Below are 72,089 nucleotides of genomic sequence, written 5' to 3' on the forward strand. Positions count from 1 at the left end.
CCGGCCAGTTCTCGATCGCCAGTTTTTGGACGGAAAGAAAACGAATTTCGAGCCGCAAATTGTGTTCTGGGTAGTTGGGCTCTCATATGTGATGTACGAATAAAAACCTTGGTGAGCGTAAATAACCTCTCAGTGTCCCTTTAACATTCTCTTGATTGCTGACTGTTTTCTGTGTAGAATATACGTATCTATAGTCCGTTGCAACTCAAGAAGGTAGAGCGAGAGAAAGGAATGCCAGAGAGGAGGAAGCAGACAGAACACTGGAGAGGAGAAGGGAAACCTCCGTTCTCCAGCATTCCATCTGCTTCCTCCTCGCCGACCTTCCTTTCCCTCACCCTACCTTCTTGAGTTGCAACGGACTATAGTGTTTGTATAGGTATTTTTAACCTGAATCTCATCATTTCTTTGGATCTCGGTGCATTAGAACGCTCGAGCCTCCGACAAACCTTGTGTTTTTGTTGCTGGTGGTTCGATGGTGAATTACGTCTGTATATTTCCCATCTAATAAAAGGGTGGCTGTCGAAGTGCTAACGTTTAGTGACACGAGGATCGAGAACTTGTTTTCCCAGGTGTCTGACGTCCTGTCCAATTTGATGCTGTGATTTGCACGTTGTCACAAACAACACCAGTGTTAGTGCCAGCGTATACGGGGTGATTGAAATGCTGAGGCTCGACTAAAATGGGCCGTAAAAATTGGTACCTACATGTAACAATTTGAACTTTTCTTAAAGGCATATTTCACAGGTGGGCTCCATCTTGTAAAATTAGAAGGTGTAGCTTTTCTTTTCTGTAAAAAATATGACCAAAAAACTTGCCAGATTCAAAGGCAAACAGTGACGCAGGCGATAGAGTCTAGTGGCGGGACACGTTTGGCACACGTATTGATAAATGGCGTCGGGAGCAGCGCCGGAAGCAGCGTTGGGTGTAGCGGACCAGTGAAAGAAAGCACATGACACGCAGATGAGATCTGTCGGCAAGGATGCCACAGTTATGCAACCGCGTTTTTGTTACTTCAAGCTCCACATTTATCTTTAAACCAAAGGTACATTACAAAAAGATTATGTTCATTTCAATAAACCACGGTCGTTGTGGGCGATCTCAATATTTTTTAAAAGCAAGCTGGAACAAGACGGTAGCGCCATCTATCAATAAGTGCACCAAACACACCCCGCCACTCGACTCGGTCGTCTGCGTTGCCATTGACCCTGGCAAGTGTTTTGACCCTATTTTGTACAGAAAGAGAGTTGTGCTTAGTAATTTTACAAGGTAAAACCCACCTTTGAAATACACCTTTAACGAAAAGTTTTCATTGCTACGTGTAGGCGCCAGTTTTTATGGCCCATTTTAGATTGAGCCTCAGCATTTCAGACACCCTATAGTTTAATAAACAGCCGGATGGCCGCAATATCCTGGAATGCAGACCGATGATACGCTGTTGAAAATAAGCAAAGGTAAAATAAACTCCTTCCTCAATCTTCATTCGCTCAATTTCCTTGATCAAATTCCTGGTGCAAGTGAGTCACCATCAAATCACCGGCAACCAAAGCTCGAGGCACGTCCGATACGTCCACATATGCCCAAACTAATTCAACAGCTTGTCCAAACACTAGATATGTTTCTACTGCATTAATTTCAGAAAATAATGCAATTAATTCACAATCCACCATTTTAAAAATAACTGATACCACATGGCAAAACTGGGTTTGAGGATTGCCAGGATGAAACAATCTACATTTATTAGAAAGAAGGAAGAAGCTTTTTCAAAAGAGTGGACATGGGGGGAATAGGCACGAAAAGAACTTTAGAAGCTTAATCGGAGTCATTGCAGCTTGGTAAGAGTGCTCACGTTTGCTTGAGCACATAGTAGATATGCATTTTCAAACCAGAACCTGTTGATGCATTAGCATTCTTTCCCATTAAGTTCCAAGTACTCATTGACTCAACGTTCATACAGCCGAAAGTCCCAGGTAGCCAACGTGCAGAAGCTCGTACAACCAAGTAAAGTACCAAGACACTGTAGCCCTTGTGAAACGTCTCTACGCGACAAACACGGCGGCAATAGCGAAGGAACACTACACGACTCATTTTACTCCCAGGAGCCCCAGTGATCAAGTTCGTCAGTCTTGGAACATTATGAACAAAAGTGAGGGCTCACGGCGCACCCATTCAGACACATGTTCTACCTGAATCACCACAGCACTGCTTTCGCAGACAAGCTACTTCCGCCAAAAGAGGCAACCAGACGAAGATTGTGTTTAAACTCGTTTATTAAAGCTTAAAATCGAAAGAAGGATAAATACATTAGTCCTCGAGTGAGCCGCATTGTTGGAAGTGTCTCAGATGCCGGACACAAGGTCTGAGGAAGAATTGTCGCTGCTGTAGTAGTCCTGCTCCTCGTCAGACTGCAGCTGGCGGGTCTCCTTTTCTTCCTTCTTCTGCAGCTGACCTTCCAGCAATTGGAGCTCTTTCAGGAGCCTCTTCGCACCAACCGGTCCCCTCCTTGCCACTCCCTTCGGCGTGGCAGTAGAACAACAACTCTTCTTTCCGTCTGCCTTCATCGACTTCTTCAGACAGTGCAGGATTTTGTCTGATGTAGCCAAATCCGGGGACGATGGCATGCTGCTAACGCTTGAGCAGCCGCTGACCTGACCTTGACTGCTGTTGAGGGAGGAAGCCAGGTGTGGGGTGTCAGCGGCCGCCCACACCGCATCCTCCCATTCTTCAGCGCTGTTTTTAAGGAACAACAACGGCGGTATGGCCCCGCTCATTGTCAGAGCAGAGGACCCAAAGATGTCGTCCGAGGCAGCAGCGGTAACGGCGGCGGCGGCGATCGCCTCGTTTGCTTTCCGGACCTGGAGGCGTCGCTTCAAGGTTCCTTTTCTTGCAGTGATCGCGACAGTTGGTGTGGCGTTTTCCTTTTGCTGCGAGTCGGCATTTTTCCGTGGTCTCCTTCGTTTCCGCTTGTCTGCCTTGCTGTTTGTTGGACCTGAACAGGTTGCTCCCACCTCGTCTCCAGTGGTAGACACCTCGGTCCTGCTCCTGCCCTGTTTCTTGGGTCTGCCCCGTTTCTTGGGTTGGGCAGGATGGCCTTTTGTGCAGTCCGATTCCTTTCTGTGCCCTGCGTCAGAGGCCACGGATCTCCCTCTAGCAGTTCTCTCGCCTCGGCTCCCGGCATTCTTTGGAGTCCCCTTGGAGCTAGCCTTCTTCTCCACACCTGCGCTGTTGTCGCCATCCATACAAGGAGAAATCGAAGAAATGCCAACAGAAAACACCTTGTCTAAGGGCTTACAATACGCCTGCAAGCATGCAGGATCCAATCTTTTCAACACCACGACGGGAACCCGTAAGGGGTTCCACGGATTTACCGGGATTTCGCTATGGTGTGCCTTCACGCTGCCAACAGTCGGGTTGGTGCACTGGCCCTTGGAGACTTGCCTCTCATTTCCTTCTGCCAGATGTGCATGCATCAGCTCTTCATTTGGTTCTTGCTGAGGGAGTGGTACGCTCTCCACGGGCGGTCGTGCATTCCGTGGAGGGACACTCTTTTGAGATGAGGCCTCTTGTCCGCAGTCTTGCTCCTCTTGTTGAGGATGTCCACTTTTCCTAGACTCTGGATTCGGGTTATTTTTATCACCCTTCCGGGGACGCAAGCCCTCTCGACGCGGTGGGTGATTTTGCTTCTTTTGCTGGGCCCTCTTGGGTCTGGCATCCCGTCCAGACAAAGCTCCGACCTGGTTTGCTTGTGGTTCCGTGTTCTGAGGACGCATGTTTTCATGGCCCAGTGTTCTCTGTTCCTTGGCTTGTTTGGCATCCTCTGGACTGTGCAACGAAGGCCGAATGTTAGTGATCGGCAGGAGAATGGTTTGCTCTCGAAGATGAGATTGACTTTGGGCATCTCCTTCGGAAGTTCGGAGACATGCAGCTTGTAGAGGAGAGGTTTCTATGCTGTCTAGACTCATGGCTTTCTGAAGCGGTTCATTCTCCTTGGGATGTTGTGCATCCTGCTGAGGAATGTCCGTTTGAGACGAAACCCTTTGTCTTCCGTGTTGCTTCTCTTGCTTTGGATGCCCAGCTTCCGGAAAAATGTGAACCGGGTTCCATTTATCATGCTTCCGAGGACGCAAACCTTCTCGACGTGGCGGAGGATTTCTGTCACCTTTTTGAGCACTTGGAAGATTGCTGATCTGTCGAGATAGAGTTCTGATCTTGTCTGCTTGTCGGGTATTTAAAGGATGCGTCCTTCCTTCGCTCGGCACTTTGTATTCTTTAGCTTTCTCTGCGTCTCCTGGTCGTTGCAGCGAAGGCTGAACATCAGTGACTGGTGGAGCTTGTTGAGAATGGCCGTTCTTTTGAAAAGAGGACTGACTTCGATCATCATCTTGAAACGAGACATGTACTGCTTCTAGATGCAATGTTTTATTGCCTTGGTGTGGAATAGCTTTCTGCAGTTGCCTGCTCCTTTGAACCGGTGTATTAATTGATTGTTCTTGCCCTTCTACAGTCGCAGAGTCTGTTTCGAGCTTCCCTTTTAGCCATTTTTCGGCCCTGCCTGTGCTGGTTCGTGACTTGGGCGACTTGGCCCCGCTGTCACTGAGTGCGGGTTCTCCTTTGCCTTTCCCATGACCAGCCTCGATCAGCTTTATTGTCGAACTGTGAAGTTGTTCTACACCATTGCTGTCTGCACCAGCACACCAACTAGTCGTTGCGGAATGATGTAATGTTGTAGCTTCAGGTTCGTTGTTCTCTTCCGAGCCACTAGAGCATCTTTTGTCTTCGCAATACTCGTCCTCCGACCAACCCGTGATGACCCGTACCCATTCTCTGGGCACGCCGCACATGAACTGGTTGAGGATCCTGGTCGGAATGCCACCATCGTACCCCACCGAGTGGTCAAACTTTCCAACAAGCTCGTAAACGCGGCTGTCGACACATTGGACACGTGTGCTGCTGATTCGTAACTGTACATCAGAGGTTCGGAGAAAGTTACCTCTTGATGTCCCGTTCCAGTCGTAAGCTTCGATTTGCATGGTGGACACACCGGAGGGCTTGATGCCCCAATCAATCAACATACGGTCTGGCTTTGGCATGTCCATTTCCCTGGCTGCAGCACGCTTCGAGGTACTCGCCTGCTGCTCTGCCATGTGACAGCGCTTTTCGTTAGAGGAACGGACGTTGGTGTTGATTTTCTTGCTGGTGGCACAGAACACAGCTTCTGACCAACCCGGGATGACTTGAACCCATTCTTCGGGGATGCCTTCCGCGAAGCTGTCCAGAATCCTGGTCGGTAGCCCGTGCTTTGCGCCGCCGTCGTAGTCGAAGTCACCGACGAGCTCGTACGCCAAGCCGTCGACGCACTGTATGTGGGTGGCGTCGATGCGTCGCTTAACGTCCGCGGTCACGAAAAACTTGCCTCTGGTTGTGCCGTCCCAAGCGCGAGCTTCAATTTTCATGGTGGACACACCGGAGGGCTTGATGCCCCAGTCAATTAACATACGGTCCGGCTCTGGCATGTCGATTCCTTTGGCTGCAGCACGCTTAGAGGTACTCGCCTGCTGCTCTGCCATGTGAGAGCGATTTTCGTCCGAGGAACGGACGTTGGTGTTGATTTTCTTGCTGGTGGCGCAGAACAGAGCTTCTGACCAACCCGTGATCACTTGAACCCATTCTTCGGGGATGCCTTCCGCGAAGCTGTCCAGAATCCTGGTCGGTAGCCCGTGCTTTGCGCCGCCGTCGTAGTCGAAGTCCCCGACGAGCTCGTACGCCAAGCCGTCGACGCACTGTATGTGGGTGGCGTCGATGCGTCGCTTAACGTCCGCGGTCACGAAAAACTTGCCTCTGGTTGTGCCGTCCCAAGCGCGAGCTTCAATTTTCATGGTGGACACTCCGGAGGGCTTGATGCCCCAGTCAATTAACATAAGGTCCGGCTTTGGCATGTCGATTCCTTTGGCTGCAGCACGCTTAGAAGTACTCGCCTGCTGCTATCCCGTGTGAGCGCGTTTCTTCTCCAAGGAACGGATGTGGGTAACGCCTGTGTTCGTAAGAAAGTTTTAACCGCCACCCGCCACCGCCTGTTTTTCGAATGGACTGGATTGCTTTGGCCCCTTTAGGCTACCTCGAGTTTTCACTCAATGTCGTTGGATTTGTTTACGACTACACTGACACCAACCATAACAAACTTTGCTGCTCTTATCAGCTGCGCTGAATTATTCAGTCTTGGTCATGCATGCGTTTCACTGTAGACGTAAATATATATATTTCAGAAAATAAATGAAATTATCAAAAAGAATATACCACATTTTCAAGTTAGTCATACCGTGACCCAGACTCTTGTCGCCCTCGTGGCCTAACGGATAAGGCATCGGTCTCCTAAACCGGGGATTGCGGGTTCGAGTCCCGCCGAGGGTAGGCTTTTACTTTTTTTTTTTTTCTTTCTCTATAAGTTTGCTATCTGCTGTTACATATAATATTCAGCATCTTTCCAACGGGCTTTGCTAGAGAATTTTTGCTCTACGATAACGGTTTCCGGTAAGAAATCGACGCATTTGCAGAAGGCGCGGCCCAACCCGGCCCGGCAGAGGCCCGGTAAAGGCACAGCCCGAAAGAATATTTAATTTCTAGGTCCGGCCCGACCCGGCCCGACCCGGCCCGGCCTGGCCCGGCCCGGATGAGAAACTGCCCTGGTCCTACCCGGGCTCGGCAGAATTTTTGGACAGAAGCTTGAGCCCGACCCGAGCACAAGCCTGACAGATTATACACGCGAGCCCGAAAAAAGTTTGCAGGCTTTAACACGTTTCAAAAGCGAGCATATTTGATTTAAATTTCCTTTAAAGAGGTACTTCAAAGAAATTTGTGAAATATACCCGTCGTTTTCAAAAATGGGCTGAATATGATCTACAATATTCGCAAATGACAATCGGACGATTGTCATTTGAGCCTAATGGCTGTATTGGCCCACTCTGGCAAGCGCTGGAAGAACAGCCGGAACAGCCAGCGGAGACCGCGTGACATCCAACGCAATCGTGGCATAGTTCGTCTCGGGACGAGCAAAGCTATGACGAGGCTGTCGTCGAGAGGATGGCCTAGTCGTGCCAGCCACCGAAGCGGCTGCTTTTGTAAGAATTTTGAGTGACGGGTTAATCTTCTATAACCTTGCAGAGGGACAATAGCCACTTCTGGGTCACACAAAAGGGATTTTCAGGAAGAGTGGAGTTAATCCTTCCCCTCTTCTCTCGTTGTGGCCGGAGCCTGGAGGCGAGACAAGTGTCGTCATTATCTGCCAAGGTTCCTAGACGGGCATTACAAACGAGGCATTAGCGACACTGCCAGGTGCTCTTTGCTAATCGTTTAATTTGTTTTAAAATTCCTTTTCGTGTCTTTGTCAACGGGATATTGGTGTGTCTTATGTGATACTGCTCCTTTGAACACATATAGACCAAAAAATAAGTGCCGAAATTTCGTTGTAGTATCCCTTTAAACTTGGACAGAGCTTTCTTGATACGATAAATATCCCGAGTTAGACAATGTATTTTCAAGAATATGGCCAATATTTTATTCGTTTCACAGAGAACTTTTCTCTCTACATGTTTTTGTGAAGAAAATCATAATCACGATAGTACATCTTCAAAAGTCTGTATAAGCATAACATTATCTATAGTTAGTTTATCGTTGGTGGCATATAAAGGCTCCCTGAGAAAAGTACAAAGTCAAGCTCACATTTTTTTCTTTTTTGTTTTTTAGTTTGAAAAGCAGAGGAAAAAGACACTCATATGTACCCTCGTTTTCTTGACAGCACTTTTCCACTATGCTGGTAGAATCCGTGTTTCCTTTTATCCATGTAAAAACTTGCCAAATGCAAGACTTTTTATTTAACGGCATTGTAGTGATTTTGCATTTCGCTTGTTTGCTTCCTTGAACCTAGAAGATCAATGGGCATACTTTTTGTTATCAACAATTTAGAATTTGCGGCACACGACTGCCCAGCCATGGCCCGAGCCAACCCGGGCCAGCACAGCGTGAAAATTTTTTTGTTCAAGCCTGGCCTGGGCTTGAGAAAATGCGTGCTACCTGACCTGGGCCCGTGCAGTGCTCTACCCCAAGTTAGGCACGCAAGCCCCCCCCCCCCCCCCCCCCCCCCCCCCCCCCCCTTTTTGCAACCCTAACCCTCTCGGAATACGAATGAAGTATTATTATTATTATTACTATTATCTTATAGTGCTTCTCATAGTTAACTTGTGGTCACAGGTGGAAGGTTTTCAATTTCCCAAGGGAGCAAGAGCTCAATGGGCCCGTCTTAACCATCCCCACCCACCGTGGAGCCTACCTCGAGGTCCGCAAAGCGAAGGGACTTTTGTTGGACAGATAAGTGTATCATAACAACCTTTACAATAGCTGGAATACATAACAATAGATGACGAAGACCACAGATGTTTGGAATGCATGACGATAGGTCAGTGGCGTAGCCAGGGGGGGCTTCTGCAGCCAGCCACCCTCCCTTCCTTCCTCCCCCCCCCACGCCCCCAAAATAAAGCCGACCCTATAATATACTCATGCATTTTGACCCCCCCCCCCCCCCCCCTTCCTCCTCTTTGTGCCATAAGTCATGAACATCCCAGCCACCTCAGCCCCCCCCCCCCCCTTGTTGTTGGTGCATATGCCAGTGGTTAATGAACAATGGAGGCATGAGGTTTAGAAGCTTGTTTTAGTGAAGGCCATTTTACCGACCCCAGTTTATTGAATCCCTTTTAGCGAAGCCCAGTTTAGAAAAAATGGCAATAACCATCCTTTTAGCAAATTCGGCCGCCATAAAGCGGCGTGTACGGATGGTTCAGGTGGGTTAACATTTTTGTGATGAGCCGCTGCTAAGCGGCATAAACGCGGGGGGCGGGCGGGTTAACACGTGGCCCAGTGACTAAGTGCGAAGTATGGTAGCCTTTTTTTAAACTGCGTTCCTTTTCAATAAATGGCGTTTCTCTAATCCACCTTTTCTAAGCCAAGCTTCGATAAAAATGCCCATTTTCTAAAACATGTTTCAATGAAATGGCGTACGATCAACCGTAGTAAACCCAATAAACAAAGTTACCGAACCTTGTTAACATTTTTGTCACTTCTGGCTAAATGCTTACCTGGCCTGTCGGGATCAATCATACATTCTCTTCTGCTGGAAAAAACTATTGTTACTATTTTCTCACAAACAACTTTATTTATATACATAAATTTCTTATTTACAAAGAAATTGGTTTAGCCTGTGGTCACTACACATGCGCGGGAAACCATTCCTAGAAAATGAAGCATCCGTGCATGTCCTATTGCACTAACAGTGGCTTGGCATGATCTGAGAAACATGAGTCAGCGCATGGCATCCTACACATACACTTTCACCGACATTTCCTCAATTAAAGCTCCGATTTTGCCAAGTCTCATGAGACATTTATTATTGTACGTTGCTCCAAGTCGAAAACAGACCCTTGAGTAGACATGCAAAAAGGCTTGCGCAGTTATCAGTCGTAGCAGCTCAGTAAAAACAAGACAAGATGGACGCAGGTTATAGGGTTATAGAGGCACAGCACAGGATGTAAAGAACCATCCAGGTCTATTAAAGGGAAGACAAAATCAGTTTCAACTGCTCAGAATGAACTCCTGACAACCACAATATACGTTGTGTTCGTCCGTTTGAACGTTCGTCCAGAATGAACTCCTGACAACCACAACATACGTTGTGTTCATCTGTTTTTTTATCGTTCCCCTCTCAGGGTTTACAAAATGTTGATTAATTGCCAGCTCGCCTGTACGCTATCACTGCTTAGAAATGTGTATTAGTTTTGCTCTTTACGCACCAGCAGCTGGAAAACAAGAATGAGAGAAAAACGAGCGGCGTTCACAACAATTTGCAGCCAGAACAAGCAGCCTCATCATTTAATGCTGGCGAAGTTCATAACTGAACACTTATCAATGCACGGGGCACCATAGTGTGTTCCGGACCTCGCTATAGAGTTCCAATATTGTCGGCGGCGCGGATATTAGACACGAGTCAAAACCTGAATGTCTATTGAGGCATCGATTGTAAACAGTTTAGCAGTGCTCGTGTCCATTTCCTGGGCCACATTCGACTGTTGTCACCCTGGAGGTGACATCCGACCACATTAACATTGTAATCCCTCCTTCTAGGTCAGCATGCTTTGCAAAGAAGAGGCTAAAAGTAGTCCACATCTATCCTCAAGATTACACCTCAATAAAAAACAAAAAGACATCGACTCAGTGGCATGCTAGCATACTTAAATCAGCATGCTAAAGTCTGTAACATTCAAGCTCATTATTGTTCCATGGCCCCTTTAACTACATTTTGTTGTGACACAAGACCGCAATCGCCAAAGAGGGAAGACAACATGATGACATCACAGAGTGGCAGTCGATTTCTGCACAGCACAGGGGCGGATTTAAGGGGAGGGTGAGAGGCGACCCCTCCTCCCCCCAAGCCTCCCCAAGTGCGATTTTTCAATGAAAAATATTATATACACCAGCTTTTTTTTGGAAAGAAATGTATAGTCTTAATAAAATAGCAATTATTAGGTCAATAAAATATATGTGGGTTCCATCCTTGACGCTGCATCCCTCGGAGTCGTCAGATCTGTTTATACACTCTCCCTAGCCAAACCCCCCCCCCCCCCCCCCCCCCCGCTTCGTTCCCCAGCCTGACCTATAAATCCACCCCATGGCACAGCGTTCCTATGGTAGATGTCGGATGGTCAGTTTGCAGACTTCATTGCCAATACCGGGGTTTAAAGTTGGCGACATCGCCAAACAGCGCAATTGACCTGCGCCGCAGTGTGATTGGCCAGTGCCAAGGTCAAACGCGGCAGTCTGCGGTCTCGCCGTCTCCAACGCCGAGCGACCAACCTGGATCCCCTGGTATGTGTACCAATGAAATCGGACCCCTGGGTGAAGTGGTGCAGAAACAACACTGACACACTTTACGCTTTTACGCGCCCTTGAATGCTTGCTGTGCCGAAGAAACCTGTAAAAGTTACAAAATATGCTTCTCAGGATACCAACATTTTATTTGGAATCTATCATTTTCAGGCCCTATTACCGTAAAATACCGGGCAAGCGCGCACTCAAACTTTGGAGATAATCGCAAAGAAATGGGGTATGGGTGCTTGTTTGGTCGTCAATTCTAAATATAAATGTACTGTGCGTATTTTCTCAGATCCTATAAATTTGATAATGGGCGCTTAATGCAGAATGGGCGGATGCACGGTATTCTACGGTAGCACCATTTGATGACAACCTTGTTTTGGAGGCGTCACAACCAGCTGATTACAGCTTAATGGACCTTTTTCGAGTAACGAATGCCGTCTGGGGAGGCGATACAAACAAACGACAGGCAGCCTAACATATGCCTCTGTTCATCGGAACAGACTGGCCTTGTGCCGCGCTGTATCGACATTTATTGCCTTTTATGCACCATGCTACCAATGCCCCATAAAGAGCCAATACGCGGAAATATGTGTGCCAATTGCAACGTTGGCCATGCGGAAAGCGAGGCGTGGGGAGCGGATGTACGTATGTGCGGAGTATTACTGGAAAAAGGTTCATTGAGTTTCGTGAATATAATGCGGAAGAGAACACTGGGTAAAGAGACTGCCATGGCAGCTTAGCTCTTGTACTGCATTGCAGTCACAAAAACCTGTACTTCGCTTCACCTTACAACGGGCTGCGGTGGACACTACGAGCCGTTCCAGCCAGTTGCTGCGACCGCATCACGTGACTTCACACCCCGCACGTCGGTGTGCCCCTCCCGAGAGTCACGCGATACTTCCACAGCATATGATTGGCTTTGGTGGCTCGTAACATCCTCCGCGGTCTGTCGTAAGACGAGACGGAGTATAGTGGCAGGACACAGAACTCGGTTGATTACTTGACTTCCCGACTGGACTGTCGGCGGCACCTCCGATGTGCGCTACCTCCAACGACGTGGATTGCAGCAAAAGTAACGGGACCAGGGTGGCGAACACCGCGTTACATCGCACATTACACATTGCAGCGTGAAAAACTACATCAAAACACTTTTATTCAACAACGAGGAAACAAAACATTCATTCCGATCCGTCCTCGCCGTCGCCGCCAGGTTCGTTCTCTCGAACACCATCTCCGAAAATCCGTTCAATCTGTTTTGCAGTCCCGTATATCCTGGATGGGTAAATGTCGGACTCATAAGAGAGCATGCGTGCCTTCGTGTAGAACTGTAGCCAAATAAAAAAAATAAAAACAACTTTGTTCCTTACTTGTGATTGTCTTTAGACTGCTGGTACAGCCTCCAGTTTCTGCTACTTGCCTCCATCATTCTCTCTTTCATATCTTTAGAAGTGCCGTACCTACAAGACAAAGATGAAGGCACAGTTCACGCATTTGCATACGAATGCGACCGAGAGCGACCGCTTACGACAGGAGCATACATTACGTGCATGGTGCACGACGGTGTTGGTTGACATGCTTAGTCGCCAGCTTCTACCAAAACATGAAAAGTGCATAGCAAAGTACTGGGCAATCATGCTGCATGTGAAACATGTGGTGCCTACGCTCTCGGATCTCTTTGTCGGTTATTTTAGCGACTGGCTTAACGCGTGGTGTGTACACTCGATGGTAATTCCTAGAATGGAGATACTGGCACTAACCCGGGCTTTAGAAACGTGTGACAGGGTGTCGAGCTGCTATCTGCTGGACGCAGAGCGGATGCCCTACAGGGCTTTCCCGCCAAATGGCACCTCGGCTCAGTGGAAAGGCAGAAAGTTTTTTTTTTTGCTTTCTTTCATCCACTGATTAGCTGCCATCAAAACTACCATTTTCTTTCCATCCACTGATTAGCTGCCATCAAAACTATCAATGTGGTATGTGGCACCAAATTATCCAGGGTGTTATGTTTTGTTTTAGGCTTTACAGATTTGTTTAAAAAAAGTTGCGTAAAATACACCAATGCGGTCTGTTCAGGCAAGTTATACGGCCAAAGGGACATAATGTGGGGGACTATCGTCATATTAAGTCGGATAATTAACTAAATTTGTTCGTTAACTTATTAATTTGTGAAAATAAACATGTGGTTCCAATTAGAAACTTGACGAGCACCATCGAAAACCACTAAATCGGTAAATTCTAGAAATATTTGGAGCATGTGGGTAGTAGTGCTGTATAGTTAGCACTCGTGCAATGGGTGCAAAGCAGGCGGTCTGAAAATGCGGTTGATAAGAGACAGCAAAACCGCGTGAGCGTGTTTTCGCAGCCGCAGCCTTGTGCCTCTTGCAGGAGTGGTAACATCAGTGCACCACCATATTTCCCACACGCTCCAAGTCCTTCTAGAATTTACTGATTTAGAAATTTTCAATAATCAGCAAGTTCGTAATTGAAACCATATGTTAATCTCCACTAAATAAAAAGTTGGTTAACAAGTTTTAGTTACTTAAATTACTTATTATGACAATTAACACCCTATATTATGTACAGACTGCACTTGTATAGCTTTCATCGTTTTATTTAAAGATCAAAAGCAATCTGTAGAGCCTGAAAAAAAAAAAAGACACCCTGTATTCGCGACTCCAACTAACTATAGGTGGCGCCACTCATTTTCCAAAATGGCGATTATAGTGAGGGTCGGAGATGCGTGCCGCTGTTGAGCCTGTCTAGTGTGCTGGCTTCACTGAGCGACACAAATTATTTCTGGTAATACGAGGAAGCTAGGGTGCTAGGGTAATACGAGGAAGCTAGCGCAGGTCACCTCTTTACCCTAAAAACAAGAACAGTGCTTAGCGTAATATTTACGCAAGGATGCGTGTTTTAATTCTGGAGTGAAACCGAAACTGACCTCTATTTTGGAATTAATTTCTCAATATAGGTCTTAATTTCGGATTCTTTCATAACTCAAGATGTGTCTGACATTGTAATTAGTTAGTTTAAGAAGTTTTTCTCGGAAACTTTATTTTGTGACATATATGTTCGATCCAGGCTGATATTTGTAGCTGTTCAAAAAATCAGTGCTGATATCTTCGCGATCTCGCTACCTTTTCTTGCTCGCATAATTGTCATGGGAAATGATGAACAGCGAGCCTTTAATGGTTTTTTGTGTATTTGGATGATTAATTGGTGTAACATTATTCCCAGCACACGTATAAGAGAATAATTACAATTTTTACAATATGTCCACAAAACGTATAAATTAATAAACGCTGTTCTCACTCGGATTCCGTCTTTGGGTTGTTGCAACCCAAAGACGAAATCCGAGTCAGACAGCTGAAGTGTGTCTGTGTCTTTTTTATAGCAAAGTGTGACGCATAGGACTATGTTTGGCATCCAGTGTTTGACCCTTTGTCTATCATGATAACGACGTCAGAGTTTTTCATATGCTAAAAAGAAAACAAAATTATACCTTTTTGGAAAGACTATTATGGTTAATTAGCGTATTTTCGTGATCTTGGCGTTAATTGGTGGCATACATTGCCGCGAGTTGTATTAATAATAATAGTATAAAATTCAGATATTTTAATACATAATTTTTCAAGCTCTAATATAATTTGTTGCTCATGATCTGATTTCAAATGCGCAAACAAATATGACAATCAAAAGTGTGCTAATTATCATCACTGGTGCCAATTGCAGCATTTTTAATTACCTAGTAATAAAATAAAAAGTCTAAAATCAATAAAAACATTTTAGCTAATGTGAGAAATTTATGTAAAATTACATTGTGAAGTATATTTTGCTATCAAAGTCGCGACTTTTGACAAGCGGCAAAATGTCCAAAGTCGCCGCCAATATCATTCCAGACCAAATGCCCAAAAGCAAAAAAAGAAACATATATAATTTCTTTAATTATTGATCTTTTCATAACATTCATTTACTTTTGTATTTGCTCGCCGTCGTTTTGCCAATCTCAGCCTTTCCAGTTCGAAGGAACGTCAAGCTGCTTGCACGTCTGCTCACTACAGAACATTTCGTTTGCGTTGGAAGCCGGTGAAACAGTAGTGAGTTTTAGTATTGCGCATTCGAGCGAACGCAAGCACTGTGTGTTTGCGTTAGCTTTGCGTGTTCCACAGTGCGCGTGCGCAGAGCCCAGAATTGCGGTCTTGGATGGCGCATAGCGATGAGGCGCATGCACAACATGGGGCACGCAACTCTAATGCAAACGCACAGTGCTTTTGTTTGCTTCTATGCACAATACTAAAACTCTCCAGTAAGGTACAATCCCATACTGGCTGCAGCACTACGTTGGGACAGTGAAGAGTGTTGTTTGCATTCGGAAACAACATTTTGCGAGCCATGATCGCGAGCAGTTCTGCCGTGCCCGCTGAGCAGGAGAATCGAGGGACCCTCACTAGAGCGCTTCCTGTTTCCGCCGCTGGAGGGCGAGCGTCGAGCTGGAAACGTGAATAATACAGGTTGCCAAATGTACACAATTAAACTGCTATGAAGTGTCAATGCAACTTTATGGCAAACTATGCCAAGCTGTGTTAACGTTCATTCAAGGATGGTTTACTCGTGTACCCCTAGAAACAGGGAAGATTTGGATTCGAATGCGTTTGAGTGCAGAGTGGTGTCCTTGCGGCTGGTGACGATTGCTTGCGGTACGACGCGCACCGTCACGCAACACCTTGCAGCGCGCCGCAAGGGAGTAGAGACCGGCTCAACTGTGGAAGTGTCAGTGGCAGGAGCGTGTTGCGGTAGACCAATCAGAAGCCGAGAAAGGAAAGGAGGGTCACGTCTTCGAAAAACTTGCTCGCGCATTCCCCACCGCTTCCCAAAACGAAGCAGGTTTTGCGAACGGAGTACTGGATACGCATCGTCGAGTAGCGTGAGCAGGTTTTTTAAAGACTTCGATGGTTCAAGCCAGACAGAATGTGGGGGAGCCAGCAGGATTGTTCCAAGACCGACCACTTCGACACTGTCGTTGGGTCCAGCCATGTTGCTGTGAATATCGCTTGCCATTTGGTGAGCAGCTAGCGACGATAGCGCATTCTTATTGGCTCTTGACTGCACTTGACTGCGTGTCGACGTAACTGTGTGTACAAGCTTGGTGTAAGTGCTCTTCGCAACGCTTGCCTCCGCTTGCCGCTACGGAACGCACTGCGCTCAAATGCAGATGTGCCTATGGGCCTTTAGCGATGGCTAAATACTTGTTAGGCTGTTTTCTCCATCAAGCAATCATGTTTGATCTGGAAGTGCAGCTGCTGAAGGGGACACTGACAGGGTATTTATGCTTGCTGAGGATTTTAGTTGTACATGACATTTAAGAGCCCAACTACCCAGAACACAATTTGCGGCTCGAAATTCGGTTTCCTTCCGCTTGAAAACTGCCGATCGAGAACTGGCCGGTTTGAGTCGCACTCACTCTCTTTTCCATGGTCACGGGTTGTTTTCTAAGGTTTCGACGCGACCACCAAATTTAATCAAAGTCGTGGGTCATTGAAGGCGCACAGTCAATATTAAAATAGAAAAAAATATGAAACCCATTTTTTGTGGCTTTCAAAAAGCTGCAAATACGTTGATTGAAAAAAAATAAAAGGTAGCACAGACAACCGGAAGCATTCTGTGCGTTCACTGCATAATTCTCAACAAGCGTCGTTTCGCGTATCATGGGACTAGCGGATGGCAGTGGACGACGGGCGTTGGACCTCTACTTCAGAACTGTCATTCACGGTACCGGCGAATTCTGTCTTCCTTTGAAAGAGAAATTTTAGACCAATCAAAAGAACTGATATTCATCCCGCACGACACGCCGGACCAGCAAGCCGATTGCTCGAAGACGTCGCCGAGTCGTCGTCCCCTCCGTGGCTGAAGACATCGCTCGCTCAAACATCAAGCACGAAATGCATACTTTGAGTTAAATACGCACGTGTCCTGGTGCGAATGCGGCCTATGCGTGGTGCTGTTCGACTTCAAGCCGAGAGTGCATGTATTGAAGAAAAATTGGCAGCAAACTTCCGACATACAGTCGACCAGCTTCATTACTACGAATGAAAAAGTTCCTTCAGTAACTCAGTGGAAAGACGTCCGTTTTACACGCAGAGGGCACGGGTTCAATCCCCGCTGTGGATATACCTTTTTTTTTTTTTTTTGTCAAGCATTTTGCAATGTTTACATTTCTTTTTTTACAGTTATCATTGAAAAAAAAAACAAAAAACAATTGTTGTGGACGATACTTCGCTGAACTAAATGGTATGGGATTCCACTTTTGACACCTGCGACGTCAATGTAGTCACTTTCCACAAAATGCAAGGAGCATATGAATCGGGTAGCGTCCGCTTTCCGAGCATCGCGTAACTGTTCTACAGGAATTGCAGCCAGCCATTGATCCCGACCCGTTGATCTTTCAGAAACTTGTGCACTCTGCTGCACAATGCCACTTTCAGATGCAGGACATGTGAGGCAGCTCTTCACGCAACATCTTGGGAGTATTCTTTTCGGAGCCGATCACGGGAATTCCCCACGGGCACTCACTACTAATTGCCAACACTTAAATGTACAAAACAACTCATCTTGAAGTACAGAACAGCGAGCGGAACAAACATAACTGCAAAGGAATCACACAGCAAACGACCGCAATTTGTCTGCTACGTGCGGAGAGAAAAAAAAAAAGTTTTGCACGGTTGGGTGTAGCCACGTGACTTCCGCCACTCACTCTATCCTTTCCACTTCTCCGTGGGGTGCAGGAGTTTCGGTTTCGAGCAGTTGCGTTTTTTAGCTTTATTAAGAAAATATGTGACTCTGTGGCAAAATATTAATTGGGTAGTATTCCGACACCATAATAAATCGCGTGACAGAAAAGGAAAAAAAAACTTTTGGGGGTGTCAGTGTCCCTTTAACCTTTATCACCATTTCGTAAAATGTCGAAAAATCTGTACCTGCAAAGTACATGATTATTTCAATTACCAAATAATAAAATGTTCTGATGAAAAAACACTATCAATTCAGCCATAGCATTATGCACTGCACATTCTTGTGTATATTCCATTAGCTCAAAACGAAGAAGGCTTGCGAATCTAATTTTTTGTAAAACAGGTGGAAGCAAATCAAGAGATTTATAGAGGTAGATCAGTCAGTGAGGAGGCAAATGTAATAATGGATGTTTGGGAGAACAGAGAACCATGTTTTTTTTTTCACCGTAAAAATAAGCTAAGTGTGTGCCGAATGCTCAGTCTCTCCCCAAACGTAGCGTCAATGGTTGGGACCTTATGCAAATGTTACCAAACTTATCGTTATCTAAAATAAAAGTTGCAAGCGATTTTTGGAAATCTTCAATGAGAAAAAGAGGCTCATGTCCGGCAGGGATGCCATTTGTCTCCCTGAACTTGTGGGCTTCAGGGGCTGCCATTTGCTCACAGAAATGTTTAGAAAATTGCTTATAACTTTTTACCCAGAAGACAGTAAGTTCTAAAACTTTTGCATCTGGTCCCGAACGCTGGTGCTACATCTGAACAAAAACTGAGCGTTAGGAGACGCAGCTGTAAAAAAACCATGTGTCTCTTTTCTCACACACAGTATTTCAACTCAACACAGCAATCTGTACATGGTCACTGAGCATGACATTTACATGCTCTGAATCATGGCACATACCACATGCTATGTAGAAGAGCAGGAATGTGGGCCTCCTTCATAATGAGAGGGAAATGCAGTACCTGGGAGACACAAGGCAAAACTGGTCTAGAAGAGCGTTATATCTGAAGAGAACTACACGGTGTTCTTGAGCACTATTCAGCTGTTAAGGGATATCAATTGCCGAGTGGGCTAGCGCACACCAGCTCGGAGCATGTGGAGCGCAAGCGTGCGCTGCAGAACCCAGGGATTCTGGGTTCAATCCCCACCCCTGCCAGTTTCAACCCGGATGAGCATCATACCGGCGTGCGATCGTGTATCACTACTGCGTGATGCACTTTAAAAATTCCAGGCTAGTGATTGTATGGCACTGGCTAAATTTGTCATCTACAGCTGGGAGACAAGTCACCCGCTAAGGCAGAATAAGTTCTAGGCTACATAAAAATACATACACCCATATTTTTTCTTCAGCTGTTAAAAAAAATTCTTATGAATAAGCCAATGAACATAGTGCAATGAAACTTTTCATAAGTGGTGCATTCATACCTCATCTGATTCAATTTCAGTCAAATCCGATGTACCACAGGGCAGTGTACTGAGACACCTACTTTTTCTCATCTTCATCAATGACTTACCCAGGGGTGAACGCAGGAACTTTCAGGGGAAGGGGGGGGGGGGGGGGGGGCAGGCATATTATATGCTTGAGAAACCCCCCTCCTCCTCCTCCTCCCCCGTTTCCCGGCCGAACAGGACATCCAGATCCCCCTCTGAATTTGCTGCTGGATTTACCCCCTCTAATTTCGTCATCCTTTAGACCGTTTGCTGATGATTGCATTATACAGGGTGTTTCAGAGAACGCAGGCCAAATCGCTCCTGCGAAAACTACTCATCGCAACAAAAAAAGGCTTCTGGCGTTTTGGTCATGGGCCAAGGGCCCATTTAGGAAAATTATTAAAGTTTGGGATAATTAAGTTGTTAATTATTTTTGCGTAATTAACTTTTAGAGCGCAGCTCTTAGGCGCCCGTTTCCGGCTTAAGCGGCGTCGGCGTAGCCGTCGCCGTCGGCGTAATTGCGCGGTGCATTATGGGTAAATTTTCCCGAAGAAAAGGAACCCGAGGTCCTTCGGGAGGACCTCGGGTTCCTTCGGGAGGACCTCGGGTTCCTTCGGGAGGACCTCGGAAGGACCTCGGGTTCCTTCGGGAGGGCCTCGGGCTCCTTCGGGAGGACCTCGGGTTCCTTCGGGAGGACCTAGGAAGGGGTCACGTGACGATGACGTCATCAGTGATGATGACGATGCGGATGCTGATGACGTCATCAGTGACGTCACTGATGACGTCATCAGTGACGATGACGATGGCGATGCGGATGCCAATGACCTCATCGGCATCCGCATCGTCATCGTCATCAGTGATGATGACGATGACGATGCGGATGCTGATGACGTCATCAGTGACGTCGCTGGTGACATCATCAGTGACGATGACGATGGCGATGCGGATGCCAATGACTTCATCGGCATCCGCATCCGTCATCAGTGATGATGACGATGCGGATGCCGATGACGTCATCAGTGACGATGACGATGGCGATGCGGATGCCAATGACTTCATCGGCATCCGCATCATCACCGTCATCATCACTGATGACGTCATCGTCACGTGACCCCCCAGGACCTTGGGTTCCTTCGGGAGGACCTCGGAAGCACCTCGGGTTTCTTCGGAAGGACCTCGGAAGGACCTCGGGTTCCTTCAAGAGGACCTCGGAAGGACCTCGGAAGGACCTCGGGTTCCTTCGGGAGGACCTCGGGAGGACCTCGGGCTCCTTCGGGAGGACCTCGGGAGGACCTCGAATTCCTTCGGGAGGAAATAGGGGGGGGGGGGGGGGGTCACGTGACCCCTCCCTCCGAGGTCACGTGATCTCCGAGGTCACGTGACCCCCGAGGTCTCGTGACCCCCTCCCTTCCGAAGTCAACTGATCCCCCCAGTACCCTTCCCTCCTCCTCCTCAAGAGCTGCGCTCAAATTCGGCGTTACAGGGAGTTGTAAACGGCTTTCATTTTTTTTAATATTGTGTTTAAGGGCATGGTTTAAATTAAAAAATTGCTCAGCATCATTGAAAAACACTAAACCAACAAACTGCAGAAGGATAGAAGGCACGCGAAGCATTTTACGGCTTTCTGAAGAACCGCACAAAATTGACGGGTTTTTAAGTTTCAGTTTGCTAATGGAGCACATCTCAGCCCCGGCGGCACCGCGCCCCGCGGAGAGATGAATGATGGCACCAATCTCTGCCACGCTGTCATCGCGCGACGCAGCAGAGGTTGGTTTCACTATTTCTCCACGGGGCGTGGTGCCGCCGAGGCCGAGATGCGCTCCGATAGCAAACCGAAACTTAAAAACCCGTCGATTTTTTGCGGTTTTTCAGAAAGCCGTAAAATGCTTCGCGTGCCTTCTATCGTTCTGCAATTTGTTGATTTAGAGTTTTTTGATGATGCTGAGCAATTTCCTAATTTAAACCATGCCCTTAAACACAATATTAGAAAAGTTAATTATGCAAAGATAATTAACAACTTAATTTTCCCAGACTTTATTCATTTTCCTAAATGGGTGCCTGGCCCAAGACCAAAATGCCAGAAGCCTTTTTTCGTTGCGATGAGTAGTTTTTGCAGGAGCGATTTGGCCTGCATTCTCTAAAACACCCTGTATACCGCCACATTTCTCACCCCAATGATTCCCAAGTTCTTCAACGAGACATAGACATCCTAGCTGAATGGTGCCTAACATGGCAAATGAATACTAATATTGCCAAAACCAAGGTTGTTTCTTTCAATAGCTCAAAAACGTATGTTCCTTCGTATTTTATCAAATTTATTTCAATTTCACCCGTCCCTTCTTACAAATACCTACCGTAGAATACCGCGCATCCACCCATTCCACATTAAGCGCCCATCCCCAAATTTGTAAGATCTGAGAAAATATGCTCAGTACATTTATATGTAAAATTGATGACCGGACAAGCGCCCATCCCCCATTTTTTGTGATTATTTCTGAAGTTTGAGTGGGCGCTTGCCCGGTATTTTACGGTAGGTATCACTTTCACAGACGACCTGTCGTGGAATACGCACATAGATACCATAATTAACAAATAATCAGAGACTAAGCTTTCTTGGAAGGCACTCATAGCAGGAACGACAGGATCTGAAGATTACGGCATACAAAGCTCTCATCCGATCAAAACTAGAATATGCAAGTGCAATAAGGGCTCCTTAGTGTTACCTAATCAATAGACTGAAGGCAGTTCAAAACAGACCCCCTAGTTTCACTCATCGAAACTGTACTTTTAAAAGTAGTGTGTCCACATAAAGTACTTTTCAAACTAACTTCCCTCAATGTCCGTCGCCAACTGTCTCGTCTTTCTCTCTTCCACAAGTTCTGTTAGTATAACATGCCATCATTCATGCACACCCACTGCAAGCCTTCCTCATACATTTCCCTATGTCATGATCACTCCCTAAAAATTGAACCAATATTCGGTCGCACTAAGAGATTCGAGTTCTCACCTCTTGCACCCTCTATTACAAACTGAAGTTCTCTTACTGACAAAGTTGCTACCGAATGCGATCCTTCTGCATTTTGCGAGAAACGCTTAACTCTGTTTTTGTGATTTTTTATTCTCAATTTACTTTGTTATATTAGTCTTTAATACATGCTACTATTCTCAATGTCTAGTTGTTCTTTTTTTGCCTGCTTAAAATGGTTCATACAGACGTGCGAACATCGCTCAACATGTTAAAATTGTTTTCAAGGAATCTATTTTGCGCGAAATGCCCAACTCCACTTCCATGATTTCCTCCTATTCTCTGTACAGCTCGTTATATTGCTCTTACTAGAACCACCAACGACCATGTCTAACTTTGTTCCGCAAGCCTAAATTTTGCTGACGTAAATTTGTGAACTTTCTTAGTATATTGTAAAAATGTTTTAGACTCTGTTTTCTTTGCACTTCTCATGTTATACATTTCTAGGAATGTCCTTGGTACAATCAACTTGAACTTGAACCTATCATGTTCAGGTTTTGTGAGTGTAAGTTTCTGGAAGGAGATATGCGAGACAAGAAAAACTAATTGTTCCTATGCACAAACATTCCAAAACAGAAACAAACCGCCTGGCCCATGTTGCTGGCTGCTGCACAGATCTGCTTTAGAGTGTTCATCTCAAAAACGTTACAAAGCTTTTTGCTCCAAGAAGTGCCAGCTGCGAGTATTAGCGACAGTCAGACAGTTCGGTTATGTTTTTCTCCCAGCGCACAGGAAAACAAAACTTTTTTCTTTCTTTTTTTTTTGCAGGAACCTAGAGTTACAAAATTTAAGTATGACAAATGCATCCCCTGAAGACACCTCGGTGAAGAGTTTCATTGAACTCCGTTCAGTGGCTTATTCATACAACCTCTTTTATGACTGAATAGGCAGGTGCAAATACCCAAGCTCGGCTGTCCTCACCTGTAGGCCAGAAAATGTAGGCATGCCCCCGCTAGGAGCAGCACGAAGCAACCCACGACAATGTTGATTTTCTGCTGCTTGTTCTCGACGTAGCGTCCCGAAGCATGCCTGAAGGCGCTCGAGTAGTCGGGGGGCTTCTCGTAGTACCTGCCCTGCCGGTGCATGAAGGGGTCCTCCTGCCTGGCAGACAATGGACCGTTGAAATCACGTCAGTTACAACTTTTTTCCCGAAGGCGGGACTTTTGGCTTTCCAGCCGTGAATGTGTGCCATCTACGGGAATCAACAAAGGTGCTGGCTGCAGGATCTGAAGCGCGGTCCAAACCAACACATATTCCGGATTCGCATGCCGGAACACGTATAGATGCCCGTTTCCAGTTCAGACGTCACCGCTCCGTTTATAGGTGTTCCAGCACCGGTATTTGGAGGTAAAATATTTAAACTTTTTCGTCTTCCCCAATGGTGACGCAGGTTACCTGTACTGCAACATAGGCGTTCGTATTGAGGCAGTGGCCAATCATGGAGCACGCTTCCTTCTCACTGCTGATCACGTGCTCTTTGTAACCTTGACGAACGAACCGACGAACGCCTTCGTGTCGCAAACTCGTAGTAGTGTGAGCTTCCCTCACTATGATTTCTGTGAGCGGCGTGAACGTGTTGCACTCACCACGTGCTCTAGTGACGCCACCACCATGCCGCCTCAACGGACAGCGTCTACTCTGCTGGCGTTATTAAACGAAGGATGCCTACTGAAACATCGCCTTCAAATAAGTATTTTTTCGTCTGTGAAATGTGATGTTCATGTCAACTATAGTAGTTTGGGATCAGTCGTGTGGTAAATCAGGTAGTGAATACGATTTCCTCGTCCTACCATTGTCGCACATGGTGGCTTCGTGGGACAAAGTTACAATTGTGCCCATTCAGTTTCGATGACAGGAAGTAAACTTTTTCATCCCACTTCTCCGTTTAGTGCCAAGTAGTGAAGGCACATACTCTGGCCGCCTCGTGACGACGTCGTTCCGCTCGATCGGCAGCAAACTTCGCACCTGAAACCGATCGATGTTGCCGACGTCGCCATGTCGCAGAGCAGACGACGTGCTATTTTCTCGACAGTGAAGGCACTTTACCATTAACCGTGAAGTACCTCCACCAGCTTCTGCCATGCTACATACCCTCTCTCTTTTTACCCGTATTCTGAATAGGCCCATGTTTTCCATACCGCCGTCCAAACCAAACGTAAAATCCCTCTCCGTGTTTCGTGCGCTAAAACAGATAGTTTGTTACGCGTCCCAGCATACGAATGCGGAATTCATGTCGGTTTGGACTGCACTTTACTCTCTTCTCTTTCAATACTTCTAAGTCTCAGAGAGGTGGCTAAGGAGTGTTGCAGATCCCTGTGCTTCTGCGTCGTCTGCCGGTGAGGCCGGAGGACTGTCTGAATGGATTCCCCATTCACATAATCAAGGTGTCTACAAAATTACTTCTTTTGAATTCACCAACTTTTTTGGATTTTCCCCGACACTTTCGATTAAATGACCATCACAAAGGGAAGGAGAATCCGGACACTATTTTGGATTGGTCCGGCGTGCATTAAAAGAGCATGTCTTTGACAGTGGCATCGTCACCATCACATATTTTTCACTTCGAAAACACGACTGCAGAAAACTGAACACGAAAACAAGCACACATTGCACAGCATCCATGGCCCAGATGTTCGAAACCAGTGTAGGTCCAACTCCTCGTGCTTTGCCAAGCATCACTGCCCCACTCTTGTTGGTCATTTTCCCCGACTTGGCCAACTTTTTTACAGTTTCTCAACTTTCCCAGACGCTTTAAGAAAATTCCCACACATTTCTAGATTTTTGGGTTGGCATACACACCCCGAAAATCATCACGAAGCTCACGCACCAATCAAAAAGGGTTAACCGTACCCTATGGTGGGGCTAGGAAGAGAGGCGTGACAACCGCTCGCTCTGCCCAACTAACGAGAGTTTTTCCGCGATCCAATCTGCAGAGCACAGCCTCGTCGGTACAATGCCCAAGCCCCGTCTCTGACTGGTCTGTTTGGTGTCCCGTTCCACCTGTGCATCGAAAGCGGTCCCAAAGAGGCAACAAATGACGTCACAAAAGCCGGAGCGTCATGCCATTAACCCCTTTATGGTCATTGACGTACCTGTACGTCAGCGCGGGAGCATGCCGCATGGTTGCTGACGTACCTGTATGTCCGCGACTGCTCATTCAAAACTTTCTGCCTCTGCTTGAACCGGAGCGTTCGCCAGGACGTGCTGCCATCTGGTAGGTTTCTAGGGAACTACGACCACGTAACTCTGGTCGTGTTTGTTTTGGTGCGGCATTTTGAAATTGCAAGACTGGACGCCCTGTGCAAGTGATACTTTCGATATGGCCGCGCATGCCCGCTGCTCCGGAGGTAGCGTAGGGGAGATTGGAGCGATGGCTCTTCAAGTTCAGACTTTGAGCCCTTCTCGGACTCTCGAGCCGGATGACAGCTGGACATCCGAGAAACAACTGCAAACCAGCTCGGTTCGGAGTCCGGAGTCCGACACACAGGCGCACGTCTGCAAGACAGTCTCGGAAGCGGGCGCGTCGAAGTTTTACTCCTTTTTGTTTTGTTCAGCCTCCAGTGAGTACGCTCCAGATGTTTTGAAGCGTGTGTACTATTTATTTTCAGTCTCAGATTTTTTTAATGCAACAATAAACTAGTGTATCCTCTTTGCTATGGGACCGAGTAAAAAAAACCCGACCACAGGGGTGCGTCTTTGGACAAAAAATGCGACCATAAAAGGGTTAAGTGTCGCGACCCCGGCAGCCGGTCGTAGAACTGTCGGCACAAAACGCGAGCGAACGTCAGTGTTGCCGTCGTCGCGGCGTCCTAATTTTTGACCGCCGAAGCTTTCGCGGACCATCGAGCTTCTGCGGACCATCGGTAAGTCAATGATGGCGGCAGCAGAAGACACGGAAGTGCAGAGAGTGAATCGACGAGTGCAGGCGGGGAGAGAGAAAAGTCGCGTCGCCCTCGGCACGCAACACAGTCTACAGAACGATGCAGTCAGTACCGCGCACCATATGTCGTGGCATTTCACTCTACTTTGGTCGCGATTGTACCTACGTGAAATAAGACAGACAGAAGACCGCACCTCCTCACTTGGTAATGGACCTTCGTTGGCACAGTGAAGAGACCTCTCGCGTCGTGTCTGTTTGTTTAAAACAACATACCACTTCCGAAATTCGGTGCCATCTGGCACAACTCGGGTGGCATTTTAACTTTTGCTGTACTAATAGCGGTATAGCGGATGTATATATATGGTTGGTTTCATTTGAAATCGAACACGCTTGTCAAAGTGGGTCTTTCAATTTTTTTTTTTTTAAATATATGTAGTTGCCCCATTTCTGGAAAGAACAAAAACCACTTTTCAAAATTTTTAAAAAAATATTTCACTTCACAGAAAATTATTGAGTGGAGCAGGGTGAAAATCTGTTCTTTTACTCCGTGATTTTTCTGCCCAGTTCTGTACACTGGTATGAATACGGGAAGCATACAAAACTCACAGTACTTTTTTGTGCTCTTGTATGTTATTTCGACTATTTTTTAGTTTAAAGGAAAATACTTTTGTATTTTTGTTTATTGAGGTACAAAATTTCAAATTTGATAAAAGAAATGGTGTGAAAATAAAATAAAATAAACTTATGCCCGTCGATAGCCCATGCGTAGGGCTATACCCGCATAGTATTTGGTAAGTGACAAACATAATAACTCATGAGTTTCAAGGCTCTGAAGATGTCACCAGATTGTCAAAGAGGCAATGTTTGTCATTTTTTACCTCAATAAACAAAAATACAAAAGTATTTTCCTCTAAACTAAAAAAGTAGTTGAAATAACGTACAAGAGCACAAAAAAGTACTGCGAGTTTTGTATGCTTCCCGTATTCATGCCAGCGTACAGAACTGGGTAGAAAAATCACGGAGTAAAAAACAGATTTTCACTCTGTTCCACTCAATAATTTTTTGTGAAGCAAAATATATTTTTAAAAAATATTGAAAAGCGGTTTTGTTTTTTCCAGAAATGGGGCAATTACATATATTAAAACAAAAAAATCGAAAGACCCACTTCGACAAGCATGTTCGATTTCGAATGAAACCACCCATATAGCATTTTATCGGGCATTGTCACTTTTGCAAGTCTTGTACGGACGAGAATCCGTCTTTCACTGTGCAGTTCTTTCAGTTTTGATGGCGACAGAGATACAAGTGGTTGGGATGAAGCACCCATTCCCAAATATAAACCTTTTGACACATAAACATTGAAAATTTGTATCAATAATAATTCCTGGAGAGGGGGAACAAGGGGAACAAAGGACAAACGGCTTGCGGCACCTTTGCATTAATTGCATTAATCTTGTGAGACTTCGTGTTGTTGCGTCATTCGTCCTTTTTCTCCAGACTCGGGGTTTTGTATTAAAATATGTTGGTCTGACTATCACCAGCTACTTTGAGTCCCAACTTTTTGTTTGATAAAAAATCACATTATGGCTGTAATTTGCTGGGGCCACTAACTAAAATAAAATAAATAAAGAAAAAAGAGAAACCAGCAAGCTTTTTTTAAAAGTGACTCTTCGCTTAGTTATAGTGGATCGTTTTTATGGCTCTTTGCATGTGACTGACTCCCCTGGGCTACACTAAATTCCGGAAGGGGTCCGTTCGTCATAGTCCTCTTCCACATTGTTTAGGTACAGTTTCACCTGTCGAATGGGCGCTGCATGTCGCTTCTGTACGGCTGATAACGTGGGCCCTGAAGCTCCTCATCGTACACCTTTCGATCCCAAGGCTTGCTCAGTACCGTGTACGCATGGTTGAGCTCGGTGAATTTTCTGTGGCCATCCTTCGTCAAACCCTGCTTGTCAGGATGCAGCTGAAAGGAATAACGAGATGGTGTTCAAAGTTTGTACCAAAACGAAAATGTACTATATGTAACACGTGCCGCCACAAACCAACAATGTCATGCAGTAACACTTGGGGGTATGACACTGACAGCCCTAAAAAGTTTTAATGCGAAAGCATTAACTGGTCCCATGTAGCGAACCGACATCATCAGCTTTGAAGCTGTGCCAAAGGGCACCTAAACTCCCCTGTCCCAATGGAGCGAAGTGCAGCCGCGATGTGACGGATAGGCTCCGATTGGCTGGCACACGTCGTCAAGGAACGAGGCTCCCACTGGCTCTTGTGCAGCGTAGTTCCAAAAGACGCCACCAGAGAGACTCTCTCCTAGCAGCGCAGTGCACGCAGCGGCCCGGCTGCTAATAGGAGGTGCAGTGGTGCGGGCCTACTGGCACAGCCCGCTTGGGCAAACTCTGGAGAGGCTACACGGCCGAGCTCAGCGCGGTGCGACCACTTCACAAGAGCGCGCGCTTGGCCGTTGGCCGCTACCTCGGCAGTAGCGAAACGTGGCCGTCCACGCCAGTACGCCGCGGACGAACTGAGAGAGCGGAAGAGCGACATTCATGCTTTTACATTCACAACTCATAAGAAGTACTTTGGTGTCCTCAGACTTTTGTTCTTTGTTTTTGTCCGAAACACTAGATTATGGTGCTAAGACACAATTCAAAATATTTTGTTGCGGAGTCACACTTTTGTCACCGGAGGCTTTTGTGCAGAAAAAAGTAAGATTTCGAGCTGCAAATACTTCTTTCTGGGTAGTCGTAGGCCCTTGTATGTTGTACTTTAGTGCATATCTCGACAATCATTAATACCTTGTGAGTATTCGTTTAAAAGGGTCCCGCACCCAAAACCTGACATTTAACTTTCAGTGGTCGTGTGCTGTAATGCCAATTAAACAAAAAAAGAACAAGTCACGAAATTGCGAGCTTTCGGAAGCAATACCGGCTCCGCATTTTTTTGGATAGCTTGCAACACTGGCCTATGTGGAGTGAAAGTTTGCCTGTTTCTTGCACAGCGGTTGCAGTGCCGTCGGAATGCCGAGCTCTGATTGGCTCTGTTGGAAGAGTAGTGGGTAGACATCAATGCTAGCTGCTTTTACGTCTATCCACTATTGTTTCAATCAGATCCAATCAGAGCTCGGCGTTCTCACATCACTGTAACCCCTGTGCAAGAAGCAGACAAACTTACACTCCGCATAGCTACTCGAAGCTCTATATGAAGCCGGTATGGCTGTCTTCTAGTAACAGGTGGAAGAAACGAGTAACGGTACACATCAACATGCTATTCAGATACAATGATACACAAAATACATAAGGATTTTTAGTTTTCAAGAAGCATTCAACCTCCGAAATCGTAATTAGTTGGTGTGGTTGCACAGCTGATTTGTCTATAAAGTCCGTTCATCAATGTGCTCAAGTCATAGCTGTGCAAATAAACAAGTGTAAGACACGTGAGCACAAATTGCATTTGCACTCATATGGAGGGAAGACTAAAGGCGATGAGCTTGCATCCTTAGCTTTCGCTGCAGACTAAGTGAAGGTGAATGAGCTATGTGGCATGGACAAGTCTATAGCCACCAGGAGGATTTCCATACAGAATAGAACACGATACACCTTTCCAGGAAGAATGAAAAAATAACTGAGACATATCCTGTCCTGTCTGCAACAATTGTGGATGTATATATGCAAGGTTTCTCCCAGCGTGAGATGGATCAGCATACACTAGAGGCAATGCCCTACTCCCGAGTTTGTCAAGGCTAAGGTAAGCACCTCTGGATTACTGAAAAGACGAACTTCATTCTAACCAGGCTAATCTCTTTACAAGTAGCAACATCAGCTGTATCAGAAGACGTGTGTTGTTGGTCCATGTATCTCAACACGAGAAAGCCGCGGGCTCTTATGTAAACATAGGCAGTATTCTTTCGCACGTAAGGATTCATTTGTTTGCTAGTGACGTGTAAAGCAGTATATTCACAGAGTCTTTGAACGGAATGAACCGATCTCCATGCTCACCTCTTTGCACAACTTGACATAAGCATCCCTAATTTCTTTCTGTGTGGATTCCTTCTTTACACCAAGCACATCGTAGTAGTTCTTCGCACTAAGTCTGGAAAAGCAGTATCGAAGCAGTCAGTAGCTTCAGAATATTGTAAAATAAAACGAGACTCTGTGGCCTTCAGGGGCCCGTTCTAAAGCGATCTCACCTGCGTCCAGTGAAGAGCTTCCTAGAGTACCTTGCATGGAGCTGGCAGATGCAGCTCCATTTGATTTTTCGGCCTAACATTGAGGCGCTTGTATATCATTTTTACAAAGCTGACTGGAGACGCTTCGTGGCTGACGACCAGACACAACAACTTCACGAAGAGAAACTCGCCTCCGTAGAGAAGAGAAACCAGAGAAACCAACAGGAGCTGTAGGGGACGAACTGAAAGTTTGAGTTACAATTGTAAGATGGCGCCACGGAACATCAAAATAAAAATTTACGGTACTTAACGAGAGATGGCGCTAGACATCCTGGAAGTTCTGAAATTTTTTTTTCAACATCCATTCATTCCCGACGCGCGGAAAAAAAGAAAGGGGGAAAAAAAAAAAAAAAAGGAAAAAAAAAAGGGCAAATTTGGGTGTGCTTTGTGCGTCTGCCTAAAATGTGACTGAAAAAAAAAAAAAAAAAAAAAAGAATACTGGTTCTTTGATTTTGTGTGGAAGCGACGTCTGGGATCAGGTGAAATGCAGTAGAGCAACCCCCCCCCCCCCCTCCCCCCCCACACACACACACACACACACACAAATTTTCCGTTATTTTTTTACCGCAAAAGGTAAAGGACGCATTGTCAAACGCTCATCATCCGCCCAAATGTAGTGTTAGCGGTCCGAATCAGAAAGTACTAACCGTTTCTTAATAAAAAGTTATATAAATATATTATATTTTAGAACTGGGCGTCGATTAAAATATTGAATAAGATTAATCGCCACTCTTTAATTGATTAATTAATCGATTAATCGGTTTTGTTCATTCCCATGTAGAAAAGCCTGAAAAAAAAATTAAAATTAAATGTTGCTGAATATGTGATAAACGGCGCAATATAATTTCAGGTCTCAAATCAACCTTGAAGCGTTGTTCAGGGTTGTCAAAAGGCACCCACACTCACGCATTATTACTTCAGCCACAGAAGCAAAGAGGTTCGATTGTTCACAACACTGTTTCGGCTGCGCTTAACGGACATTCCCACGGCGTTGAAGTGCCTATGACACGGATAACTTTCTCCACTTGTTTGGTCTAACAAATCTCGCCCCTAGAGTTTACTTTAGGCCGAAACTTTTACCCAAACGTTACCTTCGTGCTGGTGTACTCGTCCATGCATCTGCGTGGTGAAAGCGTTGAAATTTTACTTTTTCTTTATTAGCCAAAATTTAACCGACTAACCGGTGGAAAAAAATTAATCGCGATTTAAGCATTAATCGATTAATCGATTAATGCTTTAATGATTAATGATAGGAATCGAGCTGGCGATTTGGCGAGTGTCATGGTGCGTTATCTAGAGCATTTTGCACTGACTGCTCTGAACTATTTTCGATGTGTCTAAGGAGCTCTTCGTGAACAGTAAAGTGAATGAGTCACGCAACGATGTAATTTATTTCACTTTTTTTACTTTGCTACCGCATACCTTTCGGTCATCGCCGGAAAGGGAAAAAAAATCTGCAACAAACACGCCAGAAAAAAAAAAAAAAAAAGAAAAGAAAGAAAGAAAGTCACTCGAAAAATTTTTTTAGCATGCACACGTAGGGTGGTTGTTCCCTGCGCATCTTCGAAACCTATTTCTACGTGCATTCAGGGATTAATTAGTTACTATTTGACATTATGGAATCTGATGGCTCAGGACTGTGAGCCCCACGCTAGTATAAAGCCCCCCCCCCCCCCCCCCCCCACACACACACACACACACACATACAGACACACACCCCACACAAAGCCCTCCGCTCTTTCCACATATGTAGACCGAGCGTTGGAGAGGAGGCGAGTGGAGAGAAGGAAACCACCAATCATATTGAGCAGAGGTATTTGTGGGCGGGGCGTGTCATGCTATTTAACAGATGGATGGAGCATTTCATATCAACAATGTCATAGTGGCAACTTGATATATTCGTACTTTAAAAACCTGACGTTGAAAGTAGCAGATTTATTTATTTATTTATTTACGGCGGCGGGAGGTTACAAAAGTAAATTTGTTGGCACAATGAAATACAATACAGTAATTAATGCACGCACGCTCAGACATTTCAGAAATATGTTATACAATGTTATAACAGTGATACCTATTAGAAAATGGGTAATCAAAAACTAACAAGACATTTTTAAAATCGTTATTACTGGTTATGAAGGCTTTGTCAGCGGAAAGGCGATTCCAATCAGTGCTAGTGCGAGGAACAAAGGAGTTATAACAAGTGTGTGTTTTGTAAGTGGGGACGCCGAATTTGTACTGGTGATCTACGCGGTATGAAACATATAGGTAGGTGGAGTTAGAAGTTCACGGCGTATGGAAGGGTTAATATGGTAAATCTTATGAAATAATATCAGGCGGAATATGCGTCTACGGTTCATTAGTGTGGGTAAACCAAGGCTATTTTTTATTGCAGTAACGCTGGATGTACGATGGTAATTACAGAGTATGAAACGTGCTGCGCGATTTTGAACTGATTCCAATGTTGCCATGAGAGTGTTATGACCGGGGTCCCAGATGGAACATGCATATTCAAGCTTAGTACGTATTAAAGTAGTATATAAGAGGAGTTTTAGTGACACCGGTGACTGTGATAAATTTCCTTTGAGATATCCAAGCATGCATGCGATTGGCGTTGCTAGTTACGTAGTTAGTGTAAGTTTCACAGGAAAGATCAAAAGTTGTGTAAACACCTAAGTATTTGTATGAGGACACAGACTTCAGCGGAGTATCTTCAGTGTACACTCTGAGAAAAAAAAGTGTATTACTACACCCCTTGTCCCATATAATACACCCCAAAACTTCGATTCGACGTACAGCGCCCCTTAATCGAACAGGCGGCCCCAAAGTTTACGGGGGGCTTGATAGCCGTGTTGTACAACTTATTAAGATAGCTGATGAACGTATTATTGACTACAAAAAATACTATCGGAGTTTTCTTGGCCGTACTGCAAAAGCTCCGTGTTTTCTTTCTTTAATCTTTGATACGTACTTTAGCAATTTAATAAGTTATATCGCACCGTTATCAAGCCCCTCGTAAAATTTGGGGCCGTCTGTTCAACTTTAGGGCGCTGTACGTCGAAATGAATTTTTGGGGTGTATTATATGGGACAAAAGGGTGTACGGTGATACCCCTTTTTTTTAGAGTGTAGTAATTCGAACGTATGTTAGTATAACGGGATACTCTCATGGATTTACATCTATTAAGGTTGAGTTGCATCAACCACTTGTCGCATCAGTTAGATACGGAGTTAAGATCAGATTGGAGAACGGGGATGTCGGAGTTATTTGTTATTTCTCTATATATAGTATGCCATCATCAGCAAATAAATTAATATTAGGAGATGCATTCAAACATATCGTTTATATAAATGAGGAAAAGTAGCGGACCTAAAACAGAACCCTGGGGAACTCCAGATGCTACGGAAGAAAGTGAAGAGGTAGTACCATTGGGGGCGCGTGCACAAATTGAGAACGGTTGGTTATAAACAATTCTATCCAGCGTAGCACGTTCGGATCAATGTTGAGTTTACTAAGTTTTAATAGGAATAGCCGGTGTGAAACTTTATCAAAAGCCTCAGAGAAATCGAGATAAACGCAGTCTATCTGGGAGCCACGGTCAAGGACTGAATTAAGCTTATTAGTGAAGAGCAGAAGCTGTGTTTCGCAGGAAAATGATTTGCGGAAGCCGTGCTGAGTGGGGTGAAAAATATAATTCGATTCTAGGAAACATGCGAGGTTAGAATATTCGAAATGTTCGAGTATCTTACGAGGAATGGATGTTAAAGAAATTGTTAAAGAACATTGACCTGCGGAGCTTTAATTGTCAACCGCAATGGCAATAAAACATTCTTCTTTCGGTAATAATAATAATAATAATAATAATAATAATAATAATAATAATAAGGATAATAATAATAATAATTATTCTTTATATTTTGTGCCGACAAAGAACTTTTCAGACTCCACTCTGGTGCACTAAAACACTAAAATACAAATACCGCAAAACCTAAAATGTTAAATACAAATACCACAAAAAAGTCAACATCCATTCACGAAGAAGCAAGGTAAATTCCCGAAGACAGATGAAAATATCCAGGTGATGTCTCATACTGAAGGCCAATTGAATCCGTGACAAAGGGGATACAGGGTACATGCAAGATGGATAACGTTAATACATTCGAGCTGGCCCATGATGGAACATGGAAGTCAACGGATCGTAGTAAACCCATTGACCTGACGTGACCATGAACAACTTTATGAAGAAAAACAAAATCTCTGGACTGCCTCCTCACGGCAAGTTTATATAATGCAAAACGGCGAAGTATAGCGTTTCATAATGATAAAAAGACCTCCTTCCAATACACAAGTCTTATCACCCACTTTTGTACATTTTCGATTTTTGTTGCCTGAACAAGAGATAATGAATTCCAGATTACCGAGCCAAATTCTAACCGTGATCTAACTAGTGACTTAAACAAATGCAACAAACAAGAGCGTGATGAGAACCGCCGATATAACCGAGAAAAAATGCCTAACACTCTTAGCGCAGCATTGAGTTATAGACACGTGTTCTTTGAAAAAAGTGAACTGTCAATACGGACACCAAGATCCCTTACAAAAGATACCCTGGGTATCAAGGCGCCTTCAGGGTTGTAAGAAAAAGAAATGAATTCACGCTTTCTAGATAGTACAATATGTTTAGTTTTCTTGGGATTAAATGACAAGTGGTTTTTGAAGCACCAATTTGAAACATGTTCTATGTCAGCTTGAAGACGAGTGCAATCCAATACTGACATCACACTTAAAAATAGTTCCACATCATCGGCGAAGAGAAGAATTTTTGCGTCACTAACACAGGAAATAATATAATTTATAAACCAAATAAACAAAAGCGGTCCCAGGATGGGGCCCTTGGGCGCGGCCGGATATAGAAACAAACTCGTCGAAGTAGCTTTCTTAAACACGAACAGTGTTTCGACGACCTTTTACATAACTAGAAAACCATGCGCACAGATGTGGGCTCAAACCATGCAGAGCGAGTTTTTGTAGAAGTAAATCATGACTAACACGGTCGAACGCTTTCGACATGTCGAAATAAATGGCATCTTCCTGTCCCCTACTGGACACAATTGGCGCTGAGAAATTTAAAAATGCGCATAAGTTAGATTCTACCGATCTTCCCTTTAAAAATCCGTGCTGAGCTTCAGTTATCATCGAGCTCAGATAAAAGTAAAGACGCTTATGGACTACGTTTTCAAATATTTTTGCAAATCCACATAACAGTGACACCGGCCGGTAATTGTTAACCAATGTAGAATCACCAGATTTAAAAATAGGCACAACTGCGAAGAATTTCCAAAGTTCGGGGAAATAACCCTGTGCAAGAGACAAGTTGAAAATATGCATTAAAACTGGAGCAAAAATAGAACAACAACTTCTTATAATAAAACTAGGCATGCCGTCAATGCCGGTTGAATGTTTGGATTTCAGTTCTTTTATAGCTTCTAAAATGCCTTCAAAATGTCTAAATTGGAGTACGCTTCATCTGTGTGGGATCCCGGCCAACATTGTCTTGTCACTGCATTAGAAAGCATTCAGAATCGAGCAGCTCGATATATCTTATCTAACTATCATCGTACTTCCAGTGTAACATCTATGAAAATAACTCTGTCATTACCTGACTTATCTTCCCGCCGTAAATGTGCTCGTCTCTCCTTATTTCATAAAATCCACCATCACAACTCACTTTTACGCCAGTTCCTCATGCTCGAACCATCTTATCGCTCAGCTCGCCTTGATCATGCTCATAAGGTTGGCATACCAGGTTACAACACTAACGCATTCAGTATGTCCTTCATACCTCGTACGTCAACAGATTGGAACCGCCTTCCCGCTTCAATTGCCTCCATCACTGACGTTTCTCTTTTTAAACAAGCACTTGGTAACAGCACCCTTGGTTGACTGATTTAATTGCCATCATTTTTTTGTGTTCACTCCCCTCTGAAATGTACTATGTACCTTGAGGGTAAATAAATAAATAAATAAATAAATAAATAAATACAAACTGTAAATGTATAGACAAATAATCGGAACAATCAACGTCGACGGAACTAAAAGAGCTGCTCGTGGGAAAAGAAGAATAGCGGGAACTGGAAATACTCAGCAAAACGAGTTGCAATGTCGGCCTGAGAACATTGATAACCATTATCGTCTCGGAGGAAAATATTTGACTTTGTTTCCTTTTTTTCACGGAAATGTGGCTTCGTAAAGCGCCAAATGTTTTTGGGATTTTTCTTTAGGTTACACTCAAAGACATTTCGGTACCGTTGGTTATCTTGTTCGTATAGTTTTCTTACCAGACCGCGATAAATGCTGAACTTCTGATACCACACATCTAATCCTGTCTTTTTTTATACAAACGACGACAGTGAAGCTTCTTTCGTGAGGCAATTTTTAACCCTCTTGAAAACCCGCTAGGGTAATGGGAAGAGCGCCGTAAACCGTTTCGGTATAAAAATATTCATTGCATTCTTGACAATATATGTCAAGGTTTCTGCACCTGAATCAGCTATATGGTTATTTAAGAGATCCGACCAGTCATACTGCTCCATAAATTTGGAAAAGCCTATACTTCGTTTTACCTTATGTCAGAGCGCAGACGATGTTCTGAGCCGCAGGGCGAATCAAACAGCGCAAAAAGCGCAACGTCATGGCGTGCTCTCCGCGCTTGATAGGACTAGCCGGCGGAGCAGCACGCATAGACAGACGGCGGATACCGGCTATTCATATCAACTACAGAGAGCACGCCATGACGTTGTGCCTCTTTCGCTGTTTGATTGGCCCTTCGGCTCATAACATCGGCCGCGCTCGGACCGAAGCTGAAACGAAGTATAGATAATTCACTCGAGAATAGCAATACGCTCTAGAATTTCTATTAATATGAGGCATGCATGACAAGCAGAATTTTGTTTTGAAAGGCGGGTGAAAAGCATCTACTGGCACTAACGGATTCGCAGCCGGAATCGTAGGATCAAGCGGAGCATTTGATAAACACAAATCTAGCACGTTTCCATGACTATTCGCAAGTGAATTATACTGATTAAAAAAATATAAACGAAAGTAACCAAGAGGCTTTCCTAGAAGTCACACTTGATGAACAAGAAGCAACACCGGTTGACCAATGAATTCCGGGCAAGTTAAAATTACCGTAGATCAGAACACGAAATTTAGAAAAGTCAACTTTTTTCTGAACGATTTCAAAATGTTCTACAAATTCTGCATCATCAAAAAGAGGAGGGGAATTATAGTTACCAACTAAAAAGTTAAAACCATCACTGGTGGGTATTTCTATTCAGACACACTCGGCACAAGTTTCCAAATCCTTTCTCCGGGTGCACTGAACTGAAGACTTAACGGCCACCGGAACTCCTCCCCCAAATTTTATGCCCGCGCTAGCATAATCCCTCTCTCCTCGAAACACATCATAGGTTGGAGGAAAATAGCTGCTTTCGGAAATGCCGGCACATAGCCATGTCTCGGTTAAACATATGACGTCAAAACAACTCAGTAAAATATTCGACATGAACTCACTGGACTTGGAACGCAAGCCCCGTGTGTTTTGATAATATGCCTCCGGTGACCTAAGCATTTACAACAGTTTCAGATTCTACCACGTAAGTTCGCGAACTGTCCAGTCTGCCAAAAAATTGATGGAAGATCGATCCCTCCGACCAAAGTTTTGATTTGTTCAAGATTTCGAAATCAGACTGATCACATGCGATATGGAACGATGAATAGGAATGGTATTTCGCTTTTAACTTCGTGACACTAACACATTTACGTTCAAGAAAAGGGGTTATCACATCCTCAATATCCGACGCAGATGCTTTCAGATGTAACCTGGACACAAAGAGCGCCTTCATGGGCGGTTGGCGAGGCACCGCCTGTACCTTCTCAGACTTGGCTGTACCAGTCGATGTCGGTGAACGTCGTTTCCGCATCCCAGGAATGAAGCCGTCTTCGTCGGGCACAGTAGCAGCAGGACGAGCATCGCGTCCAAGACCAGGAACTTGAAAAGCAACAGTGGGAGCATCGCCATCCGCCCAGCTATCGTTAGGCTCGAGTGTTGCACCCTCACCCAAGGATGGCCGCTGTACCGCCGCCACGCTCAATGGAGGCCGTCCAGACGATGACTCAGGTGAACGCACGGCCGCCGCAAAAGATGCGTGAGGTCTATCAGCCAGATGCAGTCGCTCGAGCACTCTCTTGTTCAGCAAGCCGATTTCCGGGCGTAAAAAGGTGTTTTCTGAATTGAGGCTCTTTACCTCAGCCGTCAGGGCTTCCAATTTCGTAGACATGCTGTGCGAGAGACGAACCAGGTCAGCCGTTTCCCAAGGAGCCGACCCATTAGCAGCGCTTTCCGAAGGAGCACTCAATTGCGACACATTCGCCCGGTTACGCCGGTCATCGTCGGTGTCCAGGTTGTCTTTCGATGAAGTTCGGCGACGCCTGGTACACTCGGTGCTTTTATAGGCACTCAAACCGCTTTGCATTAGCACTTCGTATTCTTCCTGGCCTACGCCAATACATTTGCAAGGATATCGTCGATTGCAAGGACCCGAACAAGCCAAAAACTGTTGCTTAGCGTAGAAGCGAACGGAGCACTCAGCGTGCTCCGTTCGCTTCTGCGCAACCTTATAATGTGCTTTAAGTGGTTGTCATTGTCAATGAAACAAGCGCTTCTTCGCATCTCATTTCTGAGGCAGACATGGCAATCTAGTCTCCAAAAACAGTTTTCATACACCCACCTCAGTGACAACGAGTTGACTACACCTGTTTTTCTCGCAATGAACTATGTATGTGTCTGTAATTTTTTATCCGTTTTTTTTAAATAATTAATTACATGCATGAGGAAGTCAGCTTTATGCATATGTCAGGTTTTGTGCATTTCACTTAATGTGCATATATTCATGTGTCCGTATCATATGAGTTTTCTGTTTTATTATTTCACTCAGACGCTAATTAAGATTTCTCCTTTTTATATCATGGCAATTCAAAGTAAATCTGGGCGCCAATGAAAAAGAAAAAGTGACCCTAGTAATCTCATTCACGTAATGGACTAATTAACCGGTTATTCAATCGTGTTAACGTCCAGGGGTTGTGCCTCATCTGTCGACGTCATCTCCGGGTGGAACTTCCGTCGCTATTTTCGTCTTAGTTTCGAGCTCAGTAGCCCCAGGGCTTAAATTTACCAGTAGCACGGAGCAGAACGTGGCTGTGTGAATTTTAGCGATAGCTATGACATATTTCGACGATGGGCAACAAATATCTATCTCAGGGGTGGCCAAACCGCGGCTCGCGAGCCGCATGCGGCTCTTTGCTGGTCCAAGTGCGACTCGCGGATCCCTCGTAAGGGGACCTCCCCCCCCAGCCCCCTTTCGCCCCCCCCTTTCGCCCCTTTCCGCTTTTCCCCAGGAAAAAAAAAAAAGAAAGAATTTCAAAATAAAGCACACTGCAGCTTGCAGTTTGACAGTGTTGTACTCCCATACGCATAGTTGTACAGCCTTGTGCCCCCATATGTAGTCAGACCCCCGCGGCTCTTAGAAGTTCCGTGGTTTTGTTTGCGGCTCTTAAGCCAGTCCAGCCTGGCCACCCCTGATCTATCTAGTGGAACGCACCAGATAAGGTGCATAGTTAATAATAATAATAATAATAATAAATTTATTGACCCATTCAGACGAGAGAAGTAGGATGTGAATACGGGTACATCAAAGCCAATAAAGACTTGTGTGATGACACCCTAAAAAAAAGGACATATGTGTCTGCCTAGGTACAAATAATAATAATAATAATAATAATAATAATAATAATAATAATAATAATAATAATAATAATAATGACTGGAATGACGACTCCGCCTTATCCCGTAAGAATCGACTTTTTTTAAAATTTGAAGTGTCCTTTTTTTTATTTAAGCATTGAAGTCTTTTTAATGAAACCCCTAAATCCCAAAAGTAAGTACGTCTTTTCGTCCGTGCATTTTCCCGCTAAATTTAGCGGAGAAATTGACGCCATGTGACCCGACGTCACGTGACCTGTACTCGGGCACGTAGCCAGGATTTTGATTCGGGGAGGGGGGGGGGGGGGTGGGCCCATGACAAAATGCTGTATGAGGGGGAGGGGGGGATAGGAGGCTCCACCAAAATAGAAGATTTCGGGGGGGGGGGGGGGGGCGGGCGCTGTGCCTCCCTCCCCCCTGGCTACGTGCTTGTCTGTACACCCAATTTAGTTTCCACGCTAAATTTACTGGGAAAATTGATAAAAATATAGGTTCTTCACCCCCGCAAATAGACTGTTTAATGTCTTAGGAACAAATTTAAACGATCACTACTTAAATGCAGCATATCTTTTTTTTTTCTTCCGCCGTCGGGGATATTTTTGCAGGCAACATGAGCTGCTCAAAACCGAAACCGGACTTTTCCCGCGTCCGTTTTTTTTCCTTTTTCCACAAGCTTCATTATCTTTCGATTAGGCGTAGGGTTACCGAAGGGTTACGCAGAGACTGGGACCTAAACTTCGCGTTCCAACACTAGTTCGGACCATGGCCTTTTTAACGCGGAATCTGTGTCTATCAGCCGATTTCTCTGAGAAACCGTCAAGAAGTACCGTCAGAGACAACCGTCAGGAAGGCCTGTGACATCACGTTACATGATGACGTCACGTGATATCGTGACGTCACGTGTCATCATGACATCACGCGGCACCATGACGTCGCGTGATGTCCAAAGGTCACGTGAGTACGTGTCATCACATTACACCGTAATGTCAGAGAGTGGCATGCCCCGTCACACAGACACGCACGCCTAGCATTGTGACCTGATCATTCCCAACACATCACGGGCTCCCCTGTCTTTGTCAGCATGATAACACTAGCGTAAATAAATATATATATATATGTTTTTTGTTTAACCGGTAGGTATACTGTCGAAACCGGTTATAACGAAGTCGGTTATAACGAAATAGCGGATATAGCGAAGTGATTTCCGATTTCCGTTGACTTCTTTATAACCGTCTCGACGATATACGCAAACGAAGGATGACAGTCTGCCGCAATTTATATTGTCCGACACTGCCCCACTGCCCGTGCAATTCGCAGACGCGCACTCCAGCGGGGACCGTTTTTTCGGGGTCTTGCGTGGCGACAGAAGCAAGGCGCGGCCCGCGAAACAAAGAACGTTCGCGCGGCTGCGAACCAAGACCGGTGGACGGACGAGAGAAATGATCGCCGGACGTGCTGGCGTCGCGCCGCGCCGCGTTAAAATCGCGAGCCCGCCGCCCGACAACGACGAAGGCGACGGTGCGCCCCGAAAGGGGATTTGACGACCTTCCACCGCGCGACCCGTCCTCGTGCTGGACGCGCGACGCAGGGGCTCGACCGACGCCCAGCTGCGCCGTCACGATAAGGGGACGCCCCGGCGCGTGACGAATTGCCGTCGTCGCCCAACTCCCCTTTCTGCCCCGAGCTGAAAGTGCGGGGGAAACTATACGTGCTCGTTTGGAGCAGTCGGGCGGCCATCTTGCGCCACGTGATCACGCTCCCACCCATGGCCCCGCGCAGAGAGAGCGCGGTCACGTGTTGAAAGGGAGGCAGTTGATTAAGGCTCTGTTATACTCCGACGTAACGCGTGCGCGCGCGCGAGCGCGTCACAGCGACGTCACGTCGGCGAAAACCCGACGCTCTATACTCCGGCGTCGTGGCGTAACCGACGCGACCGGCGGCGTTCGACGCAGCCTGACCACCTCGACGCCAAAATGGAGCATGCCGTATTCCGCGCCGGCCGCGCCGGCGACGCCGGACCAGGATGCATCACGCGCTGGCTCCCGGCAGCCCTCGCACGGGAAGCGCGGCGAATACGAGCAATAGCAGACGACGGGAGCACTTCGTGTGGTGCCATGTTCGAAGAATCGGACTCGGTCGGGGGTCGAGAAGCTGATCGAGGGAATTCGTCCTCACCTGTGTTTCTACGACACGAGGAAGCTTGAGTACCGTAGACCGTGCGCTTGTCAAAGATGTAGCGTATAAACATTTACCACCTACGCTTGCGGCGCAGGCGGTGCACCAACAGTGCAAGCGCGAGTTTTCGTCGGGCAAGGTACGTCCACGCCATCGCTCGAACTTGGCGCTCAAGAAGCGCGAGAATTCTCGTCTGCTATTCGAAACGAAAAAGAACCGGAAATGGCACACTCTCGCAGGAAGCGCACCCTCGTGGCCAGATTCTGCGCATGCGCCGCGCTGACGACCCACCGACGCGCGCCGCGGGAGTCGCCAGGGCCGCCGGAGTATAGAGAGGTCGAATTTTTGACGCGCGCGGCGTGACTGACGTGACGTAGCCGACTTCGGCCAGCGTTCGCTTGCGCGCGCGTTACGTCGGAGTATAACAGAGCCTTTAGTCGGGCAAGCGCCATCGCACCGTCGGCTCGGTGGAGGAACGTGTCCGTTCGCCGACTTGGAGGGCATTGAGTCTCAGGTTTCTCGAAAAAATATACGACACGGCGTATTGTTATTATTACGATACGACGAACAAAAGAACAAGGATATATATCTGTGGTGGTGGGGGGACTCAAATTTGGATGTGTTGATAGATTGACAATTGTATTAGAAGAATTTACAGCATTATAAAAATTTAAACGGAATTCACTTTCCTGTCAACTTTTTCAAGGATCACGTTTCACAAATAATAATAAACCTGTCAGAAAAAAAAAGAAACGGAGTCAAAACTACATACATCTGGGTACAAATTATATAGATTTTATTAAAATGAAATAAATATTATTGTTTCAAAGCATGATTTATTTCACATTCTTTTAAAGGCGTATGCATTGCAAGGATTGGATTACTTGCAAAGCGAATCACGTAGGCTTGTTAAGCGCCGTTCACACATATACAGCCGAGTAAGACCGAGAGGCCAGACCGGTTTTTAAGCCTCTTTCGACGTTTTAGGACCGGATGCGCTGCAGCGCATCCGGTCCTAAGACGGCCTGGTCTCTCTCGATCTTACTCGGTTGCATATATGTGAACGGCGCTTTAGGATTCTATAAATTGGGCATGCCCTATAAAGGCTCGTTCACACACTTGCGACCGAGTAGGACCGACTGAGACAAGACCGGTTTTTAAGCCTCTTGCTACGGCCTAGGACCGGATGCCCCGCTGCGGAGCAGGTCCTAAGGCGTCGCAACAGGCTTAAAAGTTGGTCTTGTCTCAGCAGGTCTTATTCAGTTGAAAGCGTGTGAACGGGCTTAGTGCTTCCCTCGTGGTACGTGCATACATACATCACTCTGGCTACTCTCATTTTAACAAATATTTTAAAAAATAAAACCTTTTATAGGTTTTAGTTGAATAGAGAGCGTTACATCTATAAAATATATTCGTCCTGTGATTTGAATGATATTAGCCCCTAACTTCTCATCCATACTAAGTTATGATCTAAAGCTTTTTCTTACAACAGAAACAAAAAAGAGGGTAAAAGAAAAACAGTAGTCCCTGGAGGCGGGTATGGCACATCCTGATTTCAAAATTGACAAGGCGTCATTCCAGTCCACATGTCTGACAGTTAATCCTCTCAACTTAACTTCAGCGGCCAATCTCACCCACCTGCGTTTCCTGAAAATTGTCGAGCACGTCATAGGCAGCTTATACAAATTTGCTGGATTCCTGCGACTTCTTCAACAATGCCCAGTCCGACTCCCATCAACCGCTTTCATGCGAGACCTTTGTTTTCGTTACGAGCGGCTTGTTTCGAAATTGAGACTCTGGCTTTCGTGTCGAACCTGTTTTCCTCAATCTCGCGAAGGTTTTAATCAGGTCCGCCATCGTCTACTGCTCTTTAAACTCTCGACACTAAAACTTAACCCCCTCGTTTTTAAATGAAATAAAAATAATTGCTCTCAATTTGTCTTCGCTGACAATGCAGCCTCATCCGTAGCTCATCGTTCCTTCCGGCGTTCCGCAAAGAACGGTATACTTGGTAGTGTTTTAACCTACATTGACGCACACCTCCTTGGAATATATCATCTTCATTTGGGGGTCGATAGCCGGGTGGGCTAGCTAGCGCACACCGCGCACACCAGTTCGGAGCACGTGGAGCAAAAGCTCGCGCTGCAGAACCCAGGGATCCTGGGGCTCAATCCCCACCCCTGCCCGTTTCGATCTGGATGAGCATCTTACCGGCGTGCGGTCGTGTACCACTACTGCGTGATTCATCCCAGGCTAGCGGTTGTACTGCGCTGGTTAAATTTCTCATAGACAACTGGGAGACTCGTCGCCCGTTGAGGCAGATTGAGTTCTACAGGTTCTATAAACATACGCACACCCCAATTTGTTTTTAAGCATGCTAGAACTCCCTAAATCATGACGATACGCGGCCGATTTTTCTAATAAAAAACAAAACAAAACAAAGACAATCAAAGATCGCAACATGCCGAGATCATCTCTGGCGATGAGAGGAGCATGTTCCAAAACCAGGGCCACTGTCAGCCAATAGCAAGCGAAGGATCCTCGCCCTCCGACCGGTGGAACCGCGGAGTGATATGTCGAACGCGCGCAGCTCGTTGCCCATACAGCCTGTAGCGGTTGTACTGCGCTGGTTAAATTTCTCATAGACAACTGGGAGACTCGTCGCCCGTTGAGGCAGATTGAGTTCTACAGGTTCTATAAACATACGCACACCCCAATTTGTTTTTAAGCATGCTAGAACTCCCTAAATCATGACGATACGCGGCCGATTTTTCTAATAAAAAACAAAACAAAACAAAGACAATCAAAGATCGCAACATGCCGAGATCATCTCTGGCGATGAGAGGAGCATGTTCCAAAACCAGGGCCACTGTCAGCCAATAGCAAGCGAAGGATCCTCGCCCTCCGACCGGTGGAACCGCGGAGTGATATGTCGAACGCGCGCAGCTCGTTGCCCATACAGCCTGTAGCGGTTGTACTGCGCTGGTTAAATTTCTCATAGACAACTGGGAGACTCGTCGCCCGTTGAGGCAGATTGAGTTCTACAGGTTCTATAAACATACGCACACCCCAATTTGTTTTTAAGCATGCTAAAACTCCCTAAATCATGACTATACGCGGCCGATTTTTCTAATAAAAAACAAAACAAAACAAAGACAATCAAAGATCGCAACATGCCGAGATCATCTCTGGCGATGAGAGGAGCATGTTCCAAAACCAGGGCCACTGTCAGCCAATAGCAAGCGAAGGATCCTCGCCCTCCGACCGGTGGAACCGCGGAGTGATATGTCGAACGCGCGCAGCTCGTTGCCCATACAGCCTGAACTACGATTCAACCCAGCAAGCAAGCGCTCGAAAGCTAACGTCCAAACACACCACTCCCGAAAAAAAAAAAAAAAGAGTGCGTTGGTTTTTGGGACGATTATAGCAGTATTATGTTCCTTCTGGGCGAAAAATTCACATTTTTCGACTACCTATTCTTATTTGCTTTTATCATCTACAAAAGCACACACTTTATCTAATAACAACGTTTGCCATCTCAACGAATTAAACGTCGCGTGGCATCGGTCACATGTCGTCCTGGCTGCCGGAACTATGCTCCTCCCATCGCCGGGTATGACCCCTTGTGTTCGAACTTTCATTGCTTTCTTTAATAGGGAAATCGGCCGTGCTTCGTTATGATTTATGAATTTCTAGGATGCTTAGAGCTCGCTGAGTGAGTTATCGCCATATTTAGGCGATCTCAGAAACCTTTTCAGGGGACCTTTAAAGGGAAACGAAGTTTAGAGACTGTTATTAGATCGTTCCGATACCTTCCATGACGTTACCCGATAACGATATATATGAAGCATGCGCAAAGGCGTCGGCAGAGTATACAGAGAGCTTTAGTAGATCGTTCCGATACCTCCGATGCCCACGATAGCGGTACCCGATACACGATACGACGCATGCGCAAAGGCGTCGGCAGAGTATAGAGAGTTTTAGTAGATATTTCTGATACCTCCGATACCCGTGATAACGACACCCGATAACGATACGACGCACGCGCAAAGGCTGCGTGTGGGGTATCGGGCATCGTTATCGGAATCATCGAAACTACCTTAAAAACTCCCTACCATTCGCACAAATCTAACATGAACCTGTCGTCAAACGACATATTCCAAGCGGGTTAAAAAAAAAAGGACAATAAATAAAATTGTCAGAAAGAATTGAAAAAAAAAAAAAAAAGATTGAAAACAATAGACGCAGGAAGTCGGGCATGACGGATGTCGTGAGTAGCCTGAAATCACACGACCCCGACGCACCTGCGCAGCTGAGCTCGCGAGCCTCACTGCGCACGCGCGAGCGGAGCGACCAGCACCGGCTTGTTCGTTTGATCAGACGAGAGACGGAACAAGTGCAGAGGGAAGGGTCGGAGCGGTGAAACGAAACTGCCGCGTTTTTGAACGGAAGCCGGATTCGGTGGTCAAAGGGGCAGCTGGAACCCGCCGTGTCGTACATCGTACCGTATTTTTCGGTCTGTATAAAGCCGCACTGTCGTATAAGCCGCCCCCCCTATAAACTGCCGTTTAAACGAGGCAGGTGGCAGATACTCGTTCATAGCCGCACCTGCATGCCGTGAACGTACACGCTACCATGTTTTGGACCGTCTTCGTACATGCTCTGTTGTTCCTCGTCAGTTGTAAAGGTCGATATCTTACACCTCGTATAGTTAAAATTCGTACTTATAAAAAAAAAAAAGAAAAACATATAAGTCGCATTGTTGTAACAACGCATTAAAGTAAATTTGTCAGAAAAAAAGATTAAATTAAACACAACTTATGCATTGGAAATTAAAGTACCTATCGCATATTGACGCTTTCCGAGAGCTTCAAATTATAGCGTATACACTCCCGTTTCATACATAACGCAGAGAGTCTATAGACCATTTCCATACTGGCCTTGTGTGCGCTGCCAGGCTTTGGTGAAACGCGTTCTATAGGCACGCGCAGTGGCGCTCTTCTGCTGAATGCATTCACAGCCTTGCATGCATTCACTGGCCTGCGTGATAAGCGCTGGGAAGGTGACTCCTTCGGAAAGAGAAAGGTTTGCCTGACCCCCTGTTCGCCATACTGTAGAAGTACTTGAATGAGGGTAATAGGGTAATGGCACAGGCTAGTTGGTGAACGATCATACTTATACTTGTGTTGTCCATTTGTTTTCTCTTCGTTTGTTATCTTGTCTAGGAGTTTATAAGTATAAGTATGATATACCTAAAAGGCTTGCACTGAAGGTGGAGGCGTTGCGAACAGGCAGACCGGAAAAGATGGACTGAGATGAGGAAGGGAGCTTCATGAAGTTGTTTTTTTGTATACGTTGAGAGCCTTGAGATACCAAGCCAGTAAACGCATGCAAAGTCACACGAAGCGTGCTTTGCGGACAAGAACGACACCGGGCTTTTAAGCACACTGTGAAAGATTTAATTTTCGCGAATCGCTTCACAGCTGAAAATTTCATTTTATTTGCTCGTTCTAATTTTCGCGAATCGAAAATTAGAATTCGCGGTGACCGTGAACTAATATTCTTTTATTTTCAAATATTTGTGATCATTATATTATTAATAGAGCATGTGCGATGATCACGTGAGAACCTTCGCAGGCGTGTTTCCCCGTTGTTAGATTGTTGCTCAAGGAAAGCCTCTCAATGAAACTTCCGAGGTGTCAACATTTTGTTCAAATTATTCGCGGGACCTATATAACCCGCGATAACTAGGTCATTGCCAATAATTGAGTCGTTTACAATATACCGGGTTTTCCATTTTAATTCGAATAGATTTATTAGAAAAAGTCAGTTAAAGATGCCCTAACACAGTTTGGGCAGGTGAGTTCGGCCAGAAGGACATAATATAGGTGGATAATCTCAGCGATAAGTCGGGTAATTAACTAAACTTAATTAACTTTTTTAATTAGTAAAATAATCGTATGGTTTCAATTAGGGACATGCTGATCATGAGTGAAAACCACTATATTAGTCAAGTTTAGAACGACTTAAAGCTCGCGTGGGAAACTCGGGAGGTGCACCAAAATTACCACTCGCGCAGCTGGCGCAAAGCTATAGAAGCGGCAAAACGCTGATGATTAGATTATCCTAGTGTTCCGCCACTGATACTTTTGCGCCTGCTGCACAAATGGTAGCTTCGGTTTTCGTTCATTCCAATGCATAATAGATTAAAAAAAAAAAGTCAAAATTATCTTTTTTTTTTGCCTTTGGTAAATATGTGATAAACGGCGAAATGTACATTTTCGGTTTTTTAAAGGAACCTTAATGCGTAGTTGAGAGCTGCCAAAATACACCCACCCTCACCTACAAATTATTACTTCAGCCGCAAAGGCAGATGTGTGTTGAAATTCTCCAATGCGAACTCCTTTGACTGTTCACAATAGACCCTATACTGCGCTAAACTGAAACTCGCATGGCGTTGAAATGGCAGCTACAAACTCGCTCCTACATTCGGCATTAGGCCAAATTTCTCCTAAAGTTTCCTTTCGTCCCCGCTTCCGTGGTTAAAGCGCTAAATTTGTACTTTTTTCGTTGTTGTCAAAATGTGCCCAATTCACCGGTAAAAAAAAATATTCGCGATTAAAGCATTTATTGAATAATCAGTAGGTTAGTGGATCGAGTGCCCAGTCCCTATTAAAACAGCATTAATATAAATTTCTTGATTACCCGAGAAAAAATATAATTGACCGTTACTTGAAAAATTAACCGTTATTATTATTCAATTACCTCAACCCTAAAAAAAAAAATAGAAACGACAGATTTTTTCTGCACGTTTGAAAACGTGTTTTTCGTACTGTCCATTAATGGAGTGAAATCACCGAACCATGAGCTATACTTGTATCTTCTTAATCTACCAACTTTGGTAAACCGTCCTCTTGGCGGAAACTTGGTTCCAAGATACCTCGGTATAGAACGTGTAGAAACAAAAGGCGCCATTAGGAATTGGATTACTTCCAAAAGTAATCGTAGGGGAAAATAGTAACTGTTACAAGCAATGAGAGCACTTCAAGAAAGTAATCAAATTACTCTCGCGATTACCTTTTAATAAACGTAATGAAATGATTACAAATGTACAAAGAAAAGTAATCGATAACAAGTAATTCGATTACCTGTAATCAGTGCCGCACAAGTCTGCTCCTACAATCGTACAAAAGACACCATGTTCGCTGCGAGACACGCCTCAGGCATATCCGAATCATATTTGCTTCATGTACGTATCTTAATTCGAACAGGTCATGCAGACGGGTTTTGCATAACCAATGTGACAGGGCCGTCGTAGACAAGAAAGAAAAAAATTACATAACGCCACTTCAGCTTCGCCTTTAAGAGTGGAACGCGATAGCTGAAGATAAACCTCCGCTTGTTTCCAAGCCGTTCAAGCGTGCCTGCATGGCCTGAGAGGAAGAAGACTATTGAAAGCCCGATTTTTCGTCTTCCAATTTTAAGCCACTTACTGGGGCCCTTGTGGCCCTGGACCCGCTGCAAAGAAGGCAGCGATTTATCAAGACGCAAGATGAGCTCCAAGAAGAGCGGCATGACGGTCCTTGCTGAACGGATAAAGGAACAGGCAGTGGAATGCGTCAAGCAGTCCAAGGAACATCGGATCATCCTTCTACGTCTAAAGACAGGTATACGCTAGTTACAAACTGCCTGTTTCTGCTTGCGGACATGTCTGGAAGAAGGCAACAGATTTCAAGGAAGTTCTTTCAGAGGTGATTCAGCGAACTAAGCTCACAGCATTGGGCCCATATCAAATGAGCCATGTCCGGATGGCTGTCTTCGCCAACAGAGCCACAAAGTGCAAAATCAAGGCACGCGAAAAACTCGAGATCAAGCAAAAAAAAAAAAAAGGTGCCTTCTTCGATCCCACCAAGGACGAAATCAAGATGAAGCTTCTATGGCCTCAGCTTCCAGACAGTGAAATCAAGAAGGTACTGGAGCCGTTTGGAACGACCAGAGATCAGAGGTCGGCATTTTAGGCCGTTCTCACTCACCCTCACCCTCACAGCCACACTCACCTAAGCCCCTCATTCACCCTCATCCTCACAGCTACACTCACCTTCAGCCCCTCACTCACCCTCACCCTCACAGTCACACTCACCTTCAGCCCTTCACTCACCCTCACTGAACCTCACGGCCCTCACGGCCCTCATGCCCCTCACGGCCCTCACGCCCCTCACGCCCCTCACTCACTCACGGCCCTCACGCCACTCACCGCCCTCACGGCCCTCACCGCCCTCACGGCCCTCACCGCCCTCACGGCCCTCACCGCCCTCACCGCCCGAGGCCCTCACGCACTCATAGCCCTCACCGTCATCACGGCCCTCACCGCCCTCACGGCCCTCACGGCCCTCACGGCCCTCACGCACTCATAGCCTTCACGCCACTCACCGCCCTCACGGCCCTCACCGCCCTCACGGTCCTCACCGCCCTCACCGCTCTCACGGCCCTCACCGCCCTCACGGCCCTCACACCAGTCACCGCCCTCACGCCACTCACCGCCCTCACGCCACTCACGCACTGATAGCCCTCACGCCACTCAGGCCAGCTTCAGATGGGGCAATTTCGCCCAGAAACTTTACGTCGCAACACCAGCAACACGCGCCGCCCGGGATCACACGCAGCAACCAATTGCTGCAATTTGCCATCGTCATCATAAAATTTTATTTTTCTTGCACTATTTAGACACAATTACGCGTTATAAACGTGTTTTTATGCATTTAAATCTCGTTAAGAATACTAATGCACCTTTCTGAAACAGTTTATTTCCAAAAAAAACGATCGATTTCAAACCAGAACCAAGTCTTTCGGTGTCATCATCACCGGCACGAGGTATCACGTGAAAATTTTGCGTCCCTGATTAGATGCAGCCGCTTCAAACGTATTCGAATTGCTCCGAGTTGCTTGCTTATTTCGAGCCGGACCCGATCTCAGCAATTCGTGTCGATCTAGGGAAAGCTAGAGAACAACCCGCCATTAACACCAAAATTGCTGAGAAAGATGCTCGATCTGAAGGGGGCCTCACGCACTCACCGCCCTCACGGCCCTCACACCACCTCATGCACTAACCGCCCTCGCGGCCCTCACGCCTCTCATGCCACTCACTGCCCTCACGCACTCATGGCCCTCACACCCCTCACGCCACTCACGGCCCTCACACCACTCACGCACTCATGGCCCTCACGCCCCTCACGCACTCATGGCCCTCATACCCCTTACCGCCCTCACCGCCCTCATGGCCCTCATGGCCCTCACCGCCCTCACGGCCCTCACGGCCCTCACGGCCCTCACCGCCCTCACGGCCCTCACCGCCCTCACAGCCCTCACGGCCCTCACTCACCCTCACACTCATGAATTTTCCTGGTTCAGAAACTCACTCACCCTCACCTCACCTGTGAAGATGAGGGTGAGTGAGGGTGAGTGAGGGTGAGTGAGGGCCCTCATGAGTGAGGTTTGCCGAGGTATGCCAGAGATATAACAAGAGAGAAGTGGAGATTTTCCGACCTCGAAGAAACGGATACCCTGACCCGGATTGTAACCCTCTCCCTCAAAGACCTCCTCACGGTTGACAATTAAGGTCCCGCACACGCTTAACATCCACGGAGTGAATACCCTGGTGGTCGCTCCCGAACGGCCTCCACCCTGCCTGCGCTGCAAAGCTATTGGCTACATCCGCAGGCAGTGCTCGACCTATACGCTGCACGCAGTGCTGGTCATTTGGCAATTTGACCGCGGAGTGCGTGGTCACCTGTGCATCTAAGCTACAAGGTAACGCTTCTCCAATGGCTGATGTGAGCGATCATATCATGGACGTCGAAGACATGTTCACGAAAGACTTGGAACCTATAGGCGAGTCTCAGGAATCCCAGAAAAATACCTCAAATTCAGATGAAGGGCCTTCGGGTCAACATGAAGAAGCACCCAAGCCTAGTCGGAAGGACGTCTTAATACCAGAAACGCATTATCAAACAAAGGCTGACACATCAATCAACAAAGCCAAAGAGGCAAGAAAGATGTCCATCCAAACAACTTCGCCTACTGCAACTGTAAGAAAAGACGAGAGGACGTGCAAAAATACGAAGGTGAGCACCAGCGAAGCTCCTTTGACAGACGAACCTTGCTGCTCTAATGATGTCTTCGGAGTTAGAGAGGACGAACAAGCGAGCTTGAAGCGATTGAAACTGCAGGAACAGCGGGGAAAGCCGAAATTCAAAGAACGAAAAAAAAAAAAACCTAACTTGATCAAAACCCAACGTGTAAATGACCACAGTCAGCTTCGGCACTACCCAAATGAGTACTTTCACCATATGGTTTTTAGAGTTCGCGGTATAAGTTCGCACAAAAAAACAATATAAGTTGTTTTGGTCTTTCGAACCGCGCAACATTGACATACTAACACTCCAAGGTACCGACGTTTCTGAAGGAAATGTTCTGTTCTCGGCAAATTACCCTATGGTCAAACTCATACGGTATATGTCTATCACTACCCAGCAATTGATTACTCTACTGGATGTGCGCTTTTGTTCCGAAAAGGTTTTGATTATCTAATATGCTGTGTAATCAAAGGTGCGGATGCAGGAAGGGTCCTAGTTGCTAAGCCCTTATACAAGGTCACCCCTGGCTCACAGTCGTTGTTTACGCGTACAATGATCAAGCGCAAAGATAAAACATATTTAATTAAGTAAGGATACATGCCGACACCAGATTCGATGTTATTGTGCTGGGAGGTTTTACCTGCGTTTTGCTTGTCATGGACAGAATTACGACCAAGAAAATTATGGACCCAAGTGGGTCCATAATTTTCGCCGAGCTCGACGTTCGCCGAGCTCTATAGTTGCGAATCGCGACCTTATATATGTTTGTACAATACAGAACGTTCTCCAAGACACAAACTTTCATGGATCATCACATGCGCGTTTGGACCGAATCTTTGCGCCTGGTTAGGCTAGTACAGCACTTAGTAACTACAACGTGATCCCTACATATTTTTAAAATCATTGTCTGGTCATTGTCAGTGTAGGTTCGGATCGAAAACGAAGAAAGTAAAGGCCACAGTCATGGGAGTGTTGGAAAAAGAATGAAACATTGTTAGGAGATCAATGTTTCATCGTTCTTAGAAACATTGTTAGGAGACCAACAGATCAAAACTGGGTGGTGCCAAACGTGTAAACTGTTTAAAATGAATATACGGGAACTAGCGACTGCAGTGATCTTCGATAAGCAGGTACTATTAAAAAAAGAAAAAAAGAAGAGAAGCGCTCAACGAAGACTTTTTATACCTTTACAACCTTGAATGCCAGCAGGCAGGGATGTATAAGAATGAAATAAAAGAACATTAAGAAACAAATCGAAGATCACGATAAGAAGCGCTATGACTGAGCTGCTGTAAGGACTCGCACTCTACAACTAATTGAAAGCGAAGAGCCCACGAAGATATACATTCATGCTGGACGAAAGTATGTTCGGAAAAAGTTGGTGTCAGTGATAAAACTAAATGGTCAAGAATTGACAAATGAAAACGATATTCAGCATGCAAATTCGTCTCTCATTACACCGATCTTTTTGCTAGAAGTACTAAGTATCTCCATCCACGGCTGCGAGAAATAATATCAAAATTACTCAGCTTAGAAAATGAAACGAAGGAAGAACTAAATTCCCCCTTTGATATACAATAGATTATGCAAAACACCACCGAAATGGAAAGTAATGAAGCTCCTGGTCCCGATTGATTGCCTGCAAGCTTTTATAAACAAATGGAGGAAAAACTATCGTCAATCCTTTGCAACGTTTTCAAAAAATCTTACTTCGAAGATACCTTGCCACTGTCGTTTTGGAAGGCACATACCAAACTAATTCCCAAATTCAAAGACCCAAACAAGCTTCAATGGGTTGAAGGCTATCGACATATCTGCCTCCTTTAACTCAGACTATAAAATTTTTGCTTGATTGCGGGCTGGAAGGCTTCGAACAGTAATAAGTTCAGTCGTCGGTGGTCGTCAGACGTGTTCCATCAAAGTAAGAAATATAGTGAACAAAAGGTTAGGGGGCAAACGAGCTGGTGTTGGTTAAACATTTGACTAAAAACCCCGAGACTGGGACGAGAAGGGACGTCGTCCGTCCCTTGTTTGTCACATGTTTTAAGAAACATGCATGGCTAATCTCCACACCGTACGATCAATGTTGGAGATATACGCCAACGTTCAAATACGTCTATAGGTATATACTACAGCTTGGCCTCGCAAAAGCTTTCGTCAGAATAGACCACTCTTTCCTTTTTGCGCTCTTAAAGCACCTAAGTATGGGCGAAATAGTTGAAAATGACATGTTACAAGGACATACCGACGAAGTTACTTCAAAACGGATCTCTAACAAAATCTATTCTAGTTCAACGCTCGGTACGCCAAGGTTGTCTACTGTTGCCGTACTCTTCAAAATCTACCTAGTGCCTCTCTGCACTGCAGAAACATAATCAATGACAAAGGCATGCGAGGGTTTCGCCTTCATGCCTGCGAAGTAAAACTCCTGGCTTATGCGGACTACTTGGTCCTGATTTGCTCCAACAGACCAAGCATCGTGACAGCTATGTCGACGATCACTCCCCTGTGTCTGGTGCTTTGGTTAATAAGGATAAAAGCAACGGTTCTTGGTGCAGGGGTGGGCTACAGCACCGGCCAACTTCGTTGACCTCGAGTGGTCAACAAAAAAAAAAAAAAAACAGCAGCTTTCAAGCATGCCACTGAATGCCATGGACAATCCGAAGTCCATGTGGGACTCAGTGGAGACCTAAGTCAAGTCAGCCGCTCGTGTGTGGAATCTAAGATACCTTTCCACGTTTCTCAAAGTTGCCGTTTGCAATATATTTCTTTTGTCAAAATTTACATACATTCTACAGATCATGCGCTGTTCTAGACTTACAGTTAACAAGTTTAACAGGATTTTTGCAACGTTTATTTGGAGTTCATCTTACGAGCCCACGCGGAGATCAAACCTCTTCCTCCAACGGAGGATGGCGACCTAGGACTTGGGCATATCTTTGTTAGACAACTAATGGCGAGATGAAAATTCCATCAAACCCTACAGTACCCGTTCCTAGAAACGTGTAAAACATATTTCTTATCAAAGTATACAAGGACAGCAGTAAATACAGAGTCATTGAGTCATACGATCACTTTACGCGGCTTCTACAGAGAGGTCGCAGATGCCATTTATTTCCTTAGAGCACGGTTCACCGCGGTGACCCTTTAGAGACATGTTCCAAAAAGAAGTTACTTAATTGTCTACTCACTCCTTTGTTTCCAGACCCACTGCACCGATTGGGTTTATTTGCTGCTCGCCCTGAATGTAAAACTGATGTTTTAAAAAGAGTCAAACACTTGCTTATACCACCGAAGTGCAAGTCGTTCTTTTTTAGCTTTCACTCGCGGACAATAACTCTAAAAGAGTGGCGAGAGTCACGTGGTTTTGATGCATTTGGGAGCACAAACTGTATACTCTGAAAAACAACTGAGACATTCACGCACGCATTTGTGCTCAGGCTTGATGCAGTCTTTTTCTGGCCGTTTTCAAAAGGACAGTGAAAACAACAATACTTTGAAGTCGAAAAAGTAATTTTCGTTATACTTACATTTTAAAGACCAATTACACACGGTTCTCCACACTTTAGTTGTTCTAGGTTTATATAATAATAATAATAATAATAATAAAAATAATAATAATCCTTATTTTGGGTGCCCAAAAACAACCACATTGGTCTTTCCCTTGGTGTACCAGCACAAACTCTAAAACCAGCTAACAAACAAAAAGACCACCTAAACACACATAAAGTTAAGAGACAAATGTAAGATTATCCAAATGGCGACGGCACAATGTAACAGATGCAGATATATCAAGGTGGGGTGGAGCGATGGCGTTATTTAATGACTGTATCCGAGAGAAAGGTGAGGCATTGCACAGTGAGCGAACATAGAAGCATACAAAATGTCTGGTTAGACATGAAGGAACATGAAAGCTCACCCTTTCAAGGAGTTGCGGGGAATCAAATCATATAGCCTGTGGAAAACACGGAAAGTACGGATACGGACGGAGGGGTTGCCAAACCGTCTTGAGTAAACTTCAAGAATATTGCCACATTTGTTTGTCAGAGCATGCTAGCATGCTGCGAAGATAATGAATAATAGAAACAAACCAAAGAAGGAATCAGTCGTTCACCTGACGTCATATGAGTCTTTTGCACAAGGCCAGGCTTATATAACTTTAGGGCTCTTTTTGCGTGCTCCCTGTAGAGGAAAACTGAAGTGTCTTGTACATTCCTTGTTTTCCAACTATTTGCGAGCTTTGTAATATTTCTATTTACGCTCTCAATGTATACTGGATGATAACTAGCAGCGTGTTTGACCGTTCAATTCTTTCGTTTCTTTGACGCTTTGTATATAATATAAATTGTATATACTAGTATACTCGTGTATATAACAATGTAAATAAAAACTTAAAAAAAAACATAAAAAAAGTGTTTACGTTGTTTAGTGGGTAGCATGTCTGGCTCGCAACTGAAGGGTCGTAGGTTTGATCCCGCTCCGCCCAAAACTCTTAAAATTATTTCTATAATGAAATCCTTATGGACCAATCAGGATTTTCCTGCTCCGCCGACACTGACGCCTGTTTTTGTGCACAACAAGCTCCTTAAAGCTATCGCTTTACACGTCTCAGACAGTGTCTTCTGTGCATACACTGTTTTTTGCACGATGTATTAGTGGTGTGATAGCGACTACTCGAATGAAAAACAATCTTATATGTATGAGCAATTTCTTGATCCACTAAACGAATATGGCAAAATAAGTTCATATAAGAGCATACCTTATAAGAACAATATAAGGGTATGTAAGAAGTTGTAAGAAACTGATAAGAAGTTTCTTTTATCTTCTTATATAATCTTATATTGTTCATATATATGTTATTGCAAGGTTCTTGTATGCTTTTATCTGATCTTATCTGATCATATGCATTTATTGGACCCAAAATTTCTTAAGCATCCAAGTTGTTTTACTAGGGTAAAAGATAAACCATCTATGTGAAGTATAAAAGTGTGCGACAACAATACCTGAGACGTTCAAAAGCATACTAAAAATAAAATATAACCAATATTTAAAGCGAGAGAGAGAGAGAGAGAGAGAGAGACAGTTAACAAAGCCAGAGGCACAATTTGTTTGCAATGTCAAAAAAAAATTAAAAATTTCTGATTGCGATATTAAGCTCATTACTTACAAGAGTTTTGCTAGACCTGTTTTAAACCAAGCGAGCTCAATGTGGTGGACTTTCACCGAGGATGGAATTGACAAAGTAGAAAGGTATTCAAATGTTAGCGGCTCGGTTTATTTGTTACGTCCATAACACGAGATCGTTATCCACCGAATTAGTAAAAAAGGGCTCTGCTACCGACATTACAGACAAAAGCTGTATATGATATATTGAAAACTCTTTAACATACAATGAACGGCTCTATTCAGAAAAAATATCTCCGATTATAAAAAAAATATACAAGAAAACACAGCTATCTGGGTCATTACTGTTAAATCATAATCAAACGGAAATAAGTGGAAATAATCAAACGGTGGTAAAAGTGTCACGTCTAGTAGATTTCATTAATTTTAATGGTCTAACTCAGCATAATCAGTTCACGAACACGGCCGGGAATGTTCTTGATCTTTTTCTTTCAAACTGCCCTATAGACAGTGTCATGCCAGTTAGCGATACTCTTGTGCAACCTGACGTTTTTCACCCGCCCTTCATCGTATGTTTTTCTTTGCCGGTGAGGTCTCGTGACAGACAAAATTTAACCAGATATGACTATCATAAGGGTGATTAGTTAGGTTTATATACGTTCCTTCGTGATAATAACTGGTCAACAGTTCTTCATGATAACTGTGTAGATTCTGCGACTGAATCCTTGACGAAGATAGTGAAAAATGCAATCGATGCGTTCATTCCAAAGTGATTGTCTAAGCCTTCTAAATACCAGTTCTGGTTCTCAAGGGAGCTGAAACACTACATGCGTAAAAAAGAACACTATCATAAATTGTTTAAAAGAACCGGCATTGAGTTATGGTACATAAAGTTCAGTGTTTACAGAGCACTTGTAAAGAAACTGTTTAAACACGACAAATTCATTTATAAAAAATCCGTAGAAAATAGTCTCTACCGTGAGCCTGATAAATTCTGGCGATTTATCAGGAAGCACACGAAAGAGCCTGCAAGAAATATTTATTTACGTACTGATACGGACTACGTCACAAACCCTGAAAAAGTAGCTAATATATTCCAAATTTACTTTCGTGAATGCTATTCCAAGGAAGAATTCAAAAGCAAGTCATCAATCTGCGCTACTGGTTGGAACGACAATTTCACATTTAGTGAGGTTGACATAAATTAAATTTTAGAGGCAATTCAAAAATTAAAACCGAAGAAGTCAGCGGGAGATGATACAATACCTAACTTTATTATTAAAGGATGCGCTGATTTTGTTGCCCCTTATGCACATATTTAACCTATCGCTGAGAAATGGTGTTTTCCCATGTCTTTGGAAAAGGTCAGTGATAGTGCCAATACACAAAGCCGGTGACGCGTCTAGGGTAGATAACTACCGCCCCGTGTCTTTGTTGTGTTCTTTTTCAAAGGTTTTTGAGATAGTTTTACATGCCCGTCTTTCTTTTTACTTTTGTCGAAAACTAAGCACCGTTCAGCATGGATTTATAAAAGGGCGTTCAGTAGAAACGAACCTTTGTTCTCTCCTTGAGTATACTGTCCCATTTGGGACAGTATACTCAAGGAGTTACACGTGGGCAAGTTGATATCGTGTATTTTGACTTATCAAAAGCCTTCGATAAGGTAAATCATGACTTACTCTTGTATAAGCTCTCTTTATACGGCGTTTCGTCGTCTCTTTTAAACTTATTTCGTAGTTATCTGTCGGATAGAAGGAGTAGAATAAGAATCTTGAATAGCTTCTCAGATGTATTTACTCCAACTTCGGGAGTCCCTCAGGGATCGAATTTGGGGCCGCTACTTTTTCTTATATTCATCAGTGATATAGAATTGTGCATACAAAATGCGAAACTGCTCTTATCTGCGGACGATATTAAGCTTTATCTTAGTATCCAGTCGGAAGATGATTGTGCTCTTTTGCAAGAAGATGTATCACGTATCTCAAACTGGTGCTCATGTAACTTTTTGCTGGTCAATCCAGATAAAACAAAAGTGCTATCTATGTGTAGAAAACGCGAAAGAATTTTACATCAATATTTTATCGGCAATTCCAATATTGAACGTGTGGAACAAGTTTGTGACCTTGGTGTTTATTTCGATAGTAATCTTACCTTTTCATATCATGTTACACAAATTGTTGCTTCTGCCTTTAGAACAATGGGGATGATATCACGTATGAAGCATTATTTTTCAAATATAATGTGCGTAGTTCGATTGTTTTGTTCCCTTGTACGAGTTAAACTTGAGTTTTGTAGTTCAATGTGGAATTCGCTAACAATGACGGACGCTGCACGGATACAAAGAGTTCAGAAGCGATTTATACGCCTTGTTTACGATAGATATTTTGATAGAAAATGTTAATTTGATTATGAATACCTTGTTAGAGAACTTTTACTCCAGAACCTTTCAAAAAGAATATTGCTCGTGACATTATATTTTTATACAAAGTGGTTCACGGCCAAATTGATAGCAATCTTGTGTCGTCTTTAAACTTACATGTACCAGCCCGAGTCGTTAAAAACTCAAGCGTGTTTTATAGATCTATCCAAACGAGACCGTCCTTTTTGGCTAGAATGCAAATTTGTTTAAATGAATTTCCGACTCATGCAGACATATTCTTAAATTTTTCTGCGTTCAAACGATTACTTGATATGCATATTTTTGGTTTATGATTGTGAAATGTTTTAATTTCGAGAGCCTATTTGAGATTGCGTACTGTTTCAGATGTTTTTTTCTTCCCTTTTTAAACTTTTTATGTGCCACCGCACTGTAACCAATAGGTTGTTCTGGGGCATTTTACAAATAAAAGAATTATTATTATTATTATTATCATTGCCGAGCTTTTAAAAAAATACAGATTTAAAAACGACTGTTTTAACATTTCCTTTCTTCCCTTGGTATACCGCTGTTTCTTCCCGTTTTTTTTTAAACCTCTCCTCCAATAGCTTTTTCAATTAAGCTGGTAGTATTTTCAAATAAATAAATAAATAAATAAATAAATAGTCCTCTAAGTGCGAATTTTTGTTTAATAAAAGTATAAAATGAGTATACCTTTTTTTCAACTGATTTTTACTAAGGGGCGCTCTAGCTAAAAGCGGCATTCGGTTCACAAGAGCCCGACGCTCTATACGCCTTTTAACGCTCTGTCGGGTGTCGGTTTACCGCCGTTGCTGTAATCCTACAAGGCGATAATCCTCGGGATTCACGAGGGCACAAAAGACGCCCGTCCCTCAGCACTCTTCTGCTTCCTCGTCCTTAATCCTCGAGCGACAACGCGGAGACAGGGACGATTCGGATAAAGCTTACGTCCGGAAACAGCGCGCTCGCTCACCGCAACAAACAGACAACACCAACACGACACGACAAAGAACAAGCGTGTCAAGTACAAAAGGCGGAAAAAAATCATAAAGCTTCAATTTCCGGATTAAACAAATTTCCTTTTGTATACGGGGGACCACGAACAAACACACCGACATGCCACCGCCAACGGAAAACGGTCCCTATTTCGCCGAAAAAAAAAAAAAAACTACTTAACGCCTAAACTTTTTTTTAAGGATTACACGGTAACATTCTGTTTACAAACAGACTGGCGTTTTTCCGCACCAAGTGCGGACACTGCGTCCGTATTTGCTGTGTAATTTTTCTGCAGTCTAATGGACGATATATCCATCTTCATAATCTTCAAATAGGAATTGAGGAAAAAAAATATTGCGATTGTGATCGTATTAAGCCTGTGCAGTTGAGGAACGTTCGTTGCAATGTGCACACACTGATAAAAAAAAAAGAAAGAAGAAATGTACGGCGAAGTGTGCACGGTATTTGTCCTCCGTGACCGTTATGCATTATTGATAAGGCAGCTTCTTACGTTGCGTACTACTTGTTCGTTGAGAGTCTGTGAAGAATCGTCTTGAGGTGAATACCTGTATCGCTCACGAGGTTCGCACCACAAAAACGGGGACGTTTAAGAAGTCATACATACAGCTTCGAGCAAAGTCGGCAAAAATAAATACAATCTTACCTCTTTTGTTATATATACATATGAAACATGTTGCTGTCGTCTGTTGTCGGTTTCGCTAATCCGTCGCGGCGGGGCGCCGCACGCGCGGTCTTGTTACGGACTCGAAGGCAATTTCAAAGCCGATAAAAAGTCAAAAGGGAGGGGGAAAAAACAAAAAAAAAAAAAGCCCAATAAACGAGTAAGTGTGCACGCCTCCTTTCGAGAACTTTAAGAACGATTTTACGCTTTATTTAATTTTTTTTTTCAGTGCGATATATAGCACGAGGCTTCTAAAAAAAGGCTAACCCGTGACTTATATACTCTCTTTTTTAACAAAACGTTTGTCGCCAAAGAGGGTTGGAGGGTACAGAAAGGCCGACGGGAGAGGCAGTGGTGGGGTCGAGGATAGGGCGGGCTGCCGGCAGAGATTTATCATCCATCGAGGTCGTGATTCCCTTTTATGACTCCCCACTCCCCAAACTTTTGAATATATATATATATTTTTTTTTATAACAACACTCCCGAGAAGTTTTGAGAAGGAAGCGTCAGCGGCGGAAGTGGTGCCTGACGTCACGCTTCCAGGAGTGGGTGCAGGAGAAGCAAATGACGTCACGTCCGGATCGGATGTGGTCAGCGCCATGTTTTTCCTAAGGTGTTAAGAGTCTCTCGAAAACTTTTCTTGAAAGGGAGGAGCGCCGGTGATGGACGATTTCAGGAAGGAAGTGTGGGAAGAGGGGAGGAAGTTGGTTCCGGTTTAGGAAAAGAACTGGACGACAAATTCGGCCAATAACGTAGCGTTGGGGGGAAACAAACATGTGCAGCATACGCCAAAGAAAAGTTGATCCGGAAAACCACGTACATTTCCTTCTTAAGGGCGGCAATATGGCTCAATTTTATGTGGCAGCTCGGAACGGGGGCGTTTTAAAACCATTGTTTAGTTTGGTCTCTTTCGTTATTCAGGGTACGTCCGGCTAACGGTACAGACGTGATCCCGTTAACCAAGGGAAATAGCTCCCGCATTGGTACCTGTTCAAAGCTTGTAATCAAGGTGTACGCTCAAGTTTTAATTTCTTATATTATAACATTGATTTAATTGTGTCTTTTATCAAAAAATGTTGATCTTCCCATAAAAACCTTGTACCGCTCGTGCCCTAAGAAGACCCTAAAATATGTTTGTGGCCGTCACTTCTCTAGCCCTTTACCTGTTGTTCTGTTTCCACAGAGTGCACCATATCCAATGATCAGGTTTGAATATGCGTTTCAATTATTTTCCCGGACATCATGAAGGAGGCATCCAGTACACCCTCGCTGTCTTGACGCAAATTGAGGACTTTTAGTAGATCGTAATTCAGAGCTCCGCTTTGCTAGCGGGAGCGAGGCATGGATGAAGCGCGCCCCCGCTGGCCCCGCTTTCCGCAGCGTATACTATCTGCTAAAACTCTCTATTATAGCTGTTCTCTTCTCATCGTACAACACCACTTTTCCCTTCTCTGTCTTACGTACACACATGACGTGCACACAATTTTATCGCGCATATCTTCTTTGTTCATTCACGTTGACGGATCATGCACCATAACTGTCGGGCACTGCCAGGCCGGCCGAACAAGGCACGGTCATTTCTTTGGAGTATCAATGAACCCATGAGCCCAGATGATATCCAATAAGGCACGTCACTCGCTCGGCTGTTGTACATGGGTAGGGACACTGATGTTAACGCACAAACACAATACACTTTGCTGCAAAGTGGAGCATGTATCCTTTGTAGACCTTGAAGGTAAACGACCAGGAACGTCACAAACAATTCAGGCTGGTGGAGGTCGCATCTTGTTGGTTGTCAGATCAAACGTTTTTTAAGTGTATCAAGCTTGGGCATCCAGATTGATAAGCTTCTGAAGGTACTTTTCCTGCTGTTCTGGTGTGTTCTTGCGAGGATCTGAACATGGTTGCCAATGGAATAGAGGATGTTTGATGTCGTCAGAAGCATGCACATGTGCATGTCTTGCGTGGTTACGACCTTTGTTCAACGCACGCATCGCACACTTGAACGAGGTCTGCTTAAAGAGAAATCCCAATGTTTATGGGAAACTAGTTGAAGAAACGGAAGGATGGATGAACTGTGTATGAACCTCATGACGTGATCACTCGGGAAATCGGATACTGCGTCACTGCTAAAATCATTCACAAGGCGAATCTGACTTTCGAGTGACACACTGTTTAGACACATGTCTTCTGACATCCGGGAGAGTCATTGAAAGATCTAGCCAGGAACCTTCGCATGTCAGTTGTCTTGCGTGACGGAGACCGTCCTCTAATCAAAACATCGTTCGCTTGGGGAAAACTTTCTTGAAGATAGATCCCCATATGTCCAGGGCAATTCCTGAATCAATAGAATGATGGCGAAACAAGGTAATAATTAATTCTCGACGTCATCGGCGTAGCTGATACTACGTTCCTCGTAGTATCATCCAGGCGGCCAGTCTGGTTCTTGCGTTACACAATGAAACGTCGGGAGAGTTTTTTGAAGATGTCAAGCGAATTCTTCAGATTGCCAAGAACATTCGCATGTCAGTTCACTTGCGTGACTAGACTGTTGTCCAATGAAAACACTGCCTGCTTCAGGACGAACTTCTTTAAGACAGATCTCCATTTGTCTAGGAAAGTGCCTCATGTAGCGGTGTGCATGATGGTAGAACAATGCATGAATTATTTCTCGACGCCATCACTCGGGCCACTAATACTGCGTCCCTCGTAACATCATCAAGACGGACAGCCCGTTTTTTTCTGACACACTGGAGCGTTTGCAGACCTGTTTTTGTGATATCCTGCAGAGTTCTTGGATGATTTACAGCGACATCTGGAGGACGACCCGAAGACAAACTTGAGAACTTGCTTTGGGCTGTACCACTCGTCTTGCGTTGGAGACTTTCGAGAATGAATCGCGTGGATGTGGATTCGTCGTTCTTATACTCTTCTACGGAGAGGGCAAAAGGAGAGAGAGAGGGAAGAAGAGGGGATGGGACATCTAAAAACTGAGCCGGAGACGACAAACGAGGGACTGCAGACGACGAACGCGGCGGCGGCGCGCTTTCGCACAATATTTACCCGTTCGCTTCTCCCACCCCACGTCCGATATCTCCTCCATTCTCTGGATAAATATTTTACCTCGGCGCCCAACAGTCGCTACAAGCACGACGGAAAGGGGGGAGAAGACACACCAAAGTTTGTGCGTGCCTTGTTGATGTGTGCAGTGTCTTCTTCCTATACGGTATACATAAAACCCTGCCCTCATCTCTCTCTCCTACATGTTGATGCGTTTGCGCACCGCACGCACACACAAGTACAAACAGATGAAGCTTTGCATATATATATAGGGTTTCACGTCGTCTTATAGTACGCATATTGGCAGGCAGCGAGCTCTCTTTGCGCGACGGCGTATATATATATATACACACACACGCACATTCGTGTCATTGCTCGAGATAAATATTTCGGGAAGAGACGAGCGCGCCGCGTTCAAATGTTTGTCCTAGCGCTGAACGAATTCTCGTGCTTCCTTCTTTCCCTCCTTCCTCCCCCTTGCCCTTTTATCCTCTTACTCCCTTCCCCTCGGCCTTCCGGTGTGCTTTGGTGTGCGCCGCTGTCTTTTCTTGGGCGTGTGCGTCTGTGTGTATGTTCAAATGGGAAAGGGAAGGTCCTAACGCCTGTTTGTGTTTGCGCGCGTGCGTGTGTATCTGAAGCCAACGTGGATACAGTGCATATAGGCGTACGCCAAATTTGAGCAGTCCAAATTAACAAAGGAGATGTTGATGACGTTTCTATGTGTTCTGGGACAACAGATCTATATAAGCACGCCGTCGTGTGTGTCTGTCTCCGTACTATAAGTAAGTGTAAAGAGCGGAAGCCGGGCATCCATTGGTTACTTACTCTGTCGCACTCAGTTTGCACGCGACTGAATGAACATGCGTGCGTGCGAGAGGGTTTGAAAGAGAAGAGAGGGAGAGAAAAACGATGAGGAGGTATGATAGGAGAGAGAGAGAGAGAGAGAGAGGAAAGGAGAAAAGAAGGACAACGAGAAGTGGATTACTATGGTCTTCCTGGACAGTTTCAATTTACGACATTTATAGAACGATGTGCATGCAGTGTGAGAAGGAAAATAAAAATAAATAACTCACCTATATCTCTGAAAGTGTTCGGACTGACACCCGGTAAGAGAAGTGCATAAAGATAATATAAATAAAAAGTTCGACGCGACTCTCGTAATCAAGCGCCGACCATGGGTTCAAGACTCTGTCATTTTTTTTTCAACCCGAAGTACCATTGCTCATACGTCACACGGCAGACACGGACGTTCGCTGCATGCAGACATGATTACATGGTTACCTGCGGACGCGCATCAAGTACGTTCGATGATGTTTGCTTCATGCGTTCGAATGCTTCAAACGTGTCTGCAGGTAGTTTTTGTACGACCAATGTATGCGTGAAAGAAACACTCCTGAGACAGAACTGCAGACTGTCTTTTGTATCAATTATTAGCGTCGTGACCGCGGCGTGACATAGCGCTGACAGCGAGACGCTGGTGCACAATGTGAAGCAAGCGTGTTACACGCTGCAGCTGCTTCACTATTCGGCAAGACACTGAGGGAGAGGAGGAGACTAGAGCGCGGAAGAGACGTCAGAACGCCGAGATCTGGTTGGAAAGATAGTGTGGGTATAGACGCAAAGCTTGCTGCCTTTGTCTACACCGCACTCGCCGAACGCGTTCGAACTCGAACGCCGGACGCCGTCGTTCTGTGTTCTCACACGCGATTTTGAGTAATTTTAAACAGGGACGAAAAACACTTGTCAGATTTGCCTTTACGACCAACTATATTAGGCTTAAAACAAAGTTATTTTTCTTTCTTTTCTAACCGAACAAATGTCCAGATTGTCAATAGCAGAGAGAGAGAGAGAGAAAAAAAAAAAGAACACTGAATTCGGCAAATATGGCAAAACGCAGACATCGGAGGAAAAACCCCTAATATTTTATGTCGAGTCTGTTGGTTCAGTGAGGCGCTCACATAACTAATCAGAGTAATGTTTTCAGCCCAGAATAATCGCCCTTACTGAAAAAAAAAATCCGATTGAAAAGAAAAACAATAACAAATATACACCCATGCTACCCACAATCTAACTTTACCATACAAATAAACCCACATGAAGAAAGAAAAAAAACCTGAACACAAAGCAGTTTATTAGTTGACATTAAAATTTGCAGGGCTTCAAGACAATCTCCCTTACTTTATGCATTTACTCTACAGATCAGCACAAAACATTGTGTGCTTCAGTACGCCATATTAATTTAGTTAAAACATCCATAACTGTAAAATGATTAGAGAAAAGTGAAAGGAAACAACGCCATTTATGCTTCATCTGGCAGGGAAAGAATAGTAGATAACCTCAGCCAAACATAAAATTGGACTGTGCATTGTTCGTTGAGAAAAATGCATACTATGTGTCACACAGCTCGTCCGTGTGGCATCGTAATCATTGCCCGGATATTTGAAGAGACTGCAGATATTAATGAGCCAGGAACTATTTTGTATAATTATGTTGAATGCGACGTTATTTATACAACGTCTCTGTAAACTATTTTGAGGTATTTCTACAAGGGCTCCAAGAGTGCACAGTGCAGTTGCAACCACGACAAACATGACTGGAGAGGTAAACCAGGCGCAGGGTTTCCCCCTTCACTACACAATAAACAGTAGTATAGTGACCGACGCGCGTCTCAAAGTGATGTCCAGTGGCTTTTATATATTAGATAACAAAGCTCAAAAAGTGGGTCTATAATATAGTTACGTTATACTGAGCAACACATAACTTGAAGTCCCGCCCTGGATTCAAGGATTTGGTTAAGTAGCTTCATTATCAATAATTAACGAGTCCTTGCTTTATGTAGAAAGGAACAATGGTTGACATTTAACGAGCAGACATGTCCGATTTGAAAAGTAAAAGAATTACGAGCTTAAAAAATCTGAGCAAGAATAGAACGTTAGCACCAATGGAAATGCTGGAAGCCCAAAGCAAACACAACCATCAGAAGAACAACAAGATACAAAAGCGTGTCTCAAGTCTTCAGTCATCCCGCGCACGACCGACTCGAACACGTTGACGAATTCCCACATTAATTCTGCAAGACTTGTTTTGACCTCTCTTTTTCCCCTGTTCCCCACATCCATCTCGTGCCACCAAGGCGCTCCCTTTTTTCTCTCATTCCTACGTGACTCCCAACTCCCCCCAAGGGCGAATCGCAGATTCGTCTTTCCTTCAAACATTCTATACAATACTTCCGCTTTTACCGCCGCACACGGCTCGACCCGCGGCTTGACTTGGCTAATCTAGTTATTAACTTGGATTCTGTGTAACACACTCCCGAGCCGTGTTCTCTGAAAGGATAGCAGGCATCCCATCCGAACAGGTTTGAATTTTCCAAACAGATGCAGGCCCATTAGTAACGTTCCATGAGTTTGACAAGAGACGGTAGAGTTACAAGGGAGGCGTGAACCCAACATGGCGTCCGAACCTCCGCCATTGAAAGGGTTGCCAGACGGTGACGAATGTCCCCCTTTGTATGGAGGGTGTGTGCTTGTTCGCGAAGGGGCAAATAGATGCATTGAAGGGTTGCATTAAAAATGGGTGGGGAGGCTTTCTTTGGTGTGGGCAGGTATACATGTGTGTTCAGGTATGTCGTGTTACATCGAGCCACGAAGGAAAAAAAATGGGTACGGGAATTTTCACGTCCCTTACTTCTTACGCCAACATGTTTTAGGGTTAGTTTACAATAGCAAAGCGATGTGCGGAAAGATGTTCGCCCGTCGTCTTTTTGCACGTTGTAGTGTTGACGAATTTGCCGGAGCTAAAGCTGTACACCCTGTGCTTATGTTCTCTACCGAAGGTAAGAGTTTATTTTACTTATAATGCAATTAAATGCAAAGGTGCAAGCGAGCTGGACAAGAATGATGAAAATCTACCGGTTTGCAGTGTGTGTGCGTTGTAAGGTGTTTGTTGAGTAAAAACATATCCCAAGGGAGTCTTTTTTATTAAATGATTTCTTTCCAGGCGAATGGCGTCTTATTAATTTAATTGGTTTCCTATTTGTATATGTGTTACTTGGACAAAGTGACTGCGTGCGCGGTGAACACGGTGATATTGGCGCGCCTCACAAATTTGGCTAGAATAGAGGCTGGCCAAACCATCAAATTCTCTTTTTTATACATCCGGAAAGCGAAACAATTTAACATGTTGCCGGGCTAGTTGGGGCATATTGAAGTGCAAAATAAATAGCACGAAAGAGACAATGACAAGTGAGTAGACAGGACAGCACCTGTCCTGTCTACTATATTTTTTTTGTGCTATTTTATTTTGTGTTTGAAACAATCATCATCGCAAAAAGGGTCAAGTTTGATCTGATTCCCAATATGTCTTAAAAAAGGAAGCAGGAGATCGAATAAGAGAAAGGGATGTGAATGACTCGCGTGTACGCAAGCCTCTTGCCTTGCGGTCAAACGTAAGCAGGCACTCCACGGAAACCTGACGCGATTGCCAGTACTATAAATGACGCCTTGACAGGGTACGCTAGCTGAAACGCTTCTCCCGCACAAACCCCACTTCTTCCACGCGATGCGACATATTTTCGGCCAGCCGGGTGGGAGACTCGTGTCAATGCCCCTGACAGACGGAGTCCACCCCAAAAAACCGATTTCACAACGCTCGATGAGCTTCGAGCAATTTATATAGAAAACATTGCTTTTCCGTTTTGGTTTCTTTCTCCCTCTCCTCCTTCTTTTTTATTGAGGCAGGCATTTTTCAGTAGGCGGTTTATAAAGACCTACTCGTATGCCAAGAGGAAAAAAAATGAGTAGAAGGTGGCGTAGCTTGCACGCTTTTCCGATGTAGCGGCGTACACAAAGGGGGCCCTTTGTTTACGGTTTTGTACTTCTCAAAAATCGGGGCTAGAAATCGGGCTCATTGTTCCAAGGTGTTATTCGGGGAGAAATTGGGATTTTCAAATAAATATTCTGAAATTCGGATTTTTCAGGGTTCATTGAAACATGCAGTAGTATAAGTAACAGTAACCAGCTTTTTATCGGTTTCAATATATAAAATATGTTTTCACCTTTTTCTTCGACAATCAAGTTATTAAAGTATACAAAATGTATTGGAGCAAGAGCTGAGTTGGGCTTTATGATTTTTGATAATCCTCGTTGCTTACATAATCTTCCGCGTGCATAGCACCTCAGTGTTCAGTCCTCGCCCGGTTTCCGGGCACATAAATTGACAGAATGTTCGCTCAGCATCACGGCTGACGTGTACATTTGCTACGCACAACAATATCTCTTCAGTTCGACAAGAAGAAAACATCCGCTGTTCTTTTTGAAACTAAGTTTTAAAAGTATACAATTCATCAATATCATTCGGTTGTTTTTTGCTGATTGTATACTTTTTTAAGGCTCGACTGTATACATTTCAGGGCTCGATCTCCTTCACAGCAGCTCACCGAAGCAAACAGAATCGTTTCCGAGCTCTGAAACAAGCGCACGCATTCCCATACCAGCCCACTGTTTCCAAGAAAATATTTTCGAAGGAGAGTCATTTTGAAAATGGTGGAATTCTATTCCCGTATTCATGGAGAAAACAAGACATCGGGTTTAACCCGATTTTTGTGAAACGTGTTCGAGGTGCAAATATGGGGAAATATCGGGTTTTACCCAAAAACGAACGACCTATACATATACTCCGTTCACCCATAGATAAGCTGACGGTGCGGGGGAAAATGTGTACGGGCTCGCACGATCAGTCAGTCGCCTCTTTTCATCCCCCACCCTGCTCCCCGCGCATATAGGTGTGGATGGTGTCGTGGATCACGTGCCGAGAGATAGGCGCGTCACTGGTCCAACGAGCTCGTATATACCTCCATCGCACTGTCAGCTCGAACGCACACTAACACTCGGGAAGCACAGGTATACCGTTTCACCTCGCGATGGACCGTATCGAACGCTACGAGCTACACCCCCCATCCCATCTAGCTCCGTAAACATACGTACCCGTGACTAAACGCGTTTTCCACCCTCTCCTGACGATCACGTGACACTCAAACAACATTAGATTGGCTTCTATAAGTCGTAGCCTTTTCTGCGGTCCAGCGTCTGGTGAAACGCTCTGTATATAAAAAAAAGGCATCGCGCGCTGTTTTCTACATTGTTGCACCGAAGTACGTTTTCTTCCTATGACTGCACATATCTCCTGCCTTTCTTCTCATACCTTATACGCGGTCCCGGTTACCTGCCTTCTCCACTGCAATTTTTTTATTTTTTTAATGTTGGCTTACCTTCCGCTTTTAGATTTCCTCTCTGGGCCGTATTTACGAGCCGACACAAGTTACTACGTTGTTCGCGCGGCTGCAGCGTCCGTTGCGGGCAAGCTCGGCCTCGCGCCGCGGGAGGGAGACGCTTCGTTTTTATAGCTTCCCGACACAAGACAGCTTTCTTTATATCCCACCCCCCCTAAAAGCCCGCGCGTCCTTTCTTCGATATATACGACTCGACCAGCCACGGGCGCGCATGCCTGCCCAATACGGCCTACACAAGATAAGGCCTACGCGTGACGTCATCCTTAGTGGGTCCCCGATCCGCTCCGAGAGGCAGACACGCCGGAGCCTCAACGAGAGTCGCCGGAAAACGGCAGGCCGTCCTGCAGTGTCGCCGCGTGCTAAAACGTCACGTTCGCTGTGAGACGCGCTACAAGACACGCTGCAAGTGGTGGCGGCGCCGACGGTCCACGAGTGATGACGTTTCGGGGGAATGGTGGGGGCCTTTGACTCGTAGGTGGTATTGGCCTGCCCCATGCTTGTCTGCGCCGCTGAAATGAGCTACGGCCCCCACTGCACGTGCGCGCACATATACATGCACGAAGTTCCCCTCGCCGCGGTTGTATAAGTCTGTAACGACACACACCGACCGCACCACCACCGTAACCTGCCCAAACTAAATCTACCACCCTTTTCATTTTTTTTTTTTTCGGAAATGCGGACTGTAACGATTCTGCTGTAACTTTTCGGTCAGTGCACGCGAGGCGCGCCCTGCCAAAGGGTTGTGACTGTTGTTGTTGTTGTTACGATTGTTCTGGCGAACCTCGGTCACCACAGCTCATCTTCGATTTTGAGCGGTTCTTATTTTGTCAGTTTTTTTTATTTCAAATCTTGTGTGACCCGGAACTGCTGTGTCATTGCTAGTTCGGTCGGCCCGCTTTGGGAAGGTTGTATTTTACGGAAGGCGCCGCAAGTGGCCGGTATCTTTGCGGCGTCGGCCAATTTGGCGGTCATTCGGGAAAAAAAAGAAACGCATTATAGATTGGATGCGTATACGATTTGTCCGTGAAGGCAACATAGCTGGATGCGATCTTCACATCTGTAAATTCTATTAGGAGGAAGGAAGGAAAGGTGGGGAGGGGGGAGAGGGGGTCGACAGTGCAGTAGATCTGCAAGAATAGAGTTAGTGG

At 45.0% G+C, this 72,089-nt stretch overlaps 2 protein-coding genes, 1 non-coding gene and 1 pseudogene across 3 annotated transcripts; 2 read left to right on the forward strand and 2 right to left on the reverse strand.

Moving 5' to 3' along the window:
- Window positions 1-2,255: 2,255 nt before the first annotated feature.
- On the reverse strand, window positions 2,256-6,247 carry LOC8043277. Its single transcript, XM_029991133.3, has one exon. It carries the CDS (start codon window positions 5,931-5,933, stop codon window positions 2,337-2,339), a length of 3,597 nt encoding a protein of 1,198 aa, XP_029846993.2. The 5' UTR covers window positions 5,934-6,247; the 3' UTR covers window positions 2,256-2,336.
- An 85-nt stretch (window positions 6,248-6,332) lies between these two features.
- Trnar-ccu lies at window positions 6,333-6,405 on the forward strand. The gene has a single exon. It is a non-coding gene; the product is annotated as a tRNA-Arg (tRNA).
- A 5,642-nt stretch (window positions 6,406-12,047) lies between these two features.
- On the reverse strand, window positions 12,048-30,466 carry LOC8043281 (dnaJ homolog subfamily C member 4). Its single transcript, XM_029991134.4, has 6 exons — window positions 30,229-30,466; window positions 30,038-30,131; window positions 27,830-27,999; window positions 23,075-23,254; window positions 12,282-12,371; window positions 12,048-12,186 (listed from the first exon to the last, which is right to left on the reverse strand). The coding sequence occupies exons 1-6, from the start codon at window positions 30,306-30,308 to the stop codon at window positions 12,093-12,095; spliced, it is 708 nt and encodes a 235-aa protein (XP_029846994.2). The 5' UTR covers window positions 30,309-30,466; the 3' UTR covers window positions 12,048-12,092.
- Window positions 30,467-54,684: 24,218 nt separating this feature from the next.
- Window positions 54,685-55,258, forward strand: LOC120842410 (annotated as a pseudogene).
- The last annotated feature ends 16,831 nt before the right edge of the window (window positions 55,259-72,089 follow it).

Source organism: Ixodes scapularis, unplaced genomic scaffold (genome assembly GCF_016920785.2).
Source record: "Ixodes scapularis isolate PalLabHiFi unplaced genomic scaffold, ASM1692078v2 PGA_scaffold10__122_contigs__length_95168666, whole genome shotgun sequence".
Lineage (NCBI taxonomy): Eukaryota > Metazoa > Arthropoda > Arachnida > Ixodida > Ixodidae > Ixodes > Ixodes scapularis.

Excerpts from the sequence above, each read along its gene's own strand:
- LOC8043277 (XM_029991133.3), bottom strand. The coding sequence starts at position 5,933 with ATGCCAAAGCCGGACCTTATGTTAATTGACTGGGGCATCAAGCCCTCC.
- LOC8043281 (XM_029991134.4), bottom strand. The coding sequence starts at position 30,308 with ATGTTAGGCCGAAAAATCAAATGGAGCTGCATCTGCCAGCTCCATGCA. Across the intron at positions 12,372-23,074 it reads CTACATTTTCTGGCCTACAG|GTACGGCACTTCTAAAGATA; the intron begins GTGAGGACAGCC and ends TTTGTCTTGTAG. Across the intron at positions 12,187-12,281 it reads CAGTCTAAAGACAATCACAA|GATATACGGGACTGCAAAAC; the intron begins GTAAGGAACAAA and ends TTACCCATCCAG.